At 37.6% G+C, this 71,626-nt stretch overlaps 5 protein-coding genes, 1 long non-coding RNA gene and 1 pseudogene across 7 annotated transcripts; 4 read left to right on the forward strand and 3 right to left on the reverse strand.

Annotated features, from left to right (window-relative positions):
• Window positions 1-1,680: 1,680 nt before the first annotated feature.
• On the forward strand, window positions 1,681-5,236 carry LOC119997965 (probably inactive leucine-rich repeat receptor-like protein kinase At3g28040). Its single transcript, XM_038845237.1, has 2 exons — window positions 1,681-3,499; window positions 3,578-5,236. Exons 1-2 carry the CDS (start codon window positions 1,956-1,958, stop codon window positions 5,052-5,054), a joined length of 3,021 nt encoding a protein of 1,006 aa, XP_038701165.1. The 5' UTR covers window positions 1,681-1,955; the 3' UTR covers window positions 5,055-5,236.
• Window positions 5,237-12,001: 6,765 nt separating this feature from the next.
• LOC120005944 lies at window positions 12,002-14,099 on the reverse strand. Its single transcript, XR_005469933.1, has 3 exons — window positions 13,750-14,099; window positions 13,300-13,349; window positions 12,002-12,171 (listed from the first exon to the last, which is right to left on the reverse strand). It is a non-coding gene; the product is annotated as an uncharacterized LOC120005944 (long non-coding RNA).
• Window positions 14,100-15,865: 1,766 nt separating this feature from the next.
• On the forward strand, window positions 15,866-25,433 carry LOC120001249 (kinesin-like protein KIN-12B). The gene is made up of 16 exons (XM_038849480.1): window positions 15,866-16,322; window positions 17,218-17,352; window positions 17,431-17,514; window positions 17,612-17,737; window positions 17,845-17,904; window positions 18,003-18,056; window positions 18,172-18,264; window positions 19,162-19,257; window positions 19,552-19,697; window positions 20,475-20,624; window positions 20,695-20,824; window positions 20,916-22,067; window positions 22,169-22,267; window positions 22,355-22,507; window positions 22,585-23,382; window positions 24,974-25,433. The coding sequence occupies exons 1-16, from the start codon at window positions 16,023-16,025 to the stop codon at window positions 25,277-25,279; spliced, it is 3,882 nt and encodes a 1,293-aa protein (XP_038705408.1). The 5' UTR covers window positions 15,866-16,022; the 3' UTR covers window positions 25,280-25,433.
• A 15,226-nt stretch (window positions 25,434-40,659) lies between these two features.
• Window positions 40,660-55,663, forward strand: LOC119990139 (protein transport protein SEC23-like). 2 transcript variants are annotated; one of them, XM_038836013.1, is made up of 12 exons: window positions 40,662-41,712; window positions 41,805-41,978; window positions 44,097-44,258; window positions 44,874-45,016; window positions 46,961-47,036; window positions 48,726-48,898; window positions 48,993-49,074; window positions 49,752-49,829; window positions 50,220-50,381; window positions 50,488-50,751; window positions 54,508-54,612; window positions 55,043-55,663. In XM_038836013.1, the coding sequence occupies exons 1-12, from the start codon at window positions 40,924-40,926 to the stop codon at window positions 55,187-55,189; spliced, it is 2,355 nt and encodes a 784-aa protein (XP_038691941.1). In that variant the 5' UTR covers window positions 40,662-40,923; the 3' UTR covers window positions 55,190-55,663. The 2 variants fall into 2 exon arrangements, with proteins under 2 accessions (XP_038692020.1, XP_038691941.1); XM_038836092.1 differs by lacking the exons at window positions 54,508-54,612; window positions 55,043-55,663 and adding an exon at window positions 51,134-51,284 and having other exon boundaries at window positions 40,660-41,712.
• A 7,207-nt stretch (window positions 55,664-62,870) lies between these two features.
• LOC119995940 lies at window positions 62,871-64,639 on the reverse strand. The gene is made up of 4 exons (XM_038842425.1): window positions 63,845-64,639; window positions 63,656-63,735; window positions 63,445-63,515; window positions 62,871-63,007 (listed from the first exon to the last, which is right to left on the reverse strand). The coding sequence occupies exons 1-4, from the start codon at window positions 64,637-64,639 to the stop codon at window positions 62,871-62,873; spliced, it is 1,083 nt and encodes a 360-aa protein (XP_038698353.1).
• Window positions 64,640-66,414: 1,775 nt separating this feature from the next.
• Window positions 66,415-69,489, reverse strand: LOC120002418. The gene is made up of 3 exons (XM_038851198.1): window positions 69,221-69,489; window positions 68,868-69,011; window positions 66,415-68,282 (listed from the first exon to the last, which is right to left on the reverse strand). Exon 3 carries the CDS (start codon window positions 68,206-68,208, stop codon window positions 67,657-67,659), a length of 552 nt encoding a protein of 183 aa, XP_038707126.1. The 5' UTR covers window positions 68,209-68,282; window positions 68,868-69,011; window positions 69,221-69,489; the 3' UTR covers window positions 66,415-67,656.
• A 262-nt stretch (window positions 69,490-69,751) lies between these two features.
• The window catches only part of LOC120002413, a 1,980-nt pseudogene continuing 105 nt past the window's right edge, over window positions 69,752-71,626 (forward strand).

Here is a 71,626-nt window from a genome sequence, read left to right on the forward strand (position 1 = left end):
TTATTGGTGGAGGAACCTTAATTGATGGTTTATTTAAATTTGATCTTGATTCCACATATGAATCTAGTTATTTAACAATGCTGGTATTAAACGTTGCATTGTTAAAGAGAATTCCACTATCTTATGGCATAAAAGGTTAGGGCACATCTCCATTGAGAGAATAAAGAGATTAGTAAATGACGACATCTTAAAACAGATACCTTGGAGAAGATGCTTTTAGAATTTTTAAGAGTGGCAACATTTTTTAGTGAAATGGCAGCCAAAGACTTTTCATAAACCATCACCTCACTAATTATGTTCTTTTCTTCATCTTTAGCTTTTAGAGAAGATTGCAGCTCGCTCCCCAATTCTTGAAGCTTAGCATCGAGTTCCAATCTCTTCTCTTCTTCTACATTCAGCTCAAAGAGATGAACACGATTGCTACAAAAATCCTTGATAAGAATTGGGAGGTCCTTCAAGAATGTCAAGGGTCTTTCCCGGACAATTTCAGTAAGGTCATACCTTGGAGGGTATCTTCAATAGTAGTCTTCAGATTGAAAAACATGGAATGATGTAGAAAGGATTCGAGCTCTTTGACCTAAGGACTTTTAAAAGTGTCTTGGCGGCTATTATCTTTTCTTCAGTGAGAATGGTGGAACGTAAATCGAGCAAAATTTCTGTGTTTGGACCCAGACCTGGTTTTACACCAGACAAAAATTTTATGTAGATCCGGATTTCGGACATTATAACTTATGTCCAGACTTTGTTTAATCCAGGTCAAATAAATTTGGTCATCTGAATCGGACAGAATTTTGTCATCCCTATTTAAAAGTATTGCAAATATTTACACTCTATTTGTTTAAAAAAAATGTAAAATTCATGATGTTCCATTCCATTGTTTGTTAAAAGAAAAAACAATAATGTCAAAAGGAAAATTTTAAGATAAAAAGGTGAAAAAAAAATTCTAGTTAATCGATTTACAATACTTAATGAAAACTCATACATCTAGTTATGTGGCGGTATCCAATAAGAAAATATTTTAGTAAAAAAGCAATATTAAGAAATTTATGAGATTCACATACATATGATAATACTAACTTGGTTATAATTTTATTACTACGACACATATATATACTACTCTCCCTATTGTATCTCTAATTTTATACAAAGGCAAGATTATAGAGATTAGAGAACTTCGTAAAACAAAAAAAAAATGTATAAAATCAGTCTTTAAGAAGTCAAGAAATAGAGGTTATCATTGATTCCCTCTTTTTGAATCTACATTAAATGCTCCTCAAGACACTCCATCATTGACATTTAGTGGTAGGAAAATAGAGACAGAAAAAACAGAATAACTTTGGAATTTAATGCCGGTTGTCATATCATATAGAGTATAGACAGAGCCAAGAGAATCAAATTTCTTATCTCACCAGACTTGTCTAAGAAAAATCTTGCTTCTCTTTCATATAATGTAATGGTTACTGCTTACATTAACATGCATGTGAGCAAACAATACAAATGTGAAATATTTTCCTCAAAAAGCAGACTAGCTAGTGTTTTGAAATGAAAATGCTCAAACAAAGCGACAAACAACACAGCATTGTTAGGCTACTGTGTATTTGTTTGTTTGCTTTGCTCACAGACAAAACAATTGAAATGAAGGCCTTAGGCCTTGGTGTCAATGGTGTGCGGTGGGAATGTGTGGGGAACAATTGCCTTGTGTTTCTCTGTTTTCATTCACATGATAATCTCTCTCTCTCTATCTCTCCCCCCATGAGTTTTACCTTTCAATTCCAACCCCACATACCTCTCTTGGCCAGTACAAGGACCTCACATAGAACTCTATTTTAGTGAAGAGTCTATCTCTTCCTTTCTCGTGATTACAGTTATGATTATACACCTGGTCTATCTATCCATCTAATTCTAGATATACCCACCAGAGAGACACAGAGACAGAGAGAGAGAGAGAATCAACAATGGGTTTTCTTCAACTGTTGTTTTTCTTTGTGGTTTCCATGGCTTCTCTTGGAGGCTGCATCAGCAACATTGATGAGGCTTCTGTGCAGTTAAATGACGACGTATTGGGTCTGATTGTGTTCAAATCAGGCATTAAAGACCCATCTTCCTACTTGGACTCATGGAAGGAAGATGATAACTCCCCATGTTCTTGGAGATACATAGAGTGCAATCCAACCACCAACAGAGTCTCTCAATTGTCACTTGATGGATTGGGTTTGTCAGGAAAGATAGGTAAAGGCCTTCAAAAGTTGCAGGATTTGAAGGTATTATCACTTTCACATAACAATTTCAGTGGTGGCATTAGTCTTGAACTTGCTCTAATTCCTGGCCTCGAAAGACTTAACCTTACCCACAACAGTCTTTCAGGCCTAATTCCATCTTCTTTTGTCAATATGAGTTCAATTAGATTTCTTGATCTTTCAGAGAACACACTGTCAGGACCAGTCCCTGATGCTCTCTTTCAAAATTGTCTTTCCCTTCGTTACCTTTCTTTAGCTGGAAATATGTTGGAAGGACCAATTCCAAGCTCACTTGGTAGCTGCTCTTCCTTGAACAATCTCAATCTCTCCAAGAACCATTTTTCTGGTAGCCCAGATTTCACAAACCAGATTTGGCCATTGAAAAGGCTAAGAAATTTGGATCTTTCGCGCAACGAGTTATCCGGGTCTGTGCCTGGAGGTGTGTTAGCTCTGCATAACTTAAAAGAGCTCATTCTGAAGGATAATCACTTCTCAGGCCCACTACCTGTTGATATTGGATTATGTCCACACTTGAGTGCACTGGATTTGAGTGATAATTTTTTCACTGGAGAAGTTCCAGAGAGTCTGCAGAGACTGAATTCCGTGAGTTTTTTCGATTTATCAAACAATATGTTATCTGGTGATTTCCCACAGTGGATTGGTAACATGAGCAGTCTGGAATACATGGACTTGTCAAGTAATAGTTTCACTGGAAGCCTTCCATCATCAATGGGTAGCCTAAAATCAGTCACTTTCTTGAGTTTGTCACACAATCGACTCACTGGAAATATCCCAATGTCACTGGTTTACTGTATCGAGTTATCGGTCATTCGATTGAGAGGTAACAGCTTCAATGGCAGCATACCGGAGGGTTTATTCGAGCTTGGGCTTCAGCAAGTAGATTTCTCCAATAATGGATTAACGGGTTCGATACCACCAGGTTCAGCCAGGCTATTTGCATCTCTACACACATTAGATCTGTCAAGGAACAATCTTTCAGGACATATTCCAGCAGAACTAGGTCTTTCTTCCAATTTGAGATACTTGAATTTATCATGGAACAGCATTCAATCAAAGATGCCACCCGAGCTCGGGTATTTCCAGAACTTGACAGTTCTAGACCTTCGGAATTGTTATTTTTACGGTTCAATTCCTGGTGATATATGTGATTCTGGAAGCCTGAAGATACTGCAATTGGATGGAAATTCGTTCACCGGACCGATACCTGAAGAAATTGGGAACTGCACATCTCTGTACTTGCTGTAAGTCTTGCACTTTTGTAAGGATTATAAGTACATTAGTTGTGTTGTGTACCAATTGTGAATGTCATTTGTTTGCAGGAGCCTTTCACACAACAACCTAAGTGGCTCCATTCCTCAATCACTTTCAATGCTGAACATGCTCAAGATGCTAAAACTGGAGTTTAATGAGCTGAGTGGAGAGATACCACAAGATCTCGGGAGGCTTGAAAACATTGTCGCTGTAAACGTGTCGTACAACAGGCTCGAAGGCAGGCTTCCGGTAGGGGGAATATTTCCAAGCTTGGATCAAAGTTCTTTGCAGGGGAATTTGGGCATTTGCTCTCCATTGTTGAAGGGGCCATGTAAAATGAATGTATCTAAGCCTCTAGTCCTTGATCCCTTTGCCTATGGAAACCCAACAGATGGTCATAGGAAAAGAAATGAATCCTCAAATCCCAAAACTTACCACCATCGCATCTTCCTCAGTGTATCTGCTATTGTGGCGATTTCAGCAGCTATTTTCATTGTTTGTGGAGTGATACTCATAACTCTGCTGAACGTATCAGCACGTCGTAGGTTGGCATTTGTAGGCCATGCCTTGGAGACCATCCGCTCAAGCTCAAGCTCCCGATCAGAAAGTCTAGCCACAGGTAAGCTCATTCTGTTTGATTCAAGAGCATCCGTGGAGAAAATCAGCAACCCTGAATCTATCCTTAGCAAGGCAGCTGAGGTTGGAGAAGGCGTCTTTGGAACGGTTTACAAGATCCAACTGGGTGCACAAGGAAGGATGGTAGCCATCAAAAGGCTTGTTACATCCAATCTAATCCAATATCCAGAAGACTTTGATCGAGAAGTTCGATATCTAGGAAAGGCAAGGCATACAAATCTAATTTCTCTGAAAGGATACTATTGGACACCTCATTTGCAGCTTCTGGTATCAGAGTATGCACCAAATGGTAGCTTACAAGCTAAACTCCATGAGAGGCTTCCTTCCACTGCACCACTTTCTTGGGCAAACAGATTCAAAATCATATTTGGAACAGCAAAAGGACTTGCTTACTTGCACCATTCATTCCGTCCACCGATCATTCACTACAACATTAAACCTAGTAACATCTTACTTGATGAGAACTACAACCCGAAGATTTCAGATTTCGGACTGACAAGACTTATGGCGGGACATGGTAATCAGGTTGTTGGTAGCAGATTTCATAGTGCACATTATATGGCACCAGAGTTATCATGCCAAACCAGGATCAATGAGAAGTGCGACGTCTACGGTTTTGGTATTCTGATGCTTGAGATTGTGACTGGTAGGAGGCCAGTTGAATATGGAGAAGACAGTGTTTTGATACTAAGTGATCAAGTCCGGGTCTTGCTTGAAGAAGGGAATGTGTTGGATTGCGTGGATTCGAGCATTTTCAGCGAGTACCTGGAAGACGAGGTATTGCCAGTGCTGAAACTGGCAATAGTCTGCACCTCTCAGATACCTTCTAGTAGGCCTTCCATGGCAGAAGTGGTGCAAATACTGGAGGTAATCAAGACCCCAGTTTCACAAAGAAGTGAGATGTTCTGAGGCCCAATCAATCAATGCTATTATTCAGAATAACAACCATATCTGTACTGGTATTTTCTTTTTCTTATTTTGCTTTGTTCTTTTGTTGATGAAACTTGGACTCAAGGAGAGTGGACACTGGATTTGGTAAATGCCTTCCAGGAATTTTACCCAGTATGATCACTGGCATTCGTTGCGCTTCATGTGTTTGTTCAGAAAATTGTATGACCTTGTGGATCCCATCATACATATATATATATATATATATATATATAGTATTGTGTCACTAGCTCTCAATTTCTTCATTCAACAATACTACTACCGAGGCTAATCTGCTGTTACTTATACAAATCAATAAAGTTACTCCTCATCAGGTAAATTAGTGGCATTTGACGTTGCAGAGAATGAATCCCTAACAATTCCTGTCTATATATATCAACTATGCTCCTCCAGTATCGCTGAGGAAGAATTAAGGCTTACTGGGAAAATTTTCGGCTTGATGACAAATCCATTCGAATGCGATCACTGCCAAAAACTAAAGCACCTCATTGTCTTGGAGAAAAACAAACCAGAGAGCATCTAATGAGAGTCTGAAGATCCTCAATCACCACACAAGGACTTTAAACATTTGAAAACAAATTGGTCATGCACTGACCGACACAAAAGTGTGTGTAATTACCTCAAGTGTAGGGTATCCACAAGCAATAAAACCGGTGAGTCTGGTATCGTATCCACAAGGAAGGAATGCAAACATGGTGGCATGCAAACAACTCACTAACACTACTAAACGTAACGAATATCAAAATAAAGATAAGTAAGAAAGGTGGTCGAATGACTCGGTAGCATAGGCAATTTGTAACCAAAATTTGATTGGAACAATTAATTAAAAACCTAGTCCTTAACCCATCCTGGTGGATGCTCATTTCTCATGCTCGAGGTATAATTACAAACACACACAACCATACACAATGCATTGTGTGATACTATTAATTATGCATATGCAAAGGAAATTGGGCATGAAGACTTCGATTCCTACATGGAGGCCATCGGGCCTCTTGGTCTATGATGAACGCAAAAGGGTAGATACTTACTCTTATGGATTAATATTCCCCCTTGGGGCTCAGCTTTGCTAGCACCCTAGTTTCACACTCAAAGACCAATTGACCATAACCCTACCATGCATATTCCATAATTTCCACAAAACCTGATCATCAATACACACAATCAATAGCTATGCAATAAAAACTCAATCAATTAGGGAAATCATGTATTGGGCATTAACAATTCCTAATCAAGCATATTAAATTGAATCTCTAGATTATACAATCCAAAAACACAATAAACATGCTATTCTCATGCACCCAAATACACAACTATCACAAAATCGAAAGAGAGAGATCGAAGCTACGACTCTTTAGACATACCTTGAGCAATCGAAACCTCACACCCACCGTTCGGGACTAGAAACTAGAAAGAGAAATTAGTCACTCACCATAATGAAGATAAACAACCAATTTTATAGAAGAAAATCAGTGTTTACAATCAAAATCACAATAAGCTTGACAAAATCTAGAGAGAGAAAGAGAGAAACTACAATGGATGTTAGATGTTTAAGAGTGAATGAATGAGGCAAAAACCCAAATCTTTGGGTTTTCTCCTCTTTTATAAGTGCAATTACCTATCTACCCTTACAAAGCTTTCTCTCATTGGTTACATTTTAAAAATACCCAAAAACCCAGCTAAATTATCTATTCTCGAAGTGCAGAAATTGGGAAACTATCCGGACGGTTGAGAAATCTGTTTGGACAATTAAAGCTTCTGGATCCAACTATCCAAATGGATTATAAGGTGTCCAGACAGTTTGTGTAACTTTCCATTTTTGGGTTGCAGCTTTAAGATTCTTTGACCTTTTTTCCCCTCGATTCAACTGTCCGGACATCCAATGAAGGTGTCCGGACAATTCTTCATCTCTATGCACTTTTCTTTAGTCCCGAACGTTTCCAACTTTGCTTATTTAATCCTATTTTCTGTAAAACCAGTGAGAGGCAACCATAAGAGTAAAACTAACTAAATTAAACATAATACATCATCTAAGTACCTTACACGATGTCACACTTCCTACCTCTCCTCGATATTTGTGTAAATGGGCATTTGATGTGGCACTCTATAGTGCCACTTATTTGCCTCCATATAGTTAAGTTTTAGTGCCCCGATCATGTTACACGACAATTTAGCTTCATCTAGCATATTCGCAGATATGAATGTTTTTTGGATATTCCACTAGGATGACCGACAAGCTCGGCTTGTATAGGAGCGAGTACGGTGGTATGAATCGATCACACGTCGATTCATTAATCCACCCATGCGCTGGAGTTTCGAATGGACCACAGTTGGGACATGAGTCTTATGGGAGTCACCTTTAGCGAGTGGTATCTTATATTAAACGACTTCTTGTACTTCTAATTGCAATGCTATTTAAAATGTATATTAAAATTTCAAACATATTTTGTAGGCGCATTTGGCACTAACAGGAGCAATGAGAGTCGTTGTAGTGTTGCGTGACGCGGGTAAAGATACAACTGAGCGATTGCTAGCAATTAGATAGTCACCTACCGCGACATTCTTAATGACGTTGGCAAATGACATCATCTTGATAATATTTTGGGCAGAGGTTCGGATACCAAAGGGTGTCCCACACTCGATCATAGGACTAAAAAACTACCACCAAAGGGATGTGATTAATGGCGTGTCAGAACGGTTAGTCTCTATGAGGTTGAATACAAAACCAAATAAGATTGCTAAAGTAAATGAAGTGGCGATGCAATATCGTATAATTGAAGTGAGATGTGATATCATATAATCGAAGTGGACATATGATATAGAGGAGCTTGGTTTTATTGCGGAATTTAGAGAAGATATGTTGTTTTTGTGTACGAGTTGGAGCCCTCGATGAAACTAAGTTATTTTGAGATAAGCCTTAAGCAAAACGACGTCATTTTGATACTTATTGCTCCCGTAGTCAAGAGACCGCAGCTAGTGAAAATATTATACATGCGTTCTATGAACTAAGAACTATACCTGCGGTTTTATAAAATCGTAGGTACAATACTTTTTTACCACCGTTAACTAAAATCGCAGGTAAAATCCCATTTTCTTGTAGTGTTTATATATAATGAAGATTAAGAAAAAAAGAAGAAGAGATGATACTATGTATAGAGGGTGAGACTGTAACACTTAGGGTTATTCAAAAAAATCACACAAACCACCTTAACCGAACACCCCGACCGATTGGTCAGTTTTTTTGTATAAATTTTTTCAAGTTCGGTCGATTTGGTCGGTGTTCACAAAGTCAATAGTTTAAGTGATTAGTATTCATAATTTTAAGAACACAACTTGATTAACTGAAACCGATCGAGTGTTGTTCTTAAAATTATATGCATTATATATATAATACTTTAAGTCAAAGATATTAATTCTATTGTATATTTATTTGGGTAGGCCCATTTGAAGAAACATTCAAGCTAGTCAATACTCACTAGTCGGGCCCATTTGAAATTGAAATCACGCTACCTTCCTTTTTGCCAGGGTTTTAAGTTTCAACTTCAATTGTCTTCTCGTTCTTAACTAGCCATGATACACAACTGGTGGCCTAGTGCATTGGTTGCGCATAAAGAAGTTATTGAGCTAGCCCTGATGCCCATGTTAGATTTGGAGCTTTATGCCCTTCTCTCAACTGATATTGAGAGGATAGTATCGAATAAGTTAGAGTTATATATTGTTTGTCTTAGATATGGATTTCTATAGCCCATTTGTATATAAGGGTTGGGGGTGTTAGACTGTTACGCATTAGAATGGTGGTCATAATTTAGAACTTGATTTGCTCTTGTTAATGCTTGTTACTATGCTTGGAGGTCTGATCTTATTGGAGGTCTGATCTTTGTGTATTGATTTGCTTTTGTTAATGCTTGTTTCAATTATAACTTGATTTGCTATTGCATTTGGCAGATCCTGTTATTGAATTTTATTTGACATTTGCGGATCGGCTTGTTTTGAAAGATGGGTAATGATCCACCAAATCCAACTGAGGACAATACTATCAACAAGAAGAAGCAGTTGGTTCAATGAGAAAGGTTAGTGAATCTACAAAAAAAAATTCTAAGAAAAGATTTTGGGTTTGGGGTTATTTTTTTGAGGTTCAAAATTACAAACGGTAATTGTAGGGCCACATGTGACTTTTGTAGTGAGAATTATGCGGCTGATCCTAAACAAAATGGTACATCTTTGGCGAATCATTTCGTCAATGTTAGCTTATCTCCTAAAAATCTTTTTAGAGAAAAAGAGGTTGAATTGAAGAAGGGTCAACTACATTGAACTTCGAGCCTCTAAAGTAAGGTGAGACACTCCCCTCACCTACGCAAGAGAAAGTGAGTCAATCAAATATATGGGAAAGCAATGAATCTCTGCCTAAGAATAGGAGGGCAGCGAGATTGATGAGTTTTCAAAAACATTTGAATGATTCTCAATCTTTGGAAAATAAGTCCGAAGTTGATCGATATCTGGGAGTGAGATTGGATAATGACAAAAATGGTTTTGATCTACTTGCTTCGTGGAAGGTGAATACAAGTAGATATCGGGTGCTTTCTTTAATTGCAAGGGATGTCCTTGCGATTCCCGTGTATATAGTGACTTTTGAATCAACATTCAGTATGACAAGGTGAGTTATCAATCCATTTTGCAGTTCTTTATGCCCTTCTATGGTTGGGGCCCTAATTTGCACCCAAAATTGGATTCATATATCTTCTACTCCAATCAATCTTCTTGAAAGTGGTAATTTACAATGCTCCATTTTGTTTTGTTTTTCTATGTATCTTATGGCCTTATATATGATTCATAATTGTTTACTACAAATTACAGAGATTCATGAAAAAGCTCGGGCAATAAACATGGGAGAAAATGTCATTGAGGAATACAAGGATCTTGAAGAGATATGATCAACTGTATGTGAATTTAAGCTAATTTGATTTTTATTATAGTTGTTGAAGTATTAAAACTTATGTGTAATTTCATATGTTCAAACCAAAGTTTTTCAGAAGTGACCTTGCTACTGTTAAGTAAGAGGGATTCGATGAGATCATGTTTATTGGTCTTGGTCTTTTTTGTTGATTACTTTAAGTGTTTAACTATGTTTATGAACTTTGTAATATTATATTTTTATTAGATTTTACTTTGATGTTAAGCTATTATGTGATTATGTCAAATATGGATTCATTGATCATACTTGTTAATTTAATTTAACATTGTCACGATTTAGCTATTTGTTATGCATTTGGAATTGTGGAATCAAATTTGTGTATGGGTCATGAATTTAGCTAGTTGTTATGCATTTGGAATTGTGTGTACTGTGTACAGATGAATTTCTAGAGTTATAATAAGTACAGAGTAAGAATACTCCAATTTTTTCTTGTGGCCATACAAAAACCAAAAATCGACTGGTCGATTTTACTAATATCAAATTAGTCATTGGTCGATTTTTTATTACTTCTTATGTAAAAACTGACCGGGTTGGTTTCACACTCAATATCGTCAAACCCGACTATGAACACCCCAAGTAACGCCTTGTCCCAATAAGAGGTTGTTGAAAATGCTAAACTATTCTCAACACATTAAAACCATCCAACAGTCTCGCCAATACATTTATGAATTTTTTTATATATAGCACTCTTGTACAAATTAATTGGGTACATAACACCTGATTTCAATTTTTTAGCAAAATAATACTATGTCACTATTAAGAACAATGGCTATGCTTTGTTTTTAGCGAAGCTGCTGTTGACAACAGCAGTATCATTTGGTTTGAATTTTTATGTGAGTGTCGCTATTAACTACAACGACATTCTCATACATCATTTAATTAAGGACTTTTGAAAATTGGGAACTCTATTGCTTCAAGCTCCAATTATAGTGCCCTCTCCAATCTATCAATCTATGAACTTTGAACAGGGATGAGCATAATGTAATTCCAAAGGTTAGTTTGCTAATGAGTCTAATGACAATGTCTTGGATAGTTCATCCGTTTGCTTAGTCTGTAACTTCTTTTTCACCATTTATATAAAGCAAACACACTTTCAACTTGAATGAAACACAGGATATACTTCCACCCTATGATAAAGAAAGCTAATTAGCTAATCTAATTGATGCTTAATCATTCTCCAACTAAGGGTTTATTACTTGTCATTTCTCCAAGGTTTCAATGCTCTTTAGTCTCTAAAATGAAGTTTCATATTTCTTTCCATCCTTTTAAGTTATACAAATTGCAGAGTCGTTTTTGGATCATGATACAATTCTATTTTGCTCGGAAGAAGAAAAAATGCAGACAATTCTGACAACACATGAAGTAGTTTCGCCATGAATCTAGTAACCTATAGTACATCAATACAAACATAATACTTAACTCAGGTCTCACTAAGTAACTTACCACAAGTGAAACGTATCTTAAAGTCAAGAATTGCCCATCTGCAAATAGCTTTTTCTCTGTTAACTTTCAATAAAGTAGGAAATCATTATAACAAGAAGAGTAAATCATGGTCTTTGTCGCACTAAACAGGCAGAGACAACAATGTGTAAATAAGAGTAAACTCTATATCAATATTAATTGGTGCCATCATCGAAGCTACAATTCCTTTGGCCGTAGTTTGTTTCTGTTATTGTTGTTTGATGGTGCTAAGTCGAAGACTCTTCAGCAAGTCCATCCATGACTGCCTTTGGTCTCAATTTTTATAAAAATTTACTGTATATGAATGCGGTTGTTGTCAACAACGAAATTCACGAGACTAGGGGTTGTCACTGTTCTCAACAGCGACATGGTGCTATTTTGCTAAAAAACTGAAACCGGGTGTTATATACCCAATTAAGTTGTACCAAAGTGCTATAAACAAAAAAGCTTTACATTTATTACTATTGAATAGGCAACAAAATCTACTAGCAACGTTAAGATAAAATAAATAAAGTCTGACGAAAATCAAATACGCAGAAGCTTATAAAAAATTTGAATGATAAGCAAACCCTAACCCTACAAGATCATAGTATCCATGCCATCGTGATTACTCCACAGGGTGTTGGTTGCCCTTATCGAACTCACCTGAAAGGAGAAAACAAGAAAGGGTAAACTACAAAGCTTAGTAGGGATAAATACCTTACAAGAACTCGTATACCTATGAGGTAGATATTTGAGTAAGCAAATATCAAAACAAGAGAACAATATAAAAGTGAAGAATACATATACTGAAACAAGAGACAATACTAACGAAGCAACAACAATAAATATGAGGTAGAAAATAATGCATATGATCATACCCCACAACAATTACTAGCTATGCATTTATAAGTATACATATATATGTTACAATCAATCACCACAAACATGTGCACACAGCAATCTGAAAACATTTATCAGAGGTTGTGGCATCTACGCGCACCGTAGTGCAGAAATAAGAGGGACCCGCAGGGTCTAGCAATACCCCGTATCATCACGAGAGAAGCAACAAAATAAGAGGGGGATAAATCTCAGAGAATCATGACATCTAAAGATGGTGTGTAATTAGCATGACCATCGCAAATATATAGTCTATCCACACTATTATCAATACTAGAAACACCGCTAGTGATGTCGATCCAACAACCAATGAGTCAACCAATCAATCCAACATTAATGATACATGAATTTTAATAATTTTTTCATGCACCCAAAATTATCTGAAAACTAGTTTAGAAAAATATAGTATTTACTAAAATATCATGCACGACTCTAAAAATAATTTAATCAGACAAAAACAATTTTCCTTGATTTAAATTCATTTAAATACTTTTTATTTAAATTCATACATAATAAATAATAATAAAAATTGTAACCCTTGAAAGATGTTTGCTAAAATAAATTTATTTATTTTAAAAATCATTATCAACCTGATTTCAATTCAATGCAGCCTAACTACATGCCAAGAAAAATTTTAGTCAACAAGATATGAACAAAGGTGATAGAAATCCATAACAACAATCAAGATATCATCCGATATGAATAATCAACAAGGTATGCAACAAGTCGCAACCAATTCCTAATGTAAATGACATTTAATAATTTAGCAAACAATGAACTAACATAACAAGGTCCACCGAAAAATAAATTCAGACACAAGAGTCAAGAATATAGGAAATCCTACTAAGAAAAAAAAGGACGGGCACTAGAGCCCAAAACTATAGGAACTCTTACCTCGATAGCAATGAACAAATACACAACGTCTACTCGGTCTCCTTGATCACCTATACAAATACCAATATAGTATTGGTTCATATAAGTTTGACTAAATGTGGGATTGTCTCACAAATTTATCGGTTTCTCAAAATTTTCTATTATTTTATTTGGCTTGTACTGGACCTAATCATTAGCGTTAGGCCCATTAACTTAACTAGTCAAGCCTCAATTGAATTAGTCAACTATGATAAAAAGGGTCAAAGAAATCAACATTTGGTTTCAGCCTCCATCAAGGTGGTGCTTCATCTACCATCCTCTAGGTCATCTTCAGCAATAGAGGTTGCCCTAAAATTTTTGCCATGACGGAGATCACATAAGTGATTCCTGGCCATTACTGTGATGGCCATAGATGCCACTACTGTGTGATATTCGTACAGTCTAGAGAGGGAGAATAGAGAGAGAACTCACCCAACTTTCTTCACACGCCTCCGGCGATGCTACTCACGCTGTTGAATGTCTTTGGCAATCCCTTAGTAATGATCGACACTACCATTTCATCAATAATGGCTGTGATTAGGTGTTCCAAATACACCCGTGAGTAGAGAGAGGAGGAGAGAAAAACACACATTACCTGTCCGCTTCTCTCTCATTCAGAAATGAAGACTATCTGGGAGGTCACCGTGGTGGCCTTGGGTCGGACAATTGAGTTGATTTGCTTGGGATTCGTCGTAGCTACTAGTATTTTTTGGGTTTGTAAAAATTTAGGTGTGGAATGAGTGAAAAAGGGCATGTAGTTTATATATATATAGGTTTACATACCCGGGGGACTTCTTGTACATTGCGTACCGAACGAACGTGCTATACCAATTGTGAATTGTCTGATTGGCTTGATTCAATCCAACGATAAGCCTCTTTTGTCCCCACATATTCTCTCTCTAGCATTCCCCTCTTTTGTTCCAAATTTCAGAGTTCTCGCCTGCCTTAGTCCCGTATTCGTTGGCTAATCGAGTCCGTATCACCACCATCTCTGCCACCATCTCTATTGCCACCACCTCCATGATCCTAAATGCATTGAAAATCATGATCTTAGATGCAATAAAAATTAGGGTTCTAGGGGGTGTAGGTTGTGTTTTTTTCTAATGGTGTACTCATAATTGTTATGTTTTTCACTGGGATTTATTTAGAGTGTGGTGTTTGTAGTAAATCTTGGGGTGTAAATAAGGTTGATCTTTTTTTTTTTTGGGTTTACGGTGTTTGTCTTTTTTTTTTATAAATAAAATTGACAGGGGCCCACTTGTAATTATCATTGTTAATGTTTTTTTTTTTTTTTTTAAATAACGTGGGCCTACCTCTATAACAATTATTATTTTAAAAAATCATTTTACATTTTATAAAAATTACGAGAAGGTTAAGCATTTTTTTTTAATTTTATAATTACTGATAAAATTAATTTTAATAATAAATTATACTTATTAGACTAATTTTTTTAAAAAAATTATTAAATATCATAAAATTTAAAATAATATTTTACTCTAGAACTTTTGCGCTAGACTCAGTTTTTAGTTTGTCAAACATCCCATAACATATTATACAACTTTAAACTTAACTTTTTTCATAACTTTTCCGTTAACATTAAAAATTAATCTAACCGTTCTACAAAACCGGCCTTTGGGGGGTTTAGAGATAGTAAGTTGGTGTAGGAAATTAAAGGCTTCAACTAATATCATCATTATTTAGCTCCTCCAATGATTACACATTTAGGTTATGTACAACATGAAAGAACATATTGATAATACCAAAATTACCCCACCAATAAAACTAGGACACGTGACAACTGAAGTGTCAACTGGGCCCTGATGAAGGGAGAGCCGAAAGGTACACTTCGGCCATAACTGAAGTACCCACTTCGGTTCCTCTAAAAATTATATACTGAAGTCAATGAATCTGACCTTGCTTCTATCACGCTGAAGTGTTGCCTTGGTAATATCCCTACATGACCGAAGTAGGTATATACCAAGTCATACAATGAAGAGTCCCAATAGGACACCAACCCTCAAAAGAGTCCAACTCCCTTTGGGAGAGTAATACAGATGGAATTTACCCTTCGAGAAACCCTCTGGAAAACCAATGAGAGAGAGTCTGACTTCTACTACAGCTCAAACACTTCAAGCTCATATAAAAGGGAACCTCTGCCCTCAGGTAAAGATCCTAACTCCTGCACTCGAATTTACTTACTGAGCAAGAGACAGAGCTCCGAATAATGAGTCATCCTCCCAAGTTTAGTACCGTACTGACTTGAACGTCGGAGAGGTCCCCCGAGCACACCCTCGGGGCCCTACAGAAGCTTACGTTTGCTTATTGTGCAAAAAGGAAGGCAACCGATCAGGAAGGAAGAACTTCGTCTGACTAACTAATTCGTCTAGTAGGGTTGGGCCTATTTTTGACGTCATCACATATGATATTTTTTTGCATAATTGTGAGTCGTTCCTTATATGATCAACGGCACGTGATTCGAAACTCCCACCCTCCACATCCACTACAAATTCAAAAAGTTCCAAAACAAAAAAACAACATAACAAAAAGATGCATGGGACGTGATTGACTCCCAAAATTCAAATTCCCAACTCCCACTCACCTCCTAACGTCAACATTTCTCTCTCCATCTGCTTCTCTCTCGCTACCTTGCCCTAACCCCTCCCTTTCTCGCTCTTCTCTATAGGGTTTCCACTTTAGATCTAACAATGAAGGCAAGAAACACGATCTTGAGAGAAGCTGATACAACACCGACATCGTCATCGTCGTCCCCAAACCCTATCTTGCTCAAATCGAAGTCATTGCGGAAGCAAAAGGCATTCAAAGAGAACAATCCACCGCCAGATCAGGCTTCCTTAGATTCCGATCAGAAGCCGTCGCCTGCGGCTGTCAAAATGAAGAGTCCGCTTCCCCCTCGTCCGCCGCCTTCCAACCCTCTCAAGCGCAAGCTCAGCGTGGACACAATTCCTGAGAATGTCATCATTGGTTCCTCGGATTCTGGGGTTAAGGTATCTCTTTTTTTTTTTTTTAAAGTTAGCCAGAAAGTAGAACAAAGAGAGGGAAATGACTGAATTTTCTGGTGTCCTGTCTAATTATGTTATGAAGAAAAGGCACTCTCGACAAGATTGAAGCGAAACTTGTATTTTGTGTTCCTTTTCATAAATATTATTCCTGGCCTGCATTTGCCTTCAGAGTTTCTGCTTTATTCCCGAGAATTTGGGAGCTTGACTTTTGTATCAGCTGTTGTTAGTTCGGGAAGGAAAGCTTCATTTCCCTGAAGTAAAATTTATCGTGATTCTCTATGGTGCTTAATTCTCATACTTACTTCCGCCCTTATGGTTTCAATTCTGTTCAGAATCTGTCTGGTTACTGGGATGCAGGAAAAAGAAGTGTAGAAACAATTATTTGAATTGTATCCTACATTAATTTTTAATTGGGTAGCTAAAATGATTTTGGGAGGCCAAGATTTTAAAAGTTATGGCCACTTATCTTTGGCTGTAAAGGAAATTACAGACCAAAAGGACAGTTTCATACTTCCCTAAAACTATCTGTTTAGGGGTCTTTTGTTTGCCTATTCTCCAATTCTATTTGTCCTTAAAGTGAGGGCTTGGTGTGTGAATTTTTTCCTTCACGAGATTGATTTCTGGAAAAACTGAAAGCACAGCATGCCTTTCTTTTTCACTTTTTTCCTTTGGTAATTGTTTCACCATTTAAAGAGAAGACTAGAAGAGGGGGGAGGGACAGACAAGAATTTTCTGAAGGAATAGATGTTGGAAGACTGAACTAATTTTCTCCAGAAAGAGAAAATTGAAATTATTCAAACCAAATTCATTCATTATCTTTTGATTTTTGGAAGTTAGTTTAAATTTATGTGAAATTTTCTTATAATGCTACAATTATCAGGTGATAATGCGGGTTAGGCCACCAAAGGATGAGGAAGAAGGAGAAACTATAGCGAAAAGAATTTCTAGTGACTCTTTGTCAATCAATGGACAAACCTTTACATTTGACTCAGTTGCAGACATTGATGCAACACAGGCATGATTGCTACTTGCTAGTTCATCACCAGTTCATTGCTAGGATATATATAATTTTTTAGTACTTTTGGTTTTGCAGCAAGATATTTTCCAGCTTGTAGGAGCACCTCTTGTTGAAAACTGTCTGGCTGGATTTAACAGTTCCGTCTTTGCTTATGGACAGGTGTCTTACATTTTCTTCTGGTTGCTTTCACTTGTTTCCTCTCATAGATAATGATGCTCTTAATGTCTCATATATTTCTGACATTTGTTTTTGTTAGACTGGGAGTGGAAAGACTTATACTATGTGGGGCCCAACCAATGCTTTGTTAGAAAAAAACTTGGGAAGTGATCAACAAGGATTGACACCACGTGTCTTTCAGCGGCTCTTTGCTCGCATAAATGAGGTGGCACTCAATTCTGTTTGCGATTTCATTTTAAAACTCATTCTTATTTTATCAAAGATGCCATAAGAGTGGATTTTATGATTAATGCCATTATGTTTCAATCACAGGAGCAAATTAAGCATGGTGGCAAGCAACTCAATTATCAATGTCGTTGTTCCTTTCTTGAGGTTAAGTAGCTGGACTGCTGGAAAGAACTCCCTCTGAAGAAATTTCTTTATTGAGATACTAATGTTAAAGCATGTGACTTAATGTTTTACTGTTGCAGATATATAATGAACAAATAACAGATTTGTTGGATCCAAGTCAACAAAACCTCCAGGTAGAAGAAGAATTTGCTTTTGCATAATTGCTTCTCTGCATGTAATTGATATTGTCTGTCATGATCTCTTTATAAACCCGGGTTTACTTTATTTTTTCAATGGGCTCTTTATTAGATAAGAGAAGATGTCAAATCAGGCGTATATGTTGAAAATCTAACAGAGGAATATGTGTGCACAACAAAAGATGTCACTCAGCTTCTGATAAAGGTTTGCTTTGTTGTTATTTATGTTTTTACTTTTTAGTAACATAATGTGATCACATTTTGTGTTTTGGTTTTCTAGAAGGGGAGGGTGGACAATAATATGTTGGAGAAAACAAGTAATAGCCTTTTTCAGTTCAGTCATAGGACTAAGCCATAAAAATACACTTGATCATGTTGACACAGTTAACTACATTGCATATATAGTGTGGACGTTATTCTGGTAAACTTCCCCAATGATGATCTAGGCCTTGTTTGGCTTGGCAAGCACATACATAAATAAGCAAGTGCATTGCATTTGCGAGACAGATGTACGTAGTCTTACCCTCATTTTATTAATTAGAAAGCTAGTGAGGTCCTGACACTGTGAGGTCTGGGGTAAACGTATGCAAATTATTACCGCATTACGGAGAAGTTGTTTTTTAGGTTTAAACATATTGTAATGGCGTATCATTGTCATTTCCTTAGGCTCGCTTTCAAAACTTATAAATGGAACAATTTACTGAAAGTATGTGTTGGGGAAGTTAAAATCTGAAAAGTATGGTCAAAGATGTTTTGGATCAAAGTATTTCCTATATAGGATTAGACAGCGAACGTGTGGCTTAGTGGTAGAATTGTAGTGGTGCAACCTAGAGGTCACAAGTTCAATTATTGTGCACGAGAGTTGTTTAACTTTTATGAAGAAAATGAAGGATGACTGTAGCAAAATTTATTTGTCAAGAAATTTTGAAGTTCTTTTTGATTGAGTTGTAAACTTTTTGTTACACGCAGGAACATGGAGTGTTGATCTGGTACAATTAATCATTTTCAGCTTGTATCACTTAATCTTAGATTTCAATTTAATTCTGTCTGGATTTGATAATGTTTCAAGCAGTGTAATTACAAGCAACAACTTTTCATGCAGGGATTGTCTAATAGGAGGACTGGCTCAACTAGTATAAATGCAGAGAGTTCCCGCTCACATAGTGTTTTTACTTGTGCTGTTGAGTCTCGATGCAAGGTACTATTTTCCTATGTCCTAGCTGATAATGTGTATTTTCTTGATCCATTGAAGAGATCATACGTGTTTAGGTTATGTAGACTACATTAGAATATTTATTTGTGACATCAAAACTGCCGACTCCACTTAGCTAAAGAATTTGGTATCTTAAATTTGGTCATGAGTTGGTTTCATGAAGCATTAAGCTTAGAATGTAATCAAGTTGTTTCTATAGCTACTGATAAGTGATAATAGTAAATGGCTCTAGCTTTAGTCAACTTTTATGTTGAAGAGATTCTGAAGTTGCTATTTCAGAGTGTTGCAGATGGCATAAGCAGCTTGAAAACTAGTAGAATAAATCTTGTTGATTTGGCGGGATCAGAGCGACAAAAGCTAACTGGTGCCGCAGGGGAACGGTTGAAAGAAGCAGGGAACATTAACCGGTCACTATCACAGCTTGGGTACGGTTTAGAATACAATTCTTAATTTCATGAACATTCGTGTTTACTGTAAAGGTATAGGTGAAAATAAAATACAACAAGGCCTTTCTTTGAGATCTTATGTTATGTCATTTATTTTGAACCAAACCTCTTTAGAAATGCATTGATGAGAGATCTAAACTCCTTTCATATTCTAGATACACTTATGCATATGTACATATATATGACAAAGCGCAAGCTAATGTGTTATTAGCGGATGATTGGAATCACTGTTAAAGTTTAGATTTCATTGTTTCCTAAATTGACTTATCATGCTGAGGAATTGAGAGAACTCCAGCATCTTTATGGCTGTGAAAATATATTAGTTATGCTCTTTGTTTGATACAGCATTTGTCCGGGACACCACTAATTTTATACTACTAGTAGAGGGAGAAACTGTAAAGTAGTAGTTGTAAGTCCTGGACCCAGAAATGTGACATTACAAAGATAAAAGAATCACTTAAATTACAAATTCAAATATCAGGTTCAATGATCCATCTTGTATACTTTCACAGTAAGACTAAGAGCAAAAATTTGGGAGAGAAACAAAAATAGGGGAGTGAAATGATGTTTTGGTTGTCCATGAAAATATGGACCTCAATAATTTTGTAAATATTATGACATGTTCTTTTTTATCATTGGAGGAAGATGTTTTTGTTGATTCTCAGTTGTAGAACTCTTTTCGGCGTATGCCCACATGGGAATGCATCATGAGTTATAACATCCTATACTACTGTGTTCTAATTATTGGAATTGCAGGAACTTAATAAATATTCTAGCTGAAGTTTCTCAAACGGGAAAGCAACGACACATTCCATATAGAGATTCCAGATTGACTTTTTTACTGCAGGAATCTCTTGGTGGCAATGCAAAACTAGCGATGGTCTGTGCCATCTCTCCAGCACAAAGGTACTGCATCCTTGACAAAAGTTGTTTCCTGTTTAAATAAACCAGAAGTTCACATGACTTAATTATGCAGCTGTAAGAGTGAGACTTTCAGTACACTGAGGTTTGCACAGCGTGCAAAAGCAATCAAGAACAAGGCAATTGTTAATGAAGTGATGCAGGAAGATGTGAAATATTTGCGTGAAGTGATCAGACAGCTAAAAGTATAATCATATTGTTTGAAATTCAATCTTGTTGTATTTTACTGGTTTCTCTATTAAAAATGCAATTTGATTAATGGGATGAGTTTAACAGGAAGAATTAAATCGAATGAAGGAAAATGGGAACAACCATCCCACAGAATCAAAGCGAGGATACTCAACAGAGTGGGCTCGCAGAAGTTTAAATTTGTTAAAGCTTAGTTTGAACCGTCCAATGATGTTACCTTGTATTGACGATGATGACGATGTTGAAATGGAAATTGATGAGGAAGCTGTGGAGAAACTCTGCATTCAAGCACATGTGCAATCAGATAGTAAAGATCACAACACATTGTTGATTGATTATGACAAACCTATTAGAGGAAGCCTGTGTTCATACAATACTGATGATCTTGTACATCAAAATGTGACAGGGGAAGGAAAAGAAAATTCAGTGCACTTATCTGTTGACATACTTGGTGGTCAATGCTCTGGACGATCCACTGAAGAGAACAAGGTTATGAGTTTTGCTGAAGCCAGATTGTCCAAGGATGAAGATGAATCACCAACCAAAATTGCTGGGAGTGTCTCCTCTTGCCAAGTTTCTGATCCTCAAAGTGAAATTTCTGCTGGGATTACAGAAAATGTAGTTAGTGACTCGCATCATGATTCAGTGAATTGTGTTTCTCCGCCTTCTCTCAGTGTAGTTCCATCTGATGTATCACCAGTTCTTAAATCTCCGACTCTGAGTATCTCCCCCAGACTAAGTGACAGCAGGAAAAGTTTGAGGACTTCATGGGCATTAACTGCATCACAAAAGGATCTCAAGGATGATACAATTTTAGATCCAGAGAATTTACAATTATCGTCTGTAAAATCCTTGAAAGGCAAGCCAAGTGTTGCACTTTCTGCTCAAGAAAATAAGCATTTTACACCAACCGACAATTTGGCAGCTAGCCTCCATCGTGGCCTCGAAATCATTGATAACCATCAACAGAGTTTGGTATTGAAGCCATCATCGTTTAGGTTTTCCTTTAAACCCACAGAAACTAAGCCGATTTTCCTTGTTGACAAAGTTAATGTGGGCGTGCAAACTCTTCCTGAAGATGATGTGCAAACGAAAGAAGATATATTAGTAGTCCTTTGTAGCAATTGCAAGAGCAAAACAACGCTTGAGGAGAAAGGGGTCAATGATAGCTCAGACCAGCAGCTAGTACCTGTTGATGGTCCAGAGTCTGTTGGAAAATTCAAGAATCAAGTTCCCAAAGTAAGTTTATTGCATTTAGCAGGATTTTCAAAATTTCCATTGGTTCAGTTATTAATGATCTATTTTAGAAGACGCCTGACATTTTTTTTTCCATCTCACAGGCAGTGGAGAAAGTTCTGGCAGGGGCCATCAGAAGAGAAATGGCACTTGAAGAGTTTTGTGCTAAACAAACTGCTGAGATAGTGCAGCTTAATCGTTTGGTATTTTAATGACTAGCATACCATATGTTAATTATACCTGTTTTTACTTCCAGTGTTTTACTGAAATATCTCTGGCATCACTGGCAGGTGCAACTGTACAAGCACGAAAGGGAGTGCAATGCCTTAATAGGGCAGACAAGGGAAGATAAAATTCTTCGCCTGGAGAGTCTTATGGATGGTATTTTACCCACTGAGGAATTCATGGAGGAAGAATTAGTGTCACTCACACATGAACATAAGGTATTTTATCTTTATTTTTTGATTTGTTTAAAGCTTCCTTCTTACAGATTTACATGTAGTTGAGCTAATCTTTACAGCTTCTGAAGGATAAATATGAGAATCACCCTGAAATTCTGCGGACGAAAGTTGAGTTGGAAAGAGCTCAAAATGAGTTAGAACGTTATCGGAATTTCTATGAATTGGGTGAGAGGGAGGTATTGTCGGAAGAGATACAAGATTTGAGAAACCAGCTAGAGTTTTATATAAACTCATCCTCATCCACTCGAAATCGTAATTCAATTTTGCATCTGACCTACTCATGTGGGGTGACTTTGGCTCCATCCCTTGGTAAAATCCCCGAGTCAACTAATGAGAGTGCTGAAGGGACACTTGAACAGGAGAGAATTCGTTGGACTGAAGCAGAAAGTAAGTGGATATCTCTTGTTGAGGAATTAAGACTTGATCTTGAAGCTAGTCGGTCGCTAGCTGAAAAGCAAAAGCAAGAATTGGAGACTGAGAAGAAATGTGCAGAAGAGTTGCAAGAGGCAATGAGGATGGCTATGCGGGGACATGCCCGGATGCTTGAACAGTATGCAGATTTGGAGGAAAAACATATTCAGTTGCTTGCAAGGCATAGGGAGATGCAGGAAGGAATTGATGATGTTAAGAAAGCAGCTGCTAGAGCTGGAGTCAGAGGTGCTGAATCTAGATTCATAAATACCCTTGCTGCAGAAATTTCAGCACTGAAAGTGGACAGAGAAAAAGTGAGGCGTTACTTTAGGGATGAAAACAAAGCACTTCAGGCTCAATTGAGGGATACTGCTGAAGCTGTGCAGGCTGCAGGGGAATTACTCGTTCGCCTTAAAGAAGCAGAAGAGGCTGTAAATGTGGCCCAGGTGAGTTGAAAAATTGATTATTAATTTGCATGGTTTCCTTTTATTCCAATATGGATTGTTGTTCTCTCATACTTGTGGCTCAAAATTCTGGTTATTTAGTGATATTTTTGTGGTCTTTGGCACTTTGTTTTGGTTATTTAGTGGTTGTTTTGCACCTTGAACCATGTTAGAGCTTTATAATTTGTGATGATGCCAAGGAGGGTGTCAGCTGCCTTTAGCTGGTGTTTTCTTTTCGAATTTTACATTTGCTATTTGAAAATTTTCCACTGATATTTTTCTTAAAGTGATTTTATGATGGTATTTAAAGTGATTTTATGATGGGTTTTTTCTTCCAATTTTGTCACTGCTTTGACCTGGTAACTTGACCCTTGAAAAGAAGTGTAAGAATTTTGCAAAGTGAGGTTAGGGCAGGCTAGCCTGTTCAACTTTACAATTGTATTTTCTAAGAGTCTAAGACATGGATATTTTTGCTTTCAGTTAAATATTTTTAGCTGCAATTTTATGAAACTTGTATTCTAAGATTATTTGTCTAAACTGTAATATATGGATAACATGGTCAAATTTCGAGCTGTGTTTGTGTCCAACCATGTAATCACTACATTATCTTCAAATTGGTTTTTGGTGGGCGAAAGTACTGACATGTTATTTAAAGTTATCAGATCCTTAGATGGTGACTTACATTGGCTTGAGCTAACAAAGCTTAAAAGTAAATGACATGTTTACGTTGTAAAGATATGGGCTATTATAGTTGAGTTTTATGTCTTATGTGATTTTACCTGGTTGGGGCCAGCTCTATCTAATTATGGTGGTTAACAGTAAGAGAAGAAGCTTGGAATTATTTGACAATGTGCCACTGCTTAATAGAGCTAGAGGTAAATAATTGAAGCAATTTAGAAGAAAGGAAGTCAAACGCTTCAAAAACCACAGGTGAACACAAGTCAGAAACCTTTTCATGAAATAATGGAATAAACTTCAAAAAGGAACCCAAAAATGTTGGAAAAGCCCTTAGGTAGAAATTGTCTCCAATATATCGTACTTTTATGTTTATGCTTAAACTATTACCTGCTCACATGCTGGATGCTCCTTGTCCAGTTGTCCTATAATTTTGTGTTCATATATTACAGAGTAACCAGTTATATTACTGATTGGTTGATCGCTCTTTATTTTCTTTTCGTCCCCTTCCCTTGTGCATTGTCAGATACATTTTTTGTAAAATAAATCCTTCTCTCTCCATGGATCGAATTCATTAACTTCTTCATTATCATTTCTCATTGACGTAATCTGAAAACTAAAATTATCTCCCCGTCTCAAAACCACATAGGAATGTCTTGTTGGAGTTTCATGAATTACTTGAATACAATTGCATATATAAAGTTAGGCTTCAATTTAAATCATTAAATACTTGAATCTCGGATGCTTCTAGGGATTTCAAAAACGCTTCAAAATTTTATCTTTCCAGCAGTGCTCTCGTGTATGTCAAAATATTTCTCCACAGTAGCTGGAATTGAGAAAATGGATATGTTTGTTCTACTCTTATGTACTTGATTCATTATCTGGCATTGTTAATCTTTTAACTTGAAACTTTCCGCAGACACAAGCCTTGGAATCAAAGGAAGAGACTGAGAAGGCTTACAAAAAAATTGAAAAGTTGAAAAGAAAGCATGAGCATGAAATTAGTACCCTAAATGGACTACTAGCTGAGTCTCGTCTACCTAAAGAAGCAACACGACCTTGCAATGATTCTGATATGGGCACGTTTGATGCACAGAAGCCCATTAGTACAGAAGACCAACAATGGAAGGAGTTGGAACATGTTTATAACGGCGAAGATGGGGATTTTTCTAAACTGACCGAACCTTCGTCTTGGTTCTCTGGATATGATCGATGCAATATATAGGGGAAGTTTAGAAATAATGTAATATTGTGTATGTGTTGTATTGTATTGTATGTTAGTCACCAGTTACTGGTTCTCATACTGTGCAATTTGTATTTCAAACTCATCATATTCTTCCAGTACATAAGATTATATCCAATGATTACATTCTTTTATTAACCTAGACTTGCAAACATTTTCAGGTTACAGGTTGCTCTTACAGGCTTTAAAAGTGTATAATTTTGATGTTGTCAGTATTTACTTGTGTTGTCGTGCTATTCCCGTTCATGTGGGTGCATATTACACTACAATTAATACAAAGACAGGATGCGGCTGTGGCCATATATTGTTGGGTCAAACTGTCTACCAATGTCCATGACTTAAATAAATTGAACTTATGTTAAACTCTATAAAACACAAATTTTCCATGCTTCCGGAGAAACTCTCTCATTGCCCTATGAACCTTTAATGTTGTGATTATATTATGTAATTAGATTCACATAATAAACAAATATCTAATGCATCAATGTAATACAGGGATGGAGAGAAATTTAAGAAGAGTCTATTGACGCATGAAAATATTTTGGGATAATGATGACACCGCATACCAATGTCCAATCCGAACATGACACGTGGAAAACGCAAACACAATGAAGGCATTCATATTTGAAAGCCAACCAGAGTATGATACCAAAGTCCATAACAAAGTCAAGGATTATCTTGGAAATGAGAAGTTATTCTCAGACCGAGGTAATCATCTCAGTTGAATAGAATTATCATCTGAGCATGGCGCTGTAGGGGTCAAAGTCAACCTCAACAAATTATATGGGTCATGTTCAACCCAAACAACATAAAAGCCCAACAGAGGCTAGGGCCCTGAAGCCCAACAACGTAAAACAGACCAGAAATCACAGTCCAAAAAGGACTTGGTCTTTTCAAGGCAATACGAAGCCGATGCAAATAAGGCCGAACCAATAACTACGGGATGAAGCCAAAGATAAGGCAGTTCCTCGTTAAATGGTAACAGCCGAAACTGCTGCAAACTACTACAAACTCCTCCAAACTGCCGTAAACTCCTCCAAACTGCTATGAACTTCTCTAACTGCCACAACTGCTGGTAACTGCTCAAGAAAAGCATAAAAGGAGTTCATTAGGAGGGTGGAAGAGGAGGAGGGGGGATTCGGATTTCTTACTCGCACTGTATTCACAAGTGATAAATAAAATACCATATCATTCTGCACCGTGGATCTAGGCTCGAAGCCGAACCACGTAAAATCTCTCTGTTTTGTCTTATATTTGCCCACTCATTCTCCACAATTCGATTGTTGATAATTTACATCAACAATTTGGCGCGCCAGGAAGGGGGGCAATTGTTTTATCACAATGGCAAACTCAGAAGATTCACGAGATGATGTTGTAAGCGAGAAGATGAAAGCTTTGATTCAACGCTTCGACGAACATGAAAGAAGGGTCCAACAGTTGGAGCAAGAAAACTTGATTGTTCGAAGAGAAAATCAAAAGCTACTTGATCTTATGAATCAACCTTCAAGTCCACACATAACCATAACTGTCCCTCCAAGTACTGTCCCAAGTACTTCTGTTCGACTCAATGATGGACAAACAACGCAAATTCCCAACGCAAGTATTCCCTTGCTAGGATTTGTGCATCAGACAGAATCATCATTGGCATCAACATCAACTCAGTTTCTGAGGCCAACGGCACAATCCATGGCACCACTGTTTCCTATACCAACGTCATCTTCGGCTATCCCAACAATTGGTGCGTGGTCAAACATAACTACAACATTGCCAGAGATTGCAACGCAGCGAAGCGTCGACAAAAGACTAGAAGAAATGGAGTCAGCCTTTTTCAGAATACTAGGCATGCCACCACCTATAAAGAAAAATCATACTTTCCTCAAATCTCCATTTGTTCATGCCATTGCCATGAAAGAGCTCCCAAAGAAATTCATCATACCACATATTAAACCTTATGATGGTATCACTGATCCAAAAGATCATGTGGATCAGTATAGTCAACGATTGACTCTGGTATCATACCCATTCAACAAGCATGAAGCATGCATGTGCCGAGGATTTAGTTCAACCTTGGTGGGACCTCCTTTGAAGTGGGATCTTAATCTTCTAGAAGGGCAAATCGCTTCATTCGCACAATTGGCCGATGCATTTGTTGAACAATTTGCAAGCAGTAGGAAAATAATTCCAACATAAGATGATCTATATCGACTGCGACAAAAGCAAGGAGAATCTCTACGGTCATTCTTGACGAGATTCAATAAAGAAAAACTGGAGATTCCAGGATGTTTAGATGAAATTGCGATCAATGCATTTCGCATGGCTCTTCTTCCTGGAAGCAAATTATACGGAAAGCTTACCCGTTATCCATGTAAGTCTTTTCAAGAAGTTCAGGCAAGAGCAAGTGTTCAAATTAAATGGGAGGAAGATGAAGGAACGCTTTCAGAGCGACTAACAAAGCAGCCGAAGAAATCTAAGCAAAAGTAAACAAGTTCAGAAGCTCCGCGATATCCTCGCAAAGATCCTAACCGATCGATTTGAAGAAGAAACCTCGATCTCCTGAATACAATTTGGTAATTCCACCAAATGAAATCTTATCAGTGCTGAAGAAAATGGGAGATATTGTTGGATGGCCCGACAAATTATATAAACCGCTAGATCAACGGGATACTTCCAAATGGTGTGAGTTTCATAACGATTATGGGCATACAACAGATGACTGTTTCACCCTCAAAAAAGAAGTAATCCAATTGCTAAAGAAAGGTTATCTTCGGGATTTACTATCCGAAAGAGGAAAAGCGACGATGTCCCAAGCTGAAAGATGAGAAGATGAACATAAGCCACCTCCTCCAGAGAAGACGATTAACGTAATATTTGGTGGATCGGAGATTAGCGAAATTACACATTCATCAGCAAAGAAACATGTCAAACAAACAAAAAATTCTAAGGTATGGAATGATAAGCCGATGGTACAATTCACGAGACAAGTTATCAGCTTCACAGACGATGAGATGACGAAGCTACTCAATCCACATGATGATGCCCTGGTAATAACTTTGCAAATTGCCAATTGCGAAGTTAAAAGAATCATGATTGATGATGGCAGTTCAGCAAATTTACTATTCATGTCCACACTCCAAGCAATGGGACTTTCATAAGCCGATATAATCAGAGGTCATATACCACTCATCGGCTTCAGCGGAGAACAGCAATACACCATCGGCTCTATTCCATTGCAAGTATATGCCAAAGGAATAAATCTCCAGGTTCGATTTAATATATTAGATTGTCAATCTCCAAATAATGCGATACTTGGACGACCTTGGATTCATGCAATGAGGGCTGTGCCATCAACTTATCATCAAGTGATACGATTCCCAACAAGAGATGGAATACAAGAAATATATGGGGATCAATGTCAAGCAAGAAGTTGCTAGGAACAAGCATTGAAAGGAAAAAATCAAAGCTTTATAGCAATTACAGCAAGGGCCGATTCTAAGCAATCAAGAAGAACCGGCTAATAAGGAGATAGAAGAAATCATCATTCATCCTGATTATCCATATCAGAAGGTTCAGATTGGAGCCAACCTGGATCATCAACTTCGAGAAAATTTGATCCGATTCCTGCAAAATCATAAGCATACTTTCGCTTGGTCGCATGCAGATATGATTGGAATTTATCCGAATATCATCACTCATCGGTTGCAAGTCGATGATAACTTCCCTCCAGTGAGGCACAAGAGACGAAGGTTCGCTCCAGAAAGAAACAAAGTCATCAATGAGGAAGTTCAAAAGCTGCTAGATATTGGATTCGTTCGAGAAGTTCAATACCCAGACTTGCTAGCAAATGTGGTTGTGGTAAAAAAGAAGAATGGAAAGTGGAGAGTCTGTATCGACTTCACAGATCTGAATAAAGCTTGTCCAAAAGATTCTTTCCCACTTCCTCATATCGATGTACTTGTGGATGCAACAGCAGGGCATGAACTACTCAGCTTTATGGATGCATTCTCCGGATATAATCAAATCTTGATGCATCCAGGAGATCAAGAGAAAACTGCATTCATAACCGAACGTGGTACGTATTGTTATAAAGTAATGCCATTTGGATTGAAAAACGCAGGAGCGACATATCAACGGCTGGTCAATTGTATGTTCGCAAGTCTACTTGGAAAAACGATGGAGGTATACATCGATGATATGTTAGTAAAGACTCTGAAGGGCGAAGATCATGTTGAACACCTCAAACAAGCATTTGAAATTCTTGATGTTCATCAGATGAAGTTAAATCCTCTCAAGTGCGTTTTCGGGGTCAAAGCAGGAAAATTCTTGGGATTCATTGTTACACAAAGAGGTATTGAAGCAGATCCTGATCAAATCCAGGCGATACTTGATATTCCTTCTCCCACAAATCCAGACGTACAACGGCTGGCGGGAAAGTTTGCAGCACTAAACAGATTCATCTCCAAATCATCTGAAAGATGTCATCATCTGTTCACGGCTTTGAAGAAATCAGCTAGCTTCAAATGGACAGATGAATGCGAGACGGCATTAAAGAAATTGAAAGGATATCTGACCAATCCTCCAATTCTTGCGAAGCCAAAAACTGGGGAGATACTCTATCTTTATTTAGCAGTTTCTGAATTTGCAATTAGTGCAGTACTGCTAAGAGAAGAGAACAACCGGCAGCATCCTGTATATTATGTTAGTCGAAGTTTGCTAGATGCTGAAACAAGGTATCCTTTAATGGAAAAGCTTGTTTTAGCACTTATCACTGCAGCAAGGAAGCTTCGTCCTTATTTTCAAAGTCATCCTATCATGGTGGTAACGAGCTTCCCAATCAAAACGATACTCCATAAACCAGAATTGTCCGGACGATTAACAAAGTGGGCAATTGAGTTGACCGAACATGATATCGTGTATCAACCTCGAACAGCAATCAAAGCTCAAATTCTGGCAGACTTCATTGCTAATTCAGTCTAGGAGTGATGGATAATGCTCACAAAGAATTGAGTCAAAACAAAGAAGATGATGAAGCTATTTGGCAATTATTTGTTGATGGTTCGAGTAATGCAAAGGGAAGTGGCTTAGGTATCATTTTAATCTCACCTCAAGGGGATCAATTCCTTTAAGCTGGACATTGTGGATTTCACGCCACAAACAATGAAGCAGAATATAAAGCTCTGATTGAGGGATTGAAATTAGCGAAAGAAGCAAAAGTTCAACGTATCCACGTAACTTCGGATTCCCAATTGATCGTGAACCAATTGAATGGAGAATATCAAGCAAAAGATGAGAGAATGAACGATTATCTGGAATTAGTACAACAATTGCAACTTGAATTCAAAGAATTCCAAATTAATCAAGTTCCAAGAGAAGAAAATCAGCAAGCGGATGCATTGGCGAACTTAGGATCATCAATCTCGATGCAAACGACTCAAAATATCCCACTGATCTATTTAGAGTCACCTGCAATAAACAAAAATTCCATGATAGAGCAGTCATTTGCTATCACTGAAGACAATAATGATTGGAGAACACCATTCATACAATATCTGCAGGATAATGTGTCACCACAAGATAAGAATGAGGCCAGAGCACTACAACGAAAAGCATCACGTTACACAATAGTTAATGGCATTCTTTACAAAAGATCATACCAAGGAGTTTTACTACGGTGTTTATCTCAAGAAGAAGCACAGTATGCCTTAACAGAATTACATGAAGGTGTATGCAGAAACCATTCAGGTGGCCGAAGCTTAGCCAGTAAAATCATGCAAACTGGTTATTATTGGCCTATGCTCCGCGGCGATGCAGCAGAATATGTGGCTAAATGTGATAAATGTCAAAGATTTTCGCAAATCCCACATCAACCACCAACGGAGCTGGTCCCAATTTCATCGGCATGGCCTTTCATGAGATGGGGAATGGATATCGTCGGAAAGCTTCCTCCAGCATCGGGACAAAGAGTGTTCTTATTAATTTTAACAGATTACTTCACAAAATGGGTGGAAGCATGGCCAAGCGGAAGCTACAAACAAGACGATAGTCAATACTTTGAAGAAGAGACTGGAAAACGCAAAGGGAGCCTGGGCAGAAGAACTCCCATGAGTTCTGTGGTCATATCGAACAACAGTGAGAACTTCAACAGGTGAAACTCCATTTTCTTTAACTTATGGAACTGAAGCAGTGCTACCATTTGAAGTTGGCCTTCCAACAGCACGATTTGAATGGAAAAAAGATGAGGAGAATAACATCGTTCTCACCGAAGAATTAGATATGCTTGAGGAACGACGAAATCTTTCATCTGTTAGAATAGCAGCTTACAAGCATCGGATCACAAAATATTACAACAAAAACAGTCAACTCAAGAGCTTTCAATATTGGTGACTGGGTTTTAAGAAAAGTTTTCCAGAATACAAAACAGTTGAATTCCAGAAAACTGGGGGCCACATGGGAAGGACCTTACAGAATCATAGATATCGTCGACAATGGTGCTTACAGATTGCAAACCAGAGAAGGGAAGATACTTAGCAACAGCTGGAATGCGAAACATCTCAGGTTATATCTTTCCTAAAATATATATATATGTATATATATATATATATATATATATATAATCATTGAAATGTATATATTTTCTCAATTGAGTTGAATATATACATATATATGCTCAGCATATATAAGTGCCTGACAGACCGCATTACATCACCCCCATCGTTCTATACTTGATTATTGCAGGATCTATTAGCATATTGGATAAAATGTCAAAGTTTGGACGACAATCAAAGAAAAGAAGATTGATGTCATCTAATTTCCCAAAAGGTCATGTACATTTAACTCTTTATTTAAGCATAATTTTCTTTGCATCATAGTTAAAATTTTAAGCAGACAGTTAAAGTCGTAAATCTCAATTAATAAGAAGTATAAAAGAGTTAAGATCGTATTTAAGACTAACAGGGAAGATACAAGATTACAAAAATTAAAAATATAAGCCTAAACATCGTCTTCGACTTCAGAGGCAGAAATTTGCATTGCATCGATGACCTTGAATTCTTCATATTCTTTGATCATTCGATCAACTTCTTCCTCATTTAAAGTACCGGCCTTATATTGCGTCATCACCTCCCCAAGGCTTTGATTCTTTCCTTTCCAACAGCAAGAGCACATTCTCCCTTGTAAAAATCGGCATCTTTCTTTGATTCTGTCAATTCATCTGATAACCGATTTGCTTTCTCGATAGAAGCACTTAACTCAATTTCGCAATCTTTCAATTTGGAGTCAACTTCCTGCAAATCCTTCAATTTGATTTCATTTTCTTCAAATTTAACTTTGAAATCTGATAGTTGCTCTTCCGTAACTTTCTGCTGCTGTATTATGTTGGACAATTGTCTGCCCTGATCTGTGAAATCAGTCTTCAAAGCAATATGCCTTCTGTCCAATTCATTGAATTTATCTTCAGCTTTCTTTAAAGCTTCAGCAGCAGTAGTCTTCATTTTCTCCAATTGCGCTTCGGCCTCTATCCTTAGTTTTTTCTCCTGCTCTTCGGCCTCTGAAAATTTTTTAATATCGGCCTGTAGGAGTCCGCTGGAAAGACGAAGACTCCTTACTTCCTCACTTAACTTTTCGATTTCTTTATCAATGTAAAGCTGAATTGACAAACCCTGAAAGAAGAAGATGAAGGTTACTTTTAATTTAACATAGAAATACAAATAAATTGAGTTTTGAAAATACTTGAAAAGCATGATAAATGCTCTAAATAGAAGCATCCTCAAGATTCAATTTAGGAGGGGTGAAACCAATGGGATAAGCCAATTTATGCAAATCAGGAAATAACTCAGCAGGCCTCGAATAAAGAGGGATGTTAGGGATCGACATCTCAAAACTCCTTGCCGGAAGATTAGACGGAAGATCAACACCCGATAGTCTCAACTCTTTTCAAGCAAAGCTCTTAGAGGTGAAACTGGATGAACAGGATCTTTTCCTTCTCTTCTCACAGTCTTTTCTCTCACTTCATCATCAGGAACCTGAATGATGTCATCGGCCTCCCTGTTCAATCCCGCACTTGCATCTATCAAAGAAGGGGACGATAACCTAGGTTTCTTCTTCCTCACAAGTGTAGAATCATCATCTACATTGTCCTCAGGAACTTCAAGAGTCTCAATAACCTCAGCAATTGTTCCTAACTCGCTATGAAGTCCCAAGCTAGAGTCATGTTTTCTCTTTGTCCTCTTCTCCTTAGAGCTTCTCTGAACTTTCTTCTTTTCAGCAATCTCCTTAAAAGTCAAAAGAACAATTGTTCTTGGGGTCATATGAGGTTCTGTCAAAAATCGAAAAGAAATTGTTAGAAACAAAAAACAAAATACAAATCATAAATATTTTCTTAACTTACTTTCAAAAAGATATTTTGAGGAGACAAATTTCCAATCTCTCTCAGGACGAGGAATTATCTTTAGAAATAATTGACAATTCCTTTGAGCTTCCTTAGTGATAGTTATCCTAGGAGATTTCCCTGCCATAGAAAGATAAATATTCACAAAACGTTTAGATGAAAATAAAAGAGAATTTAAATAGATTATACCTTGAATTTTCCAAGAACTAGGGATAACCTCATCATCTCCTAGAAGAGTTTCCTTCCTTACCAAGAAATACCTCTTCTGCCAGTTATGATCACTAGAGGTGGTTCCAGCGATCAAATTTTCCTTATCCTTCTTTGATAACATAAACCTACCTACATCCTTTTTATTTTCTTGCCAAGAATAGGCAGCAAGAAATTCATGAAGGCCAAAAGAAAGATTGAATTTCACACTTAAAGCTTCTAAAGACAACAAAATCCGCCAAGAATTAGGCATGAGTTGACAGGGGGCAACTTCAAAAAATCTTAATACAGACTTAACTAAAGGTCCTAAAGGAAACTTTAATCCACACCTCAATGTTATAGCATATACCACAGTCCACCCTGGAAATTCATAAGAGGCTGATTCGTTAGAACTAGGAATTCGCATCTCTATCTCCTGTGGAATTTTGAACTCAACTCTAATATTGTCTAAATCCTCTTCCGTTAATACAGAAGCAGGATCCTTGTCTATTATAACCTCTTCCTCAAAAACTTTTTGAGTTTTACTTTTTGAACGGGTGGTTGGTAAAAGGCTAACTTTAGATGGACTAATCATCTTTTGACCTGACATTCCTTTAGATTCAGAGTAAGATGAAACCCTAAGACTGGTGGTTTTCTCCCCTAGACCTCTTTCAGACATATCGTTGTCAGGAAACTCATCTCGAGTATCCATAATATCCTGATTCTCACTCGGAATAATTTGGGGACCGAAATTAGATTCGTCCCTCTCGTTTTCTCTCTCAAACCTATCAATAAATTCTTCGGAAGAACCAAACCAAGCCATGATCGAAAACTCAAAAAAGAAGAAGTCAAGAAACGTATCGAAAGTCGAGTCGTGTTCTGGAAGTTTTAAGATAGTGGGTGGTTACAGTAAACCCATTAAAAAACCACCAAGGACTAAATAGTAAATTCAAAATTCAAAAGTTAAAACTCCTCGGAAATCGTTTTACTACGAACTAATCAGAGCCGTTCGATCAAAAGTAACTTCTCGATAAATGGCGAAAACGGCGGCGTTACATTATTACATCTCCTTAAAAAAAACTAGTTAGAATCGAAACACGATTCAACTTCTAAAATTGCGCTCTTTTCCCTATAAATATACTGGAGAAAAACCAAAGAAATACCACTTCCAAAAGAAAAAACCTCTACAGTCATGAGTTCTTCCAAAAATCCTATCGAGCCTGAATATCGAAAAATAATGTCCAAACCGCCAACCAAGTCAGATGAAGGATCATCTGAAATGGCAGAAAAACTTCAACAATTGAAGCTCTATCCCGACAGGTATGATCCATATCAACACGTCTCCGATCTATAAGATTTGGTGATACGTTTAGATAAAGATCTCCATGAAGCAGAGAGAAGGATAATGGAGCTTACCCGAGCCTACAAATTGGCTGGACAGTCACTTTATCGGCTTCGAGACATGTTAGAAAATGCTGCTATGGAGGATGATCCTCAAAAGCTGCGACAAGCCTTACAAAACATCAATCTTTTTATGAAGAATAATCTAGTTAGAATGCATCATGCCTTATGGCCAAGACCTTAAAGGCTTGAACAATTTTAACTATTTATAAATATTATTCCATGTTTATTTAACCTCTATCAAAGATAGCATTCTTAAACGAACTAAGAATTTCCTCGCTAGGTTCCAAATATATTCAATTTCTGTCATAGATGAAACTTTTAGGTGAAACAAAAATCTCACCATTAAAAGATGAAGCTTTATTAGAGGAAGACGAAGCTCTATTAGAAAAAGACGAAGCTTCCCAAAATTCCAAAAATAATTCAACTCCAATAATTTAATATCAATTCTGATCAGTTAATCCTCGAGCAAACCAAAAGACATTCCAACTCCTCGAAAAAAGACGTGGATTAATGTTACAACCGTCCATCTCCCCATTATCTATCACAACTTCCAAGGAAAAAGTAACTTCCTTCATATTTCATTTGTATAAATATGCAAAATTAAAAATTAGCAGAAACCAATATTTTCCTCATGAAATCTTCAAGGATGGATACTCCTAACTCTCCACCTACAAAAAGATCTAGAACCGATAAAGGTTCTACTTCTAAAGAAGATGAAGATGGAAATGATCCCAGATTCAACCTCTCCCCTATAAGGGAAGATGTATACGAGGACGATCACCAGAAAACCATCGAATCTCTACAAAAGGCTCTGATGGAAACCAAAAGGAGACTTAAGAAAGCAATTGACAAAGTTCAAGACTACATAAGACAACTCATGGTCTCAAAATATGTCATACAAGGCGTTCGATATATGTCGTGGGGTCGACAAGCAAGTAGTCATGATCCAGATAAATTACACGAAGCAATCACTGAGATCACAGTACAACTTGGATATATTGTAGATGGAATAGACAGTGTTCTTTACACCCTAGATTAAAATTCTTGTCCATTTTCCTTTTTCCAATTTTATTTCAAGAAGATTTCTACGAAATTCCATTTCATTTACAACGAATATAAAAGGCAGGATATTTGAATTGTTTATTTCGAAATACGAAGAGACACCATGATCTCTAAAAACGGTGTAACCGTTTAGCTTCCCCACGTTCTTCAGGAATAACTGCTTCTTTGAACGTGAGTCTTTCGTCTTTAAATACACGACAAGAAGGAGGGAGAAGACATTCCTTCTTCTTTCCAAAAAATTCCTCAACACCTAGCAAAATGAGTTCTTCTGATTCCACTCCTATAAAAAGAGCATTAGACGAGAAAGAGAATCTCATTCCTTCCAAACGGGCAAGAAACGAAGACCCTTCATCTTAAAAAAATGGCAGAGACCAAAGGAGAAGGATCTACATCTCGAAATAACGACGAACCAGACGATTCAGTCGTTGAAATATTTGTAATATCTGAAGAATTGTACGAGGAAAACCCTCAAAACTCCATCGAATGCTTAAAAGGACTTCTTGAGGAAGCCGAAAGAAATCTGCAAACGAGTACGAACGAAACTAGTCTTATACGGATGTGCTTCGAGCGGCCAGAGATGCGCTGAACAGAGTTCGTGATAACGCTTGGGGTCATTCTCGAAATCAGAACGTTTATCGATTACAAGAATCTCTTTTAGATCTTGCAGCCCATGTTGGGAATGCAATGAATATCATAAATGATGTTATTCGCACCTGGGCTCGTTAAGAGTTATAATATTGCATATTTATTCCCATGTATGAAGTATTTACGTTTAATCTTGACAAAGATATTTTCATTGTTAATCTCATTGCTCTGAAATTGCAATTGCAGAAATACTTCAACAGTCAAAAAATGCAAAAACTGCAAACAGAGATGATGAGACGAAGAGCTCTGAAGAAGGTGCAACCCCAAGCAAAATATTTTTAAGTTTAAATCAAACTTAAAAATAGGGGGCAAAGTGTAGGGGTCAAAGTCAACCTCAACAAATTATATGGGTCATGTTCAACCCAAACAACATAAAAGCCCAACAGAGGCTAGGGCCCGAAGCCCAACAACATAAAAGCCCAACAGAGGCTAGGGCCCCGAAGCCCAACAATGTAAAGCAGACCAGAACTCACAGTCCAAAAAGGACTTGGTATTATCAAGGCAATACGAAGCCGATGCAAATAAGGCCGAACCAATAACTAAGGGACGAAGCCGAAGATAAAGCAGTTCCTCGTTAAATGGTAACAGCCGAAGCTGCTGCAAACTACTACAAACTCCTCCAAACTGCCGTAAACTCCTCCAAACTGCTATGAACTTCTCTAACTGCCACAACTACTGGTAACTGCTTAAGAAAAGCATAAAAGGAGTTCATTAGGAGGGTGGAAGAGGAGGATGGGGGATTCGGATTTCTTACTCGCACTGTATTCACAAGTGATAAATAAAATACCATATCATTCTGCACCGTGGATCTAGGCTCAAAGCCGAACCACGTAAAATCTCTCTGTTTTGTCTTACATTTGCCCACTCATTCTCCACAATTCGATTGTTGATAATTTACATCAACAGGCGCCTAATATTAAGATGATAATTCTTGCCTTAGTACCGAGAAAACCATCATCTCATCACCGAGATGAGCATTACCTCATTGCCGAGGTATCTCATATCCTAACATATTAACAAATCATTGGAATAACTATTCCATTACAACAAAGAGAACAAGCATGATACGTCTCATAAATCATATAGGAAACAGGAGTCCAACTCCTTTTCGAAGGTACTTTTCACAAGGTAAACATTCATTCACAATTTTGCATACTTTCGTGCTAAGAGCTTTACTTCCTCAAAGTTCTTAATATTTGGCTATTTGCTTTCTTGCTTTCCAACTTAAGTATCGGAGGGTCTTTCCTAGAAATGTACTTTTTCACAAGGTAAACATTCGTTCACAACTTTGCATACTTTCGTGCAAAGAGTTGTGCTTCCTCAATGTTCTTCGTAAATGCTTTCTTGCTTTCTGACTTAAGCATCAGAGAGTTTTTCCCAAGGAAAACACCTTGGGTTTGATCTAATAGCTTACATTTGTTCATCTTCTCGACCACCCAGTCAGCCTACTCCGCTTGGTTTGATCTATCGGAGACGTCCGATAACTCAAGACAAATTTGCTCGTCATCAGATTAGCGTCGCCTATTGGAAAGAAAAACATGTTTTCACAATAATCATGGTTCAAACCATGTCTACACAAGGAGAAAGGGCTGACAACCACTAGGGAGACCATCAAGATCCACCACCTCCGCCCAATTTGCCAACTGAAAATCTAGTCATCATCGGACAGTCAGGCGCTACGCCAGTTGTGGTTACTACTGACCAGCTCTCCATCGCTCTCCAACAGATGCAGCAACAGCTTCAACAACATATTCAAACCCAGATGCAAGCCATCACCCAAAAATTGGATGCACTACATCCGCCTCCTCTGACGGGCACAACTATGCCTAGGGTTAGCAAAATTCAGGTACTAGAGAGAATGATATGTGAAACTGAGATAAAAGCCCAGTGGAGAGTAGTCGCAAACTTAATACCACCGCTATGGATGACGAATGCCGAAGAATTAAAGACATGACACTGATGAATGTCGAACTCTCAAAGATGAAATTGAAAGTGTGATAAGAATAAGACACCTGAAAAGTTACACTCAAACAGGAGATGATAAAAGAAAAATAAAAGATGATCGAGATGATCAAAGATGAAAAAGAAGAGATGACTCTCCTCATCGACAAAATCAAGGTACTGTTGGCATAATTGGAGTAATAATTGGCGGGTTGGCAGCAGGAGGAGAAAGTGCCTCTAAGCAAAGGTTGTATGCTAGGACTCTTAACAGCTTCGACACCAAAGGTAAAATACCAAGATGAGAAGAAGAATCAATTGTCTTCTCCGAGAATGACGCTGATGATGTTAGCATCCCATATGCTGATGCCTTCATAATAGAGGCAGTCATTGCAAACTATATAGTGAAGAAGATCTTGATCGATAATAGAAGTGCCGCGAAAATTTTGTTCTATCATGCTTTTAAGGCAATGAACATCCCAAAAGAGCATCTAAAGCCTTTCTCCTCACCACTTTACGGATTTGTAGAAGATCGAGTTATGCCCATTGGAATAGTTACATTGGGGACATATCCTAAATCTAGGTTATTCTCATGCGATTTCTTAGTAGTTGACATCTAGACTCCCTATAATGCACTTATTAGGAGACCCTTGCTCAACTGAGCAAGGGCTGTAGTTTCTACCTATTATCTGAAGATGAAGTTTCCTACTGACCAAGGGATAGGAGAAATAAAGGGAGATCAGAAACTTGCAAGGCAGGTATATCTAAATGAATTAAAAGACAGAAAGAAGTCGGTCTCAGACTTACTGACCAATCTTAATTTTTTGACTAGGTACTCGGACGCCTCATATAGGTGTCCGAACACCTTCTTGATACAGCTGTAAAAAAACTCAAAACGCGCTCCAACCTGTCTGAATTAGGTTCGATTCCTACAAAACCAATGGAAAACACTTGTAAGTGAATAATTAAACTAAAAAACACATAATAACATTAACTAAACACTAAAACACCCTAATTAAAGCATATTGGAACCTCAATTCAGAGGTCCAATCACACTCCATAAAGGAATAGTTGCATGAACTGGAACTAGATTGTTCACGATAGAGTGGCCATTGTTACTACTGAGATTTGATTCCGATTGGCTGACTTTCAACATGATATCTAGCTCCTTTAGAAATTCTTGTGAAAGTTGAAGTGAAGCTAGTTGCTGCATGGACTAGGCAGATTGCTGTGGATCTAGAGCTGAATGCACAACTTGCTGTGAGTCTTGTGTTAATTGAAGGGCTTGCTGGAATTCATGAGAATTATGGACAAGCCATTTCAGACATTCCTGATATAGAGCAACAGAATGCACAACTTGCTATGAGCTTTCCGGATAAGTCACCAACTAATACGGAGGAGAAACACACTCGTTATACATGTAAGGAGGGCTTCTCAGGTACAGGATGATCCATGTAACACCATTCACACCGATTAATGTGGGGGCTACACTAACACCAAATGAATAGTGTCATATGGATCACTCACCTGAGAATTTTCATACATGTAATTGTACAATTGTCTCTTAATTTTATCTTATATTAAGTAACTTTGTACTTAATGGAATATCAATTGTTAAGTTAGGAGTTTATTGGTGCTTATTGGTCACATTGCATGCTTGATTTTTCTAGTAATCATCTCTTTAATGATATTATTTTTGGCGATTATTATTTATCCATTAATGAGTTAGATAAGGAGTATTGAAGAAATAGTAGAACAGAAAACTCCAATTAAGAAGCAGAATTTGGCGAACCTAAATTCACACAGAAATTTCCTCGATCGTATCTTCTCCGTTTGCCTCCTTTGCGGTGACCCCTTTCTTCACCCTTTCTTCAGGGGTCGCCTTTCGCTCAAACAATTCAATCCGAAACGCACACATTTCAATCTCTTCACTCTCCACTGATTATTCAAAACCCACAAACACAAACACAAATCAATCAGTCAATCAGTCAATCAATCAATCTCAACCATGTCGGAGATGGCCAATATCGATCCGGAAGGAATGGACGGAGTACGGATGACCTGGAACGTGTGGCCGAGGACCAAGGTTGAAGCAAGCAAGTGCGTGATCCCTTTGGCGGCAACTATCGCTCCGATCCGGCCGCACCCGGACATACCTACCCTCCCCTACGCCCCTCTCCGATGCAAGACATGCGCTGCAGCCCTCAACTCCTTCGCCCGTGTCGACTTCACTGCGAAGATCTGGATCTGCCCCTTTTGCTTCCAGCGTAACCACTTCCCTCAACAATACTCCATGATCTCCGAGACGAATCTCCCCGGCGAACTCTACCCTCAGTACACCACCGTTCAGTACACCCTCCCTCACCCATCTCAACAGCATTATCAACATCAGCAGCAACAACAGCCACCCCCATCGGACTCGTCTCCGGTGTTTGTTTTCGTCCTGGACACCTGTATGATCGAGGAGGAGCTAGACTTTGTCAAGTCCGCGCTTAAGCGGGCAATCGGGATGCTGCCAGATAATGCCCTGGTGGGTTTGGTCTCGTTTGGTACCCAGGCTCAGGTTCACGAATTGGGATTCTCAGAGTTGTCCAAGGTTTATGTCTTTAGGGGTGATAAGGAGATCTCTAAGGAGCAGGTTTTGGAGCAGCTAGGGCTCAGCGGGGGAGTAGCTGGTCGGCGAACAGCAGCCGTCCCTGTTGGGTATCAGAAAGGAGGGATTCAAAACGTTTTTCCAAATGGCGGCATTGCACGTTTCCTTTTGCCTGCATCTGAGTGCGAATACACCATCAATACGGTGTGTTTGGCTGCCACTGTTTTAAAGCATTGTGTGTGTTTTTGAATCTATATTTTAACAGAATCTTTGAAATTTTGCATGGGATGTTTCAGCTTTTGGATGAGTTGCAAACAGATCAATGGCCTGTTCCTCCTGGTAACAGGGCCTCAAGGTGCACAGGAGTTGCATTGAGTGTTGCAGCGGGATTGCTTGGAGCTTGTTTACCAGGGACAGGGGCTCGAATAGTAGCTTTGGTAGGAGGTCCATGCACAGAAGGTCCAGGCACGGTAAAGCCTTTCCATTCTTATTTTTTTTATTTTAATGTTTTGGGCCTTGTCCAGCCGCTGTATGTAACTAAAGCTTGATTTTGCTTAAGCGGTCACAGCTGCCTTTGCTTATTTTATGGTACTAGTTGGATGGTAATATCAAAGTAAAGGTTGGAGCTTTTGCTCCAAATAACTTGAAAGATTTTAACACCAGTGAACCTCCTTGCAACTCCCATAGAGACTTATTACTCGATTGGAAGTTGGAACTGTCATCAAATGATGGTTCTTACATATCTTTCATCTGTCTTATCCTGAAGTTTTGTCGTTTAAAATTATGCTTTCTGTTTTACTACAACCTCATTTCAGTTCTACTACTTAAACTTATTCTGTGTAAAACTTTCCTTTATTTTAGTTGTACGACTGAGATTTTTGTTTACTGTTTCTTTTTTTCTATGTAAAAGAGATTTCATTAAGAGGAACCGAGAAGGTGCTACTCAATCAAAGATAAGAACAGTTCTTAGGAACAATTTTGCATACATGCTGAGCTTTTCAGCCAAATAGCACCCATTTTGTTTCCCTCCCCTGTCGAAGTACAGCTTGGTGCTCATAAAAAGTTGATATTATCCTTAAATGGTGATACCTGAAGTTCCATTTAGAAGAGAACTAGAGAAGGGAAGTATCCTCTTTTCTCCAACTCTTTTTATTTTCAGCGGGCTTGATACTTTCTTTCTTTCTTTCTTTCTTCTAGGATGGTTGTGCAGTGAAAGAGTGCAATGAGGAATTGTAAGTGAAGGGATGATGGTCATAATTTTGATTTAGCTAGCAACCGAGAGCATGTTTTCCATTTAACCAACTTTCTCACTGCCATGTTTGGCAGACTTATCCATTCTACCTGTCATTTCTCCTGTATAGGAATGATTTCCATTGGTATTTCTCATTCCACTATAGGTGGTGGGTTGGATAACTTAGTTAAGATAAAAGGACAGGACCACCCATGTTTCTGATAAACTAGTACATATATGATAATTTATTGATTTATTCCTGGACTTTATATCGTTTCATTTTAAATGTGACATTAATGTCGTGATATGGGAGGGCAGTATTAGCAGTCTTCACTCTTAGGGCTTAGTGAGGGTTTAATTTGTTGTGGTGACAACAAAGAAGGTTTAGGAATTTAGAGTTTCTTTGGGGTAAAGGTTGGGCAAAGTTTGATGATGGAATAAGTTGAGGAAATTGAAGATCGCAAGCAGTGTTCTTTGGGTGTGGACACCGCAATCTCCTCCTTCTCCTCATCGAGCCTTTATTCCAAAAAGTTTGGGGTTGGCTACATAATTCGTTGAGCAAATTAGCTCGAATCCTCAACATGGGTTGTTAACTTGGTATTTTTTGATATCTAAAAATTATGCTTTCTAATTCCTTAGATTCCGTGTCCGTCCATATCTATTTCACCAAATTGATCAATATTCCCGTTAACACTTAGTTGTTGGGTTTGAGATTTTTGGCTGGTGGTGCTATATTTAGGTTGTGGAAAGGCTTGGGCTCTTGAACACAAGAAAGTTAGGACTTGAAATAACATAAATCAAGTGTGTAATTATTGAAAACCTAGGGGGGAAAGAGAAGAAGAAACAGACACCAGATGTCACACCTCTGATTATTGCCATTACACCACAGAGTGGATTGCATCACCCTGGCAAATCAACTTCGCTGCAAACTCTCATCTGCTCTCGATACTATTTTTTTTTCTATTCATTTTAGTTAGCATGGGCTGTCTTTGATTAGGACTTTTATGTGATAAAGTCACATGTTAGAAGGTCATATCAACACTTATTATTAACAATTGGAGAACCTGGAAATTCCGGTAAATCTTCTACATATAAAAATTGAGAAAGCTCAATTAAAATAGTTCTAGCAATTTCTAACTTAATTTAATGTGACAATAAGACTTAACACTGGGTAAACAGAGACTTATGAATTCCCAATTAATCTCCGATCCTTAGTCCCTTTGATCGTTGAACTATGTTTCTTCCTGGTTTCCATTAACAAATTCATGTAAAAATTCTGTCTGCCTCTTTGGTTTACATACATTCATATTTCATACATAGATATATATATAAAATTAACCTTTGCTTAATGCTGCAGATTATTTCAAAAGATTTGTCAGACCCAGTGCGTTCCCATAAAGATCTCGATAAGGATGCAGCACCATATTTTAAGAAAGCAGTCAAATTCTATGACAATCTCGCAAAGCAGCTGGTCAACCAGGGTCATGTCCTAGACCTTTTTGCGTCTGCACTTGATCAGGTGTGCATCAATGAGCCTTTTCTGTTACATATCATACTTATTTTTCTCTTCTTAGGGAGAGAGAAAAGAAGAGGGGGAGAAAGGAAGGGGGGCGGGTGGTGGGGTTATGGCATCATTATATATAATATTGTTGAATGGTAATTTGTGCGATATTTCTAAATAACAAAACAAGAGTGCATAACTGTGATATCATGTGCATAACTGTGATATCGTGAATGGGGGCAAGAATTGGGTATTCCAGGAGGGGGCTGATATATGTTCAGCTACAGTGGGATATTGTATGTGTGAGAATTTTCTAGCCTTACGTCCATCCATAGTTATTTGAAATATCTTGGGAAATGTGATTTTTCTATAGGTTCTGTCCTTTTGTTTTTGTGAATAGAATTTTCGTGTCTTTCTAATAGTCTCCTTTAGGCTTTTATTGTATTTTTATATATTGTTGGTTGATTTTGATGATGGCCAAGCTAAATAATTTATTAGTATCTTGGGAGAAAAAGGGTTGCACTCAGCACATACTTGTTCTGTAGTTACCTACTTACCTTTAATGATTATTTTGTAGTGGATTTGAAGATTGTACTTTTGTTATTCATTGACCCAGGATTTGTGAATATTTAGGTTGGAGTTGCAGAAATGAAAGTTGCCGTTGAAAGAACTGGTGGTCTTGTGGTTCTGGCGGAAAGTTTTGGACATTCTGTATTTAAAGATTCTTTCAAGCGCGTTTTTGAAGATGGTGAACAGTCTCTTGGCCTTTGTTTCAAGTGAGTTCATCATATATCATTACACTTCCACTTTATAGGTTATACTCAGTCTCTGTCTCTGTCTCTCTCTTAATTCTGTCCTCTCCTTTCTAATCTATGGAAAGACCCCTATGGTGGTTGCTTCTTTGCTCTGAATGGTTTATTAGAAACCCACCCTGTTCTGTTGCTGATGTGTCTACCCTCTACATCCTTACTCGGAAAATCCATTGTTTTCCTTGTCATACTATAACAGCTATTATTGTGAACTTTTCTGGTTTATGTTGGATGTTACACAGAGTTTACACAAACATTTAGGTATAAAAGTTCTGCAGCTGCTGATTTAGATCTTCTGGTGGCTGCCTGTTGTCATTTCTTATATTGCTGTTTGACTCAGTCCAAAGTAGATTGTAGACGTACACGTAGGCATGGTAGGTTCTAACCTGGATGGAGTTGTCTGCATAGAATGTTCTTAGTTTCAAGTCTCCCTAAAGTATCTCTTTTGTCATTTTTTATTTTTAAACGTCATCTTCTCTCCCCCCCCCCGGCGGCCCCTCTCTCTCTCTCTGTGCCAATTAATGTTCAATGGTCATTAAGCAGTAAAAGGGTTTATTAATGGAAAGGGTGGCAAGGGGGAGCTACCAAAATGCAATCATCTTCAAGATAGAAGATCAATTATTTTGAAAAATATGTGGTTGTCTCTGAAACACTACCCACATATTAATTGGTAGTTACAAACACTTACTAGCATATATCTCAAATCAAACATCCATGAAAAGCTCTTTTGTTTCACTCCCTCCGAACAAACCAAATATGGCCAAAGGAAGAAGGCACTATGTTCTCCGCTCGTTTTCACACATCATTTTGGTGATCAAGGTTTGGAAAAAGGTGTTGAAGCAAAAGAAATGGTTGTAACTCAAGCCTCTTTGCTAATAAAACATTGGAAGCTGAGAGATGTCATCGAAAACAATACTGATAAACTTGCTGAAAAGACCAAACTCCCACTTCATTGTTCCCCCATTGAAAGAATTCCAACTAATTAATGCATCTGAAAAGATGAAATTATATAACAACCAAAGAATTTTTCATTTCTATCCTTGCATTCATGTTTCTAGCCAATCAAGCAATACCGGGAACAATTTTTGAACTACAATTTTTAGGTATCAGGTAGCCAATTACTTGATTTCTGTTGATGCTAAAATGAGCAAAGATTGTATTAGCATCGATTATCATTTTGATTATCATCGTCTGTTCAAGTATTTGACTTATTGTCAGAAATTATCTAAAAATAATGGTTCATCATGCGAGGTTTATTTCTAGTGACTTTTCAAGCCTGATGGGAAGCATTCAGGGGATAGGCATCTTTAGCCAAAAATGGGCACTTGGTATGAGCTATATGGAACTGTAGGGGATTTTAATAGCTGAAGCGCTTTCTTTTTCTCTGCCGACACGTAGAGAAATATGAATACAAGTGTTGGCGTTTGTGTTATACGTTTTTTGCATGTGTTGATTTGCATAATTCATTTTTATTTTCTTTGTTTCCAAAAAAAGAGAAGAAATTATCTCCTTCAGATTTGACTCTTGGGAATCCTATGTATGGGCCCTCAATGCCCTGTCTGCTTCTTTTAACACGATATTTGAATATAGCTAGTGCAAAGGACTTGAATTTTTATACATTGATGAAATGGCATGATTTTGACATTTTGTGGTGGCCGTGTTTACTTTTTTCAACGAGTCTACCGTTGAATTTGAATTTGATAGCTAATAAGTTACACTAATTGTTTTGACAGTTAACTGTTGAGTTTTACATTGCTCAACTTTGAATTTGTCTTTCTGGTTTTTGGTTTAATTTCTATGTATGATGTTGCAGGCACATAGATTTACTCTGCATTTGTCGTTTATGTCATTTTTCCCACGAATGGACTGTTTTCTGTTATTTGATGTGTCAAACTCATTATTTTTTTTCAGTGGCACACTTGAGATCAACTGCTCAAAGGACATCAAAATTCAGGGGATTATTGGATCCTGTACTTCTTTAGAGAAGGTTGAACTTTCGACTGTTTATGGAAGTCGTTTTCCAGTAAAATATATTAAATTTGGAGATTGATAGGGGTTCTCTCTCTTTTTTTTTGGTTTAACATTTTGTTTGGGTCTTTTTTTAATTTATTTTTTTTGAATAGAAAAATTTATTCAAACACCCAAGGGGTGCAACCCACAACTACAACAAGGACGAGTAGTTAATAAGATCAAAAACATTTCTAGGGAAAGACAGACTCCAGAATTTTAGACAAGCAAACCAATTTACAATAAACAAGTCTAGGGAGGATTCCTTATTTTCGAAGATTCTGTTGTTCCTTTCTTTCCAAATCAGCCACATAACTGACATAGGAATGAGTTGAAAGAAATTCTTTTGGTGCTTGTCTTTTCCAATAGAAGCCCACGCAAGTAGCTCTTTTTCTACAGTATTGTGAGAGACCCACCATAGCCCCAACATCTTCCAAACATTTTCCCAGACCTTTCTGGACCAGTGGCATCGCAGGAACAGGTGATTAATAGACTCCGAATCTGCTTTACACAAATAGCATCTATTCACAAGAGAGAAGCCCCTCCTTTGCAGTTTGTCTTGAGTTAAGATTCTCTGCCAAACAACCTCCCAGCTAAAGAAGATAACTCTAGGAGGAGCCTTAGACTTCCATAACCAGAGCCATGGGAAACGATTGTTACCAAGGTGCATGTGGTCCTTTAGAAGCTCTTTATAAAAGGAACTCACCGTGAACAACTTACTGTTTTCCAACTTCCAGCAGATTTTGTCTTCTTTGGTGGGATAGGTTTTTGCACCATAAACCAACTGCCAGAACCTAGTAAACATTTCCACTTCCCAATCTTGGGCCTCACGAGTAAAGGTGATGTTCCAAGAAGTATCTCTATCATGAGTTTGAAGCAACTGTAAGATGGAGGCCCCCTTTTGTGTAGCTAGACAGTGAAGATTCGGGAACAAATCCTTTAAAGAAGTGTCTCCAATCCAGACGTCATTCCAGAAGCTTATAGAGTTTCCTTTACCAGCTTGATAATAAGTCAAAGCAAGCCAGACCTCCCAACCCTTTCTAATGAATTTCCACAAGCTGCATCCATGAGGGTCTCTACTCTGCTTAGTACACCAACCACTATGTTCAGTGCTATACTTACAAGCGATGATTCTCCTCCATAATTGATTCCTACTGGTGGCAAATCTCCATAACCATTTGCCTAGTAAGGCTTTGTTAAAAGTCAACAGGCATTTTATCCCAAGTCCTCCGACTTCTCTAGGGAGCTTGACACAGTTCCAATTCACCAAATGCATCTTCTTGCTCTCCAAGGAATCACCCCACAAAAATCTGCACATGATCTTCTCGATTCTACCAGCAATTGAGGAAGGAATGGGCAGGATAGACATCATATAAACTGGGAGGTTAGAGAGGGTACTCTTAATCAGCGTTAACCTTCCAGCTTTTGATAAGCAATTTCTTCTCCATCCTGACAGCTTCTTGTCAAAACTAGCAATCAAAGGGCTCCAAATATTATGATCTTTATGTTTAGCACCAAGCGGGAGCCCGAGATAATTTGTGGGCAAGTTGCAAATGCTGCATCCGAGAGCCTCAGCTAAAACTTCAACCTCTCCAGTACTTCCCAAAGGAATGATATGACTTTTGCTTAATTTATTAAAAGCAGTTTCTAATTGCTCCTGGCTTTGCAGAAAGGACCTAGTGTTGCTGATACAATCCTAGGGGAAGGAAATACTACGGCTTGGAAAATGTGCGGCCTCGACAAAAGCACTTGCTTGACTGTTTTGTTTGACCTTTCATCAAGTGAGCGGTCAAATACCCCAGGAACAGCAAATTTACAGTTATACATACAGTTCCTTACAAGGTACTTGGGGATCTTATTGGTGACTATTTGTTTTCTAAATCAGTGGATATGATCTTGTCTTGCTAAGTTTGGTGGGTATTTATTTTTTTTCCAGCTATCAAAGCCCTGACGGTCAGATGATGCTTCGAGTTACAACTGTTACTAGAAGTTGGATAGATAGTGCCGTAAGCTCAGAGGTTGGTTCAGTCCCTCCATTTGTTTAAGCAAACTAAGGATGTGATTCATTGAAATGGCACCATGGAGGTGCCGTTGATAGGAAAGCAGAGTATCTCCATGATATTAACGTGTCCTTTGTTTAAATGTTGACCCTAAGATTATTGTGTTCCGGTTCCTTCTAAGATTATTGTGTTCCGGTGCTTTCCATCCTGATCTACGAAATTCTGTGTGTGGGGCATTGTGTAGTAGGTACATATTATTTCCACCTCCTTGCACAGGGGCACTTATTACAGCCTAAGAACCACCATTTTTTAAATTCTAATGTATTGGAAAATCTAATTTGTCTACTGATTTTCATAAAGTTGTGAATTGTGTGACCTTCCTGGTTGATTAGTCATAAAGTTGTGAATTGTGTTAACTTCCTGGTTGATTAGGCTTTTATTACTCCTAGGTAGTCAGTCATAGCCAGGTCCTTCAAAGCTTTGGGTGTGCAATTTTATTTTCCATATTGGATACTTTTCACTAACTATTTATTGGCAATCTTTGAGTTCCCCTTCTTGTGGCCATAGTAGCTTTTTTTTTCCTTCTTACATCAGTTCTGCTATATTATTTGTTGTCATTTTTGTTTCTGAGAATATTTTTGTTCATGCATCATTGAGGAAAGGCTTAATGCTAACACTTGATATTACTTTTGCAGGAATTGGTTCAGGGTTTTGATCAGGAAACAGCCGCTGTGGTTATGGCTAGAATAGCATCCTTTAAAATGGAGATAGAGGTACTCTTTGAATTTTGTCCTTCGGATATTTATATGAATCCGAATATGTGCTCCGTTGTTGCATCATCTTCTGTTCCTAGATAAGTGCTTATTAAAAGTTGAGGAATATTAACCCATTTTACAAAATATTTACTCATGTTAAATTTGAACAGGAGAAGATATTTAACCCATGATTGGTATTTGTTCTGCAATCTCTGCACCAAATACAAATGAAATTTATATTGCATCAAATTCCTTTTATAAACTTATGCGAAACTACAACATTTTTTTAAGTATGTCATTTTCTAGATTCCTTGGTTCTTTTCCATTCTATATAGGTATCTTATGTGTTTGTGACCTAATTTTGGGCAATAACTAAGTCACTCCTGTTATCTGGTTTATTGTGAACAGGAAGGCTTTGATGCCACTCGATGGCTGGATCGGAACCTAATTCGTCTCTGTTCGAAATTTGGCGACTATCGGAAAGATGATCCATCATCCTTTACATTAAACCCTTGTTTTTCATTGTTTCCTCAGTTTATGTTCAATCTTCGGCGGTCGCAATTTGTACAGGTGACTAATCTTCCGCAGTTTATGTTTATCTCAAGTTGTCCATACACCACGTATGTATGGATGCTTAATCTTTTCTTCTTTTTTCCCCTGAATGGTGTTTGACCAGGTTTTTAACAATAGTCCAGATGAGACAGCCTACTTCCGCATGTTGTTAAATCGGGAAAATATTACGAATGCTGCTGTCATGATACAGCCATCATTGATATCCTATTCATTCAGTTCACTTCCCCAACCGGCATTGTTGGATGTTGCTTCTATTGCAGCTGACCGTATTCTCTTATTAGATTCATATTTCAGTGTTGTCATTTTCCATGGTATGACTATAGCACAGTGGCGTAACATGGGTTATCAGAACCAACCTGAGCACCAGGTATGCACTCATTATCCCATTGCTACATTTCTTGATTGGATATGGAACGATGTAAAGCCATTTTCCCAGATTCACAGGTTGCATTTTGCATACAGCTCTCAGCTACTATAGGATTTACCTATCTATGCTCTCTATGCCACAAATCTCAAATGGGATTTAGTTATATGCCCTCATGGGCACACACATTGTTTCTTTGGTTGCTGCCCCAAACATCTTCGAAGCATCTCTTTTGATCTATATATTATGCGTATTAGTTGTCATGATCAGTTTTTGTTCTGATTTAGGAACCCGTAAGATTCTTTTTTCAGCTCTAGAAATGAAATTTTGTCAAAGAATCTTGGAGTTTCCTTTTAATGGACCATAAATTGATATGCCTTTTCAGGGAAAATGTTAAGTGCAGACCGTAGCACCTAAATCTTGCATATCAAAATTATGCTAAATGCTGATGAACTTCCAGTATAATGTTGAATTCATCCCCCCTCGTATTGGCATATTTGGCTCGAGTATTTTCCTTGTCCTAAAATATCTCTGTTTCTAGTTGTTCAACTCATTTGTAATGGCGCATGATGAAATTTAGGTGTGGTGAATGTCGCTAATTTATTTTATGGGGTTAATTATACTTTATAGCACCGAAAGATAAGGGTTGTTACACTTTAGTCACTCAAAGAAATTTTGTTACAATGTCATCACCCATTGTTTCAAAATGAGACAATTTAGTCACCCGAGCAGATTTTATACAGTTCCGGTTAGGAGTCCGCTGATGTGGCATTAAGTCAACAAATTTTGGTCAAAAAATTCTTTTGTGGTTGCTTATGTGGCTTCCACATCAACAAAATCCTTGTGTCAATATATAATATTTTTTAAAAACTGATGTGGAAATAAATAATATTTTTCTTCCTAAAAAAATTTGATGAGCCCCGATCGGCTAATCCCCTCCGTCAACCATTGAATTCATCCCCAATTTCATCCCTGCTTAGATATATGACCATTAGTTTTCCTCGTCTCTCCCGTTGAGCTTGGAGCCCATCTCTCCCTTAAGAACCCGCAGTTCGTCTCTCCCTAAAGGACTCCCTGTCCGTGCTGCCGCCTATTTCGTAATCGCAAGTGCGGCAGTATGGCATTCCTTGGAGTGCTTTCGAAGGTGGCGAGATCAAGACGTTGTGGATCTGTGACTTGCCACCGCCTATTTTGCAATTGCAAGAGACATTTAGAGCTGTAGGTTTGTCTACTGGTTTTACCCAATTCATGGAGGATTGGTTCTGGTGAGTCGTCAAACATGTGATCATCTTCTCTAGAAGAATGCTTCGTTAGGGAGGTGAATCGAAGGTTTTGGTATGTGGGTATGGAGGAGAGAGGGACAGTTGTCATGGGTTTCTTCCATCATAGATGGATCTTGCTGAGTTTGCAACTCTAAGCGCCTCAATTGAACAATCGTGAAATTAAAACCCTTAATTAGCTTCCTTCTCCAGATCCAAAATTAGCTTCCTTCTCCCTTTATCTTTTGTATAATGGGCGTGATTTTGTATAGGAAGTAGGAACCATTGATAAAACAGTTGAATTTCCTGCCTTTTGTCTTCAAGTTTTCACGCTTTGGTAATGGAGGAGAAGATGCGGGAACCCAATCTCTCTCTCTTTCTTGTTTTTATTTTATTGTAAATTTTTTAAAGTTAAGTAATTGTATTTCAAAAACTATTTTATATTGCCACAAGCATTTTTTGCCACATGTAGTTGACTTAATGTCACATAAGTAGATTTTGACCAATAATTATTGATTATATGCCACTTCAGCGGGATGCTTGACCCTGTGCTAAATCTGCCCGAGCGATTAAATTGTCTTATTTTGAAACATTGGGTGACGACTTTGTAATAGAATTTCTTTCAGTGACTAATCCTTAACAAGCCATATCTTTCGCTGCTAACAAGTATAATTAACCCTTATTTTATGTTTACATTTAGTTCTCATGCCAAGTTGTTTCAGGTTAGGGCGTTGATGATGATAATAGGTATCCACACACCTCTGAAATTATTTTGTTCCTTAAATACCTAAATATGGAGTTGTTACTCTGTCACAGTGGATTACAGTATAAATGTTGAGAGAGATAAAAAAGGAACAGTGGGCCGCTTTACTAGTATATTCTCTTTTTTCTATCCATTTTCCTTCCTTTCTTACAATGGTGCGACAAGGTTGTGTTCACAGCTTGTGGAATATTACCCAAGTAGCTTTCTTACTTCAGACTTCCATTTGTTGTTACCCTAGCGCCTTTTAAGACAAAGTTATATTTTCCATGCCCTATTTTAATTGCTGAGAAAATAAGGCACAGCGAGCATGTTGTTTCAAATTCAATCCATCGTTTGTCACTGGATCACAATCAAATCAGACCTATACAAAACTACAAACCTGAAGTCCATCCTTCAATAATCTTAAACCCTTAATATCCCAAATTTCCAAACCTTTTGAAAAATTTGGATATGCAATGTAGGAAAAGAAAGAATTGAAGGCAGAGCCGTATGAGGTAGGAAACTCTCAATCATGTTTCTAAGGAAAGAAGTTACGCACCTATTCCTCCCTTGGAGAACATGCCATTTGGATTAATTGGATTAGTAAATACCTGTGGGACATGGGATCCTAACTTTTTAGTGCATCGATTGGGTGTGCGAGCAATCAATGCAAAATTTCTCCTGGATATTTGTTTTCTTTAGAGAACATTTGTACTGATTCTTAATTAAACCACATTTGGGAGTTTTAGACCTAAATATGATGATGATGATATGCAATATTTCCAGGTTACAAAGCATGACATTTGGAAATTAAAGAGTAATGTTAGTAGTTTAAAGGATAGTGTATGTTGTTTACATTCTGACAAGAAAGATATTGAGGCTGCCTTGCCAAACACTAATGATTCTATTGTTGGGTTACAAGCGCATCTCACATCTAATTAATATAAAATGCCACCTTGCAAAAACTAACTGATGCTGTCTTTGGCGAGAAGCTGATAAACAAGAAATCTGGTATTCCAAGCTGAACTCACGTTCAACCCTAATGTCATTAACCATTAGACCTAGTCCTCGTCCAAGCTCTAAAAGACTTAGAGATATAGCAAATGTTCAAGATTCTCTGCATTAGGCTATTTCAAAACTGAGGCTAACAATTTTTCCTCAACCTGAGAAAATATGTGCGAGAAACCCTGTTTTTCATCTGTATTTTTTAATTTAAGGTTTATTTTTTATTCTTGCACTCAGAAAAACATATTTAGTTTTCTGGAAAGAGCTGTAGCTTTGCCCATTAGAACTCAATTTGACTCTTGTTTTGTCAATTGGCCTTTTATGTGTGGGACCTTTGGCTAGTTATCTTTTAGTTCAAGCTTCTCTGCTTATTCTTGTACAGTGCACTTTTTGTCCATTCTTTGAGAGCATGAAACTGAGAGGTTTCATTGATTGTTGGGAAGTGTGCCTAATGTATTGTCCCTTCTATCTTATTCCTATTCTACTTGTTTAATTGCCTTGGTGTCACACCTGCATCACTGTTTTGTACTTGATGAGTTCAAATTCCTACCGGCACTGCTACATATTCCGTCTCGTTGTCTCCCAAAGATGTTAAGCTACTCATCAAACTTAAGCTTGCAGTTATTGCTTTTGATATGGAGTTTCACTGTGGATTTGGTGTTAGTAGGGCTAAATACAGTTATGGTTCTCTTTATTACCAAGATGCTATGGTGGAGTGCTGTGGTTAATTTAACCCATTTGATTTTCCTATAGGCATTTGCACAGTTGTTGCAAGCTCCACAGGATGATGCAAAAATGATAATTCATGAACGTTTCCCTGTTCCTAGATTGGTGGTATGTGATCAGCATGGATCCCAGGTCAGTATATTTTTCGAAACCGAATGGTGCTATTACCTTCGTAATAGATGAATTTACTGATTTTAAAATTTGGCATAGGAATTGGATCATGTAAGGCGCATCTACATTCTACAATATATATTATGACGGCTACTTTTGGGCGAATATTATTATTTAGCTAAAAAACGAGTGTTATTAGACACTTTTAGACCATGAAATTTAGAATGCCCTCCCTAAAGATTGTTGTTGCCTCCTTAGACATACAGATTTTCATCTGCAGTCCTCGATCTTTTGACCAACTTCATCATCCTCACCACTTTTTGTTTGCGCTTTAACATGCGGAGCACCTACTCCTATTCCTTTCTGTTTTCATGTTGTGCATTGCAATATTTTCTTTTTGTCATCGTCTTTGGAAAACTTACTTTGATTTCTTTTTTGGTCAAATGAGTAGGCAAGATTCTTACTGGCAAAGCTGAACCCTTCGGCAACATATAATAATGCCACTGAGATGGCTGCTGGGACAGATGTCATCTTTACCGATGATGTTAGCCTTCAAGTGTTCTTTGAACATCTTCAGAGGCTGGCCGTTCAATCGTGATAGTAGAGGAGTTGGAAGTTTCTCAGAGATTTTCAGATGTAGGGAAGTCCGCGGCCTGATTTTGTCCCCTCTTTTATCATATTGTTCCGTGGAGTTGCTTTTATTTTTCCCTTTCAATTGTCTTTAAAATGACAGGTTGGACCCCAGTAGTTTAAAATAAAGGATATAAATAAAAACATAATTTTTTTTTTTCCAGGGGGCTGTGGGGGGTGGGGGTTCTGGTTATTTGGTCCCTTGAAAGAATAAGTTGAGCTGCTGGGAATGAAGGTTACTAAATGGCAATGTAAGTTATAGACATAACTGTTTCAGCTTCAGTTGTGGGGTGAATGAGGGAAGACATTTGGACAGATTTTCTTCCCCAATATTTTTCATGTGTATCTTGCTTAGGTTGGAAGTTTGTGTTGTATTTGAATTTTAAGTTAATATTATCAAATGCAATGATTGGTAGGTTGAAGAACATTTTTGTTCTCCGTACAGGGCATTGTTTTGTTTTGGTTTGTCCCAAGACGTTATTCAATTGGATTGGGTTCTGTTTATAAAGTTGTCTGAAGGGAGGTGATACGCCCATACGATTTGTGAACTACATAAGATAATCAATTATTGAAAGCTGTCTAATCGGCCGTAGATCAGCGTATTCAACACAACTTAAAACATTTTAAGTGAAAAAGTATGGGTGATTAGAAATAGAGTTACCAATGAGATGTTTGGTTAGCAATTGAGTGGCAGAGTGGGTTAGGTATATATGTGTTCAAGTCTTCAAGATTTAATTCCAATAAGAAAGGCATATATGTGTCCAAGGTTTAATTTCAATGAGAAGTATATTTATCAATGATATTTCAGGAAAAGAAAAAAAAAAGAAACAACGAAAAAAATTGAAAACAGGGACAAAATCATCTATGCAAAGGTTGATTCCAATGAGAAATATTTTGAAAGCTAGGGATATAATCGTCTATACAAAGGCTTAATTTGACAAACAAATAGGTCCATCGTCCACTAAAAAAACTGATGGACACTTAAGCACCCATGAAATGTTCAATTACATTTTTACCCTACCTAAAAGCAAAAAAGACGTGTTGTACAATAATCTCCTCCTTTTACAGAAACCAAGAAACCGCAGCTCCTCGCCTTTTCAAGCTACTCTCTTCTTCGTCTCCATCGTCGGTGATCTTCATCTCGTCGGAATGTCTACGGCATCGTTTGATGGAACTTGTTTACAGCTCTCTCCGAGAAGGGAGACATCACGAAGTGATTTGTTGATGGGTCCTCTGATGTTATTGTTAGTCATCTCTCTTAATATGGGACTTCTTTTTGTTTTCTGCAATTCAGTTAGTATATTTGTTTTTATTTTCAGTAGTATAAATTGAGAGAGGTGGAATTCCTTTTTAGTGACTTTAATGAGCAATGATGCGAACGGAATCCCCTTTTTGGGGTCAGATCCTTGGAAGCCAAGAGACATAGGAATTGATATTGTATAGGGCTTCTTATCCCATTTACTTTAATCGGTTGTAACTATCTATGCCCATTGATGTACAGGCATTTTTTAGTTTCTAGAACACCTCTGATTTGTTGCAACATTTATTTCCAAAGATGATGAAAGTCCTAACTCCTAAGGTTTAATCTTTTTATATATTTATGTGTTGAGAGATGACAACCACCAATGTTTTCAGATGTAATATCCATAGAGACCTAGTAATTGCTTAGAATTTATCCGCTATCCATAACACGAAATCACATAACCCCATTCTTTTAGCTAATTTGTGATTTGTGAAGGTAACGATTGGATGGCTTAGCGACTCCCACTAATGTTACTGTTTTCAAAACAGTAACATCATAATTATGTCATTACATACGGATATAATATTAATATTTTTTAATTTCAAAAACATTAGTATTATAAACAATACACTTGTTATATTTCCAACTAGTGGAAATTAATGATGTTAAAAAAACACAATGTTATCGTGTGACACATGTAAATGTTAGTCTAATGTTACCGTTTCAAAACAATAACATATAATATTAATATTTTTTATTTTCAAAAACAGTAGTATTATAAACAATACACTTGTCATATTTCCAACTAGAGGAAATTAATGATGTTAAAAAAACACAATGTTATCGTGTGACACATGTAAATGTTAGTCTAATGTTACTGTTTCAAAACAATAACATTAGATTAACAATTCAAAACAGTAACATTAGTAGCAATACCCTTGTCATATTTCCCACTTGAGCAAATGACCTTAAAAAAAACACAATGTCATTGTATGACATAGGTAAATGTTAGTCTAATGTTACTGTTTAAAAACAGTAACATTGCATATGGGTATAATGCTAATATTTTTTATTTTTTTCTTTTTTATTGACATTGTGTAACACAAGTAAACAAAGCGAAATTAAGAACAACAAAACTCCTTGCAAAAAGGGCATGTTCCTACTACAACATAGTTGATTGAAACAAATTCAAGCCATATTGCCTAAATTTTCTGCAAAATTCTTTGTTGGATCTGTAGTGGATAGATGATAATTTTATTGTTGTAATATAATGTTACTATTTCAAAACAGAAACATTATATTACAATAATAAAAATAATGAAAGGACCATTTGAGGCCCTAAACAACGGAATTTTACAAAAAATTTGATCGCCATGTCGAAACGAGTCACCCGATCAAATTTCGCTCGATTCTAACAACGTTACTATTTTAATGTTATTGTTTTCATGTTACTATTTTAACGTTACTGTTCAAAGTGTTGCTTGCATCTTGGCTTCTTGTAATAGCTCAACTGAATTAATCAGAGACGAAATTACTAAAGCTCAAAAATGTCAGAGATTAAAATGAAGCATTAGCATCCTAGTGCAGCTACAACACCATTCTTAGATTACAATGAAAAGGAACTTATGAAGTAATTTAACTTCTTCAACATTGGAAATCTAGTAATTCTTGAAAGAAAGTTTATTATAATATTGTACAATGAAAAGGAACTTATGAAGTTATGTAAACCTTGAAAACTAGTTTGAGAAGGGTTTAAGGCTTTAAGAAACAAGGGTAAGAAGTTAAACCAAACTGCACAAGAAAATTTTTAAGCTAGTTTATGCCTTTTAATCCAACTTACACAAGTTAACAAAAAAAAAAAAATTATAAACAATTTTCAATATCCAACTGCAATACCAACTATGAATCATATTCCACCACAAATCAGAAAGAGTTACAAGTATAACGATATCGCCATTTCACAATTATGCACAAAACAAAATCTCAAGCATATGCTATCACTTGATGTAGACAAATATACATTCAATAATGAGCCGATAAGGAAATCCAATCAACTTACTTCAAATCAGAACTAGAAGACCTTGGGAGAAGACATGATGATAGCCTTTGATGAAACCAACAAGTCGATGGTCGTAGTCAAACAAGCTTTCCATACTGGAGCCTGCACCCGAATACCCACATCACCATTTCCTCTCTCTTTCTCTCTCAAGACGATGCAACAGGGAGAGAGAAAGTAGCACCCAGAAAATGGTAACAAATGATCCAATTGGTGGAGCACTACCAGCGATTATTCCTAGCTCAACGTGCGATCCGTCTATGAGCGTATTTGTTTGCGGTTATACATAAGGATAAATACGGAATTAGCAATTATTAATTTTGAAAATCAAGCACTTATGTGGAATTTTTTTTTTTTGGCCTATATGTCCAACATTTGTACAATGGGTACTTAGATGACATTTTCCACTTTCTTTTCTTAACCGAAACTTCAAAACATTTTATATCTCAAAATACATGTTAGATTTCGAAAACAAAAATTACATATTCAGAATCAACATATAAAACACTTTCCAACAAGACCCATTGTCAATATTTTTCGCCTAATCGTACTTTATTACACTATCTAGAATAATAAAAACATGAACATTTATTACATTATTTCGGCATCTTATTATATTGTTTCACAGTTCACACTCTTATTACATTATCTCGGCCACTTATTATATTATTTTCTCAATGAACCAGACTTTTTTCACATTGTTTTTATAGGAAAGTCCAAATTTTCTGTGGCAAGCTAAACTCGTAGGAATCGAGCTCAAGATAGTGAGACAAGTTGGAATATGCTCTCAATTTGTCGAAAAATAAAAATTCAACAAGATCCAAGTCGGGGATTTTCTAACAATTTCGACAGCTATACACATACATTTATTACATTGTTTCAACCTCTTATTACGTTGTTTCAGCCTTTATTACATTGGTTCAGACTCTTATTATTTTCATATATATTTAATTGGCAGGATTATGGAAGTTTATCATTTTCGAAATAATATTGACAGTAGCAGATATGTTATTTGAATGGTTGATATTGTATGATATTATGTATTTTAGTTGTAATAGATGCATATAATACAAAAAAAGTAAAAATTAATTTATAAAATATGAAAATATTTATAAATAGTTATAAAGAAGAGTTACATATTTTTTTGTCTTACAATTACAAATATGTGTAATTATTGACTTGGCAAGTTATAAAACAAGATTAAAAATAATGATAAAATACATATAAGTTAGGGTTCAACACATTCTCCTAACCCTTTGTTCAGCATTGTGTGAATGTATCAGTTAGGTCACAAACACGCGACTCAATGTAAAGATCGAGATTCAACAGCGAGTAAGGTATGATTCCTGTTTTCGTTCTTTGTAATCACATTGATTTTGGGGTTTGATTTGGATGTTGTTTCTAGGGTTTCATTTTGAGGTTATGATATGGGTTTTTGTTTTGATTTGGGTTTTCAACTTTGGGTACGAATTCTATCTAGGGTTTCTGTTTCGATTTGGGTTTACAACAAATTGGGTTTATAAGAAGGGTATTCAATCTAGGGTTTTTGTTTATGATTTATGGGTATTTGTCCTAGGGTTTCTATTTCTGCTATGGGTTTATGTTTCTGATATGTGTTTATGTTTTTGACATGTGCATGTATTATAGTTCACATTTTCGATTACTCAACTCACGATGATAAAACGAAAGATTAAAGCCATTAGGGGCAGAGCTAGTGGAGATTTTGAGATGAGATGGTGAGTGCACATATGGAGCATGTCAGCTTTTTGGAATTCCTTGTCCACATGCCATTCGTGCAATACATGAAAAGGGTGAGAAGGTCGAAGAGTACATTAATTTTTGGTATAAGACTCCTACATAGCTAACGGCATATCAAAAACCACTAGAGCCAATCCGAGGGGAAAACATGTGGCCAAGGAGTGAGCAGGATTATGTGGCTCCTCCTAAGCTGAGGAAAATGCTTGGGAGACCGAAGAAGAATATGAGGAGGGAACTGCACGAGATGGCAGTAAAAAAAAGATGTCCAGGCAAGGGATGATCGTGACTTGCCATGTTTGCAAAGGAAAGGGACACAATGCAAGAAACAAGGCATGTCCAGGAGTTAGTGGCTCAGGTGCAATGGTTTCAATTATCAGAGGAGTGACCTAACTGTAGCTCATATACCAAGTCAGCAAGTCCATGGCTCAGGTGTAAGTCATGCAATTGCTACTGCCAACAGGGAAGGACAGTCCAACAATTCAGTTGAACCAAGAAAGTCTTCATATGTTAGCCCTTTTCACAAAGATTGCAGGCCTAAGAGCAAGCCTAGGAAGAGCACATTGCAAATAGGACTTGGGATTTCTATCAATCTTGACACTGGACGATCAATTCTCAATGTAAGTTAAAAAGTGAAATTTGCTTCTTTTTTGTACATGTTAATTTTGTGATAAAAAATTGAGTTAACACAAATTGCTATTTTTATATTGCAGTCTGGAACCTCTCTAGCTAAGGTGGTTGATCATGGAAGTCAGAATTCAAAGAAGAAATCCTCTCAGAATGAAAGGATCGACTCTTAAAGAATGAACAATGCTGCATTGTGTTTCTATTGTTTAGTGTATTCTATTTGAACTTTTGATTTCTGCCTTGAATTTGTATGCTGGTGTTGAATTTGAATTTGCATGCTGGAGTTTGGATACTTGGTGGTATCATATGGATTTTTTTTTTGAATTTGATCAACTTGGTATTGATGTTGTTTACTGGAATCATGTTATTTGGATGTTTGTGAGTCTATTATCCTCTCATTCCAGTCTAGGTATATAAGTTGGTGATTAAAAGAAGGGGTTGTTTGACCCAATTTGTTAAACTTAAGGCGCTTAATTGGCCCATAACCAAAAGAATAAGGGCTTAAAAGGTCCGAAAGATGATAAGTATTCTGTATAAAAGCTAACCAAGCTCCACAAATGCCTAAATTGTCGAATCACACGTGTCATGATATGATTGACACATATCATGTGTACGCCACATGGAATATCATTGAAATTTTTTAAAAATACTTGTCATTACTTAATAGCCATGCCATCACAGTTTTAACGAAATACTGGAAGGGTAAACGTGACCCTTTGTTGAAAATTGAGGGGTTGGTTTGGCCCGAAAAAAAGCTGAGGCGCTCAACTAACCCTTTTTCGGAAGTTCAAGGGTTTCTCGGATATTTATCCCTATATTTTATATTTTATGTTCATATTTAATGTTATGATAAGAAACATATTGGACTTATCTTATTGTCGAAGAGAATCTTAATCTTGATGTAGTTTTACTGTTTCATAGAATCACTATATATATAATTAGGAAGAGACCCGCGTGTTGCCGTGGGTCTTATAATTTGTGGCCATATGAGGAGGATATATATAAACCTCTTTCGTTGAAATGAGTTCATCACTTTCGTAAATATATTATGTCCTTAATAAATATTATGAAATGCAAAAACAATTGAAGCATGTGCAATAGTTTTATGGTGTAATGTTTAGTTATTAGCTGTGTTTCTCGTATTAAAAGGAGCATGGTAAATATTTGGCAATGAATAAGGGAGTATCTGTAACAAACTTTTATAAAAAAGCTACAGTTACAGATGATTTGACATGAGAGATGCAATGAAGAAGGAAAATAAATGACGGGAGCCTATAAACCGCGGAGAAAGGATAACATAACAGAGCTCCTATTTCTCCTATTTGAAGTTCATAGTACAAATGCACTAATATTTGAAGAAAGTATGAACACGGGTATGACAGAAATATACTCGTATTACAAGTAAAATGAAAAGAACTGCATTCTAAGGTCTCATCATGCCAGAAGTACCATAAAATGATTCGTTTGTAGTAGATTTGTAGTCGACGTTGATGCATTGATCATAATTTTTCCATCTCTCAAGCATCATTTTTGTACTAACAATCATCGGTGGTATCATATTCTGCAAAATCATTGTGACAAAGTTAGAAAGGATGATATATAGCCTTGTGGATTTGTTCCATAAAAATGACAGTAATATTAAGTAAAAGCTTACTTTCAAGCTCTCTGCAAGGAAAGCGTGGTTTGGAAGTTTCGTCATCTTAGACCATTTTCGTCCAACGGATGAATCAAGGCCATCTCCTGCTAATTTATTTATATAAGCTGGAGTAATAATAAGTTCCATCTTTATTGTTCAGTGTCTCTTTCATCAGCTCTGGCTCCAAATCACCGAGCATGTTTGAGGAGTAAAGCATATAAGGAAATTCCCTCGTTACACATCAAATATACAAATTGTTAAACTCTGCATTGACTGCATAAATCCTTCTTGAAAAGTAATTGTAGAATAGAGATTCGAAAGGGAAAAAATCATTACCATATCTTCTGAGCCATGACTGCAAGTGAGCCTCGACATAGGACAATATACCTTGTGATATATGATCCATAGGTCTTGCAAGTGATTATTTTTTCATGCGTAGTATTGCTTTTGTGTTTTGACCTTGGATTCCCTGCAAAAGAGGAACGGGACAGGGAAATATAAAAGGCATTACTTTAGTTGCATAAAATATGTATGACCATCTAAGCATCTCTGTAGGACGCGAATTTAGCTTGGGTTTGCAGCATTTTGCACTTGTAGAATAGAAGTTTATTCTTTTTGCGTGCGCCATTGATGCTGAAGCACCCTAAACCCAATATCAAAAATGTTTCTCACTTGAAAGGATCTGGATTTGAAAACGAAAATATATGTTGTATTTCGACGTATACTTTCGTTGGTTGATCTTTGGTGACAGATCTTAAATGACCAATCTCATCCACAACAGAATAAGTGAAAGATTATATCAGAGTCATAGTCATAGAGAAAATGTGGGAAAGTTATTATGGGCGAAGTATGAAGTATTACCATTAATGAAGCAGAAACGGTTCTTTGGAATTGTAGATGCTATACCAGAAACTTTTTTTATGACCCAACTCAAAGCATATTTTCGCTTGGGCACACTCTGAAGTTTTTCCTGACAACTATTACAATAAAATTTGCAACATTTTTGCAACTCAACATGTGATGAAATTCATGTTGGCTGATCTGCAACTCTGCCAGTGGTGTATGTTCCATTTTTGTAAAGATTGCACTGGTAAAAGAAAACAAATTAATTACTTACAGTGTAGAAGCATATATGATATCTTCAATGTAGAAGAAGTAAATAAATGAAACACAAGAACGAAGAAGAATAGAATCAACCTTTTCACAGGGCATCAAATATTTCATGGTACACTATGTTTTTTGTGTAAATCTTGTCGCTTTCAGGGTTGTCGCCTATAAGTATCGTAAGTCCTTTATAAGTAGTTACCCTTGACACAGCAACATAGAATTGTCCATGTGAAAAGACTGGTCTTGGAAGATACAACCCAACTTTTGTGAGAGTTTGACCTTGACTTTTGTTTATTGTTATTGCATAACACAATCGCAAAGGGAATTGTCTCCGCCTGATTGTAAAAGGCCATTTTCTCTCTGTTGCCGACATAATGATTCTGGGAATATAAACTTTGTCGCCAATGTTATTGCCCGTCATAATAGTAGCTTCCACCACTCTTTCTCCCAATCTTGTAACCAATAGCCTAGTTCCATTACACAATCCACTGCTCTGGTTGAGATTTCGTAACAACATGACCAACGCATTAATTTTAAGGTGAAGCTCATGATTTGGAACACCATTGAATGATAGTGAATTCAAGAATTCAGGAGGGTATAAAATATCATTTTCTTCTAAGCCTCCAGTGACTTTGCAAATAGAATCGAAACTAAGGTACAACTTCTGGTCTGAAGGAAGCAGTGAAAGCACCTTGGAATTAATTAAATCCACTGCATCATTTGTTCCTATCACAATGACTCTTTCCTTCAAGTAATTTGGATCTTGGTATAGTGTCATGAATCCATCATAAACCTCAGAAGTGATATCTTTAATATCACATTTTTCAGAGTGCACAAGCATGTTGTCAAGCATTCGTATCCAGGTAGGTTGCTCCTCTTCCTCATTTCTTTTAACAGTCTCAACCTTTCCTTCACCGACATCTAGTAGCCATTGGGCAAAATTTGCAAGCTCTGGCATTTCCTCCTCTGTTAAACCAGCTGTAGATAGTCTCATATTTATTTTCAAGACAAAGATTTGGTAGCTGTTCCAGAGATATGATCTTGTGATGCAAGCCTCCATGGTATCATGTCTTGAACCCTTCACAACCACTGGAAGTATTTGCCTGAAGTCACCCCTAAGCAGAACAGTTTTTCTACCAAAAAGAGAAGCTGAACTGTCAGCAATTTCAGCATCATTTGTGAGAATATCATTTAATGACCTGTCAAGTGCTTCAAAACAATTACGATGGGCCATTGGTGCTTCATCCCATACAATTAGGCTTGTAATTTTGATTAGTTCAGCTAGTTGAGTGCCCTTCTTTATGTGGTAGCTTGATTCCTCATGGATTTCAATAGGTATTTTGAATCTAGAATGAGTTGTCCTGCCACCAGGCAACAATAACGAAGCAATTCCCCAGGAGGCTACCGCGATTACAATTTTACCTTCTGAACGGAGGCGAGATATTATAGCCCGATAAAGAAATGTTTTTCCTGTTCCGCCGTGGCCATAGACAAAGAAAAAGCCTCATTTCCCTTCATAAACAGATGATGAAACTGAATCATATACGCGCTTTTGCTCTTGGTTCAATTGCATCATCAAATTCTCACTTTCAACTTTAAGGTTATCAGTATTGTACCCCAACTCTTCTCTCAGCATTGTGTTGGTAAGATTCTGGAGCTATGGGCCCTTAGGCATTGGCAGTTTATAGTCGCTTAGGCATGCTGCATTTTTTTGAAGTATGGTTTGTAGCTCAACCAACACCTGGTTTTTTATCTCTTCTACTGATAGTCTAAGGTTTGTAATCCCAAGTCTTCGTTGGACTTTATAAACAATGTCTTCTTGTAAATTTAATAGTTGTGCTTCAAACAATTTGTTCGCATCTGCTACCTCGCAAAACAACAGTAACGTGACAAATAGATTTATAAGCTCGTGCGATGTAGTCCACTGCGCGGCCTCATCCATGGCATTATGCCACTCACAGTCATCACCTATTAAACCCATTGCGTTGCAAGCCTCCTTAAATGTGTCATATACAATTCCATCAACTGTTCTGATATCAGTAAAATTTCTTGGACCCTTGACATGCAAAATAACATACGCAAATAATAGGCATCACCAGCTGAAGGATGTACATATGAGATACATCGAATGCATTGGCCTTTTTTCCTTTGAAACCAAAATTTATTGATGTTGTCCCAACGCCATAAAGAAGGAAATTCAGCATAAGTTAGCTGACGTGCATCATCAGAGGTGGAATTTTTAAACATCCACTCTGTGGGCATGGTTTTCTCTATTCCTGGTTGTTGCAACACCGTTGCGACATCTTTATCCCCTGGAAAAAGTATATTGTTCATAAGAGGCATGTGTACAACCAACCTCTCAACTGCTGGAAACTTATAGTGGATATGATATTCATAAATTCTCTAACATGATTCATATGCAGTCAAATACCTACAATCAACATAGTTTTTTATCTCATCGCTGAACATCTTCTTGCAAGACAGCCCTTATTCTGTCTGGGCCTTTGTTAACATACTTGAACAAATATTTAATCGATCTCGAACGATTGCACCATTCAACATTGACATGAGCCTGGTATTTCACAAGCAATCCCTTATTAATGGAACAACATATCTGTTGTCAAGCTCCACTCCCTTCTTGACGACAACCACATCATTATCAGGTCGCCTATAAACTACAAATCCATCCTCTCCTAAAGTTTCTGACTGATTTTTTTTTGGAAAATGTTTGACACACCTGCCGTTCTTCATACAGGGTGCTTTGGGATTAGCTGTACCACATGGTCCATGTATCATAAATTTTGAAACAACATCATATAAAGCAGGTTCAGTCTCCTTATTTGGGATCTCTACACATATTATCCTATCAATATCAGCAATAGTTGGGGTTTATCACCCTCATACAACCATATTATAACATGCACATGAGGTAAGCCTCTTTTTTGGAACTCCACTATGTAAACAACTTTGACAACTCTGCCAAAATAGTTTGCTGTCTTGATATCAGCCATAAATTCATCAAGTTTCATATGAAAGACACGTGAGACTATATCGGGTCGATCCTTTGCTCTTTGACCAGGGATAAGACTCAATGCATTCTGGATCTCAAGCCATTTAACGTTACATGTAAAAGTTAGAAACAAATTTGGGTTGCCCCATGTCCGGCAAATTGCCATGGCATCATGGTAGTTCTGAATCATATACCGAGGTCCACCAGTAAAACTTGAAGGCAATATGACGCATTGACCTACTGAACTCGCTAAAACATCATGCCGAAGAAAAGCATCTTGCACATCCTTGTATAGTTCACATCTAAAATGTTCTTGTTGATGCTTGAATCTAATATAACGCAACCTCTCATCCTCAATGCATGTAAACGCATCCACAATATATTGCTGATACAATTTTCCGCCCCTCAATAGCAATGTTCCATCACAAGATCTTTGCTGCGGCACATAAGCGTAATACTCTCACCTTGTTACATTCCCTCGTTTCAATGTTGGCCTATCTGGACAAAATTGATAAGGAATATTCAGCGTATACCCATCTTCTCCGTATGGAAATAAAAGAGGATATTGCATGGCCATAAAGGAAGGGTGGAAGTCATCTATACGTTTTAGCAGCCCGCTTTGATACTCGACAATGATATCGCGTTGTTGGCTAGCATGGCCCAGATCGCCGACCACCAACCATGCCATTTCAGCTGCAGTGTGCATTATATTATAATTCATCATGATGGCGCTTGCCACATAATACCAATGAAAGAGAATGGGTTTCCCCCGCTGAGAACCGATCCCTTGCCTTTCGAAAGACCTTCACTAATTCATTAACTTCATCAAACATGGTAATTAACTGAGAAACCACACATTCATCAATTGTCCCATGGAGAGCAGAGGCACCAACACTGGATATCCTATTTGCAGCTTCATTTTTTGTGTCATAGATATAAAGTTGTGCGAAATGAGGCCTTTGACCATCCAATGGGAGCAATGATCCAATCATGTGATGGTTTTAACCATTGATCTTGAACACATAAGGCGCTTGACCATTGTTAATTCCACGATCAATCTTACCGCCAGTTGAGGTAAATGCAAACATTGAATTATACACTCTATTGTTGTCACGGAAAAGTTTTGAAGATCTGCCTCCGTTATAGTCGAACAGTTGCTGCAAGAGCTGCGGGCTTTCCCTAGAGCGTGGAAGTTTTATACGACCTTGTCTGCAGCAAGAAGAGTATACTGGAACTCGAGATTTAATGGACTTTAGTCGCTCTGCATACCAGAAGATAGCCCTGCAGAATTGACAGGTACGTTTTGGGAAACCCAAATCCAGAGCAACCAAGTTATGAAAACCAGGAGGCACACATATGATTGGCGAAGGTGGTGGACGATGAATATTGCCATACAAAAATGCAGGCTCACACTCGTTGCATGTCCTTTTTCTGGAAGATGATGAAGGATCATTTATCGATGCAAACCGACCCTTGCAACAATCCCTTCTTTTCTCCATCAGAATCTGCTTTCTTTTTTTTCTATTATTTTTACTTGATGCGTCACTGTCCATTGTATCACCACAAACGCCAACAATTATTTTTTTGGATAAAAGCTTGGTTGATTATGATGATGATACAATGCTTGCTGCCAAAATAGCCAAAGAAGAGGATCCCATCGAAGTTATTATAATTATGAAGAAACACCAGAAAAGCACAATGAAGAATTAATTATAATTATGGATATATGTCTATTTTACAAAGGAAGCACTGAAGGTTAGGTGTCACAAGAGAACAAATAATAACAAAATAGTAGGCCAAGAAATGAATAAACATAAAAATTTGTGTCATTACCCTGCATAATTTATCCAAAACTTGAACATTAGAAGCCATTTTTGTCTAATAATTTCTCTGTCTGATAGGTAACGATGAAGTTGAATGGTATAGAGAAACTCAATTGAAGAAACGAATAAGAGCTGTATGAATAACATTCTTGGGAAACTTAACAATTTCAACAAACCCTTTCACAACTAAATCAATTTGATTCATACTCTAATCTTGTAATTGGCCATTCACCTCACAAAAGCAATAACTGTGGAAACCCATATTCAGCCACCAAGTGAACACCCCAACCTAGCTTCACATTTATTCGTGCAAAAATTGACGTCTACTTCAGCCACATGAAATGAGATACAGAGAGCAAAAATAGAAGATGAAAGAAATAGAGTCATACCGAAGTTAGAAGGTCGCAAACAACAATTATTCCAAAGCCATCAAATGAGATATGGAAGGTAAAAGCAGCAGGTGGCAACCAATAAAGTAGCAAGCCCTACCGAGCTTAGAAGATAGCAGATATTCTTGAGAAGACCCAAGGCAGCTGAGCAAAACCAAGCGAAAGACCCGTCAAAGAGTGAAGAATAAAAGCAAAAGAAACATCGAAGACAAATCTTCAGGGACAGACCCCAATCACCGCAATTTGAAACCCAAGCAGCGGCATAATAAACATGAGGTAAAATCATAACAGACCCCTAGATAAAAGAACACAACCACACAAACCGACCAAACTGAAATAGTGGGAGGAAATACCTATCTACGAACGTTGCAAGGTAATAGCAGGGAATGCAACAACAGAAGATGGATTTGGAGTTGCAGAGTGAGGGTTGATGAAAGCTACGGGCATTGAATACATCCGCCAAAATTGACGTGGCAGATACATGCATCTAACGGAAGGAAGATGACAAAAGCAATCGCATTCGGAAGGCGAAGATGAAAGCCGAAAAAGGCAATCGAACGGCGGAAATTAATGCATTGAGGGAAAACGACAAACTCGTCCAATCTCAGATGCGGGAACTCATTCGGACGGCAAAGATGGAAGCTCAAAATGAAGATCCAACGGCAGGAGAGCGACAAAGCCAATCCACAGGCGCGCGAATAGGAAAAAGACCATGAAACTCGCCGGGAAAAGGCCCCAAAAGCACCAACTTTAGAGTAATAAGATTAGATTAGATTAGATTAGATATATATCCGAAGGCTTTGTCAAAAGGAAAAAGTGAACACCATGAGATAATATTTTTGTAAGTATTACATATTTTAGATTTTCTTTGTTTATTACTTTATTCTCACATAGTCCTTGTTCAATTCATCTCCAGCTATTGACATAACACGGTTCAGACCTATCGAATGCATATTATTATCTCTCGGTACCTTCACCAACTCCAACTCTGCGTCAAGCGCAAAGCCCCTTCCATTGCCAATACTCTCCATGCGCAGATCATCAAGATTGGCCTTCACCAATGTGGCCCCTTGCCCAACACTCTCCTTGACGCGTACGGCAAATGTGGGCAGAACGAAGATGCCGTTCAGATGTTCGAAGAAATGCCCCAAAGAGACTATGTCTCTTGGGCCTCGATCCTTACTGCCTACAACCAAGCCAACCTACCTGGCAAGACTCTCTCTGTATTTCCTTCCATGTTCGTGCTTGATAGGCTGCAACCTGATCATTTTGTGTTTGCTAGCCTCGTTAAGGCCTGTTCTAGCTTGGGGGCTTTGAGGCAAGGCCAGCAAGTGCATGCCCGCTTTTTTTTGTCGCCTTTTAGTGAGGATGATGTTGTTAAGTCTTCATTGGTTGACATGTATGCAAAATGTGGATTGCCGGATATTGCTCGCTTGGTTTTTGATTCGATTTCAGCGAAAAATCCTGTTTCCTGGACAGCCATGATATCTGGGTATTCTAGAAGTGGGCGGAAAGCGGAGGCCATTTCACTATTTTCGGGAGCTCCAGTTAGGAATTTGTTTTCATGGACAGCTTTGATATCAGGGTTTGTGCAGAGTGGTAATGGAATTGATGCATCCAATTTGTTTATCGAAATGCGGAGAGAAGGTGTTGATATTGTAGACCCCTTAGTTCTTTCGAGCGTTATAGGCGCTTGTGCTAATTTAGCGACGACGGGGCTGGGAAAGCAGATTCATGGTCTAGTTATTGCCCTTGGCTTTGAGTCTTGTTTGTTTATAAGTAATGCCCTAGTTGATATGTATGCCAAATGTAGTGATATAGCAGCAGCCCAATTGCATTTTTGACTGCATACAACGTAGAGATGTTGTTTCATGGACTTCTATAATAGTTGGTGCTGCTCAGCATGGTCGTGCTGAAGAGGCATTGGCTAGATACAAGGACATGATTTCGGCTGGAATAAAGCCAAATGAAGTGACCTTTGTTGGATTAATTTATGCTTGTAGCCATTCTGGGTTAGTTGGCAAAGGGCGTGAACTTTTCAAATCAATGAAAGAGGATTATGGGATAAGACCCTTCATTGCAACATTACACGTGCTTGTTGGATCTTCTTAGTAGATCCGGGCATCTCGATGAGGCACATAATCTCATTAAGTCAATGCCGTTTGAGCCTGATGAACCGACATGGGCAGCTTTATTAAGTGCTTGCAAGCACCATGGTAAAATCCAAATGGGAATCAAGGTTGCCGATCATCTATTGTCATTGAAACCTGTTGATCCTTCAACCTATATACTGTTGTCTAATGTTTATGCTGGTGCTGCTAAGTGGGAGAGTGTATCAAAAGTTAGAAAATTGATTGAAGTTATGGAAATCAAGAAGGAACCAGGTTACAGTTTGCATTGATCTTGGAAAGGAGCACCAAGTATTTCATGCTGGAGAGACATCTCATCCTATGAAGGAAGAAATATTTGGTTTGCTCAAGGATGTTAGAAGCAGAGATGAGAAAGAGAGGTTATGTTCCTGATACAAGCTTTGTTTTGCATGACATGGAGGAGCAAGAGAAGGAAAGACAGCTTTTCTGGCATAGTGAGAGATTGGCATTGGCGTATGGATTGCTTAATGCTGTGCCAGGGACAGTTATACGAATAGTAAAGAACGTTCGTGTTTGTGGAGATTGTCATTAATGTTCTGAAATTTGTTAGTGATATTGTGAAGAGGAAATTGTTGTAAGAGATGCCACAAGATACCATCATTTTAGGGA

This window comes from Tripterygium wilfordii, chromosome 1, assembly GCF_013401445.1.
Source record: "Tripterygium wilfordii isolate XIE 37 chromosome 1, ASM1340144v1, whole genome shotgun sequence".
Classification (NCBI taxonomy): domain Eukaryota; kingdom Viridiplantae; phylum Streptophyta; class Magnoliopsida; order Celastrales; family Celastraceae; genus Tripterygium; species Tripterygium wilfordii.

Excerpts from the sequence above, each read along its gene's own strand:
- LOC120002418 (XM_038851198.1), bottom strand. The coding sequence starts at position 68,208 with ATGGACAGTGACGCATCAAGTAAAAATAATAGAAAAAAAAGAAAGCAG.
- LOC119997965 (XM_038845237.1), top strand. The coding sequence starts at position 1,956 with ATGGGTTTTCTTCAACTGTTGTTTTTCTTTGTGGTTTCCATGGCTTCT. Across the intron at positions 3,500-3,577 it reads TGCACATCTCTGTACTTGCT|GAGCCTTTCACACAACAACC; the intron begins GTAAGTCTTGCA and ends ATTTGTTTGCAG.
- LOC119990139 (XM_038836013.1), top strand. The coding sequence starts at position 40,924 with ATGTCGGAGATGGCCAATATCGATCCGGAAGGAATGGACGGAGTACGG. Across the intron at positions 47,037-48,725 it reads CCTGTACTTCTTTAGAGAAG|AAAGGACCTAGTGTTGCTGA; the intron begins GTTGAACTTTCG and ends CTGGCTTTGCAG. Across the intron at positions 49,075-49,751 it reads ATAGTGCCGTAAGCTCAGAG|GAATTGGTTCAGGGTTTTGA; the intron begins GTTGGTTCAGTC and ends TTACTTTTGCAG.
- LOC119995940 (XM_038842425.1), bottom strand. The coding sequence starts at position 64,639 with ATGAGACTATCTACAGCTGGTTTAACAGAGGAGGAAATGCCAGAGCTT. Across the intron at positions 63,736-63,844 it reads TCTATGTTGCTGTGTCAAGG|GTTGATTCTATTCTTCTTCG; the intron begins GTAACTACTTAT and ends CCCTGTGAAAAG. Across the intron at positions 63,008-63,444 it reads GGTCATAAAAAAAGTTTCTG|GGAATCCAAGGTCAAAACAC; the intron begins GTATAGCATCTA and ends CCTCTTTTGCAG.
- LOC120001249 (XM_038849480.1), top strand. The coding sequence starts at position 16,023 with ATGAAGGCAAGAAACACGATCTTGAGAGAAGCTGATACAACACCGACA. Across the intron at positions 17,738-17,844 it reads TCTTTGCTCGCATAAATGAG|GAGCAAATTAAGCATGGTGG; the intron begins GTGGCACTCAAT and ends TTTCAATCACAG. Across the intron at positions 18,265-19,161 it reads TCACTCAGCTTCTGATAAAG|GGATTGTCTAATAGGAGGAC; the intron begins GTTTGCTTTGTT and ends CTTTTCATGCAG.